Source organism: Caretta caretta, chromosome 4 (genome assembly GCF_965140235.1).
Source record: "Caretta caretta isolate rCarCar2 chromosome 4, rCarCar1.hap1, whole genome shotgun sequence".
In the NCBI taxonomy this organism is placed as follows: domain Eukaryota; kingdom Metazoa; phylum Chordata; order Testudines; family Cheloniidae; genus Caretta; species Caretta caretta.
In genome coordinates this window covers 150,124,000-150,196,088 of record NC_134209.1, presented here as the reverse complement: position 1 = coordinate 150,196,088, position 72,089 = coordinate 150,124,000, and positions in this window count along the sequence as shown.

Here is a 72,089-nt window from a genome sequence, read left to right as displayed (position 1 = left end):
AGCGTGGTATAAACACCCATATAGACTACAACAGACCTCTCTGACCCAATCCTCAAAGATATTTAGGCGCCGGATTCCCATAGAAATCCATGGGGTAAGGCCTCTTTGAGGATCTGCCTCAGTTTCCCATCTGTATCATGGAGATGACAATCTTTACCTCCCAGGGGTGTTATGAGGCTTAGTTAATGTCCACCAAGTGTTTAGAAATCCCCTCGTGGAAGGTGCTCTGAGAGGGCAAAGCCTATTCTTCTTCCCTTGACACTTTGATGCAAGGCCTACTCTGCCTTGCCCTTAATTGAGACGAACTCTGCTTGCCCTGTGGATACACCCTTTACTTTGTAAACTAATTGGCTGCACTTTCTGGCCTATTACGTAAATCATCTAAAGCTGTGTGCAGAGAGCATTCCTGGGAGCCCAGGGTTCTGTTTCACCGGAGCTTGCTCAACCTTCAGGCTAAACCAGCAATAACAACAAGCTCTCCGGAGGCTCCAAAACCACTGCCAGAATTCTCTGCCATGGTTTGGGCGTCCATATTGTAAAGTGCTGTCTTGTTATGAGTGAGGAGGCTGGGGTGGGTCAGGACAATGAGTTAAGGGTTCCCTCTCCACTCCTTAGGGGCTAAGCAGCGAGGTCCCCAACTTACTATTATTTATATTACTGTGCCACCTGGAAGCCCTCATCTTGGTCTAGGATCCCATTGTGCTAGGGGCTGTACAAACAAGGACAAACAGATGCTTACTGACCAATGGCCAAGATGGGCAGGGATGGTGTCCCTAGCCTCTGTTTGCCAGAAGCTGGGAATAGGCGACAGGGGATGGATCACTTGATGATTCCCTTTTCTGTTCATTCCCTCTGGGGCACCTGGCATTGGCCTGGCAGGAGACTGGATACTGGGCTAGATGGACCTTTGATCCATCCATTCTTATGTTCTTAAAGGGATGAGTGATTCTGGGGGCTGCAAACGTGGGGTGCCCAGTTGGAGACATCGTAAAGGGGTTGGAGTCTGATTTCCAGAAGGTGCTGAGAAACTACCCTCTCCAGTTTAAAGATCAGGCTCCTTTTGGGTGTCTTGACTTCGACACTCAAAGCCACCAGTTGCTCTGAAAATCTTGGCCATGAAGGATCACCTAACTGAACAGAATATCTGCTGTATTTTCAGAGCAAAATTAGCCCTGGGGAATGCGGATGGTGGAAAAGAGGAGGGGGATACATTCATAACCATAATTATTCCACATACCCAGAAAGCTGTAAAATAAATTAGCAAAGCCCCCGTTCCGATAAATCCATTTTGAAAAACAACAACCGGTGGCAAAAGTGAATTTATGGCCCATTGAAAAAGGTACAGCTGAAAACTGATGAAATCTCTTGTTTGGGTAATAAATCAGCTTCTGTTAATGTAACCAGGCTATATATTTATACACCTTGGGTAAATTCGACTACTCGTTATTCAGGGCAAAGGAGGCGGGGGGTGGGAAGGGTGTTGTGATTAACGTTTATAAAGTCTTTGTTATGATAAATCCACAAAGACAATTTAAAAAAAGATACTGGCCTCAATTTATGACACTTGAAAAAGATCCAAGCAGGAGTAAATTTACTATGCCCATAGCAATCAATCTTCCTCCTAATTCAGATCTCCGGAGTGGGCAGCAGAACCGGCTGAATAATCAACAGCCAATTGAAATGCTTGTTTGATATGACCATGCCCAATGCCATTGATCCAACTGCAGGATTGGGACACACGTTTGTTCATACCGGGAACGGGTTTCTCTTTTCATGCATGTTTGGGAAATGGCTGGGTGCTGATTGGCTTTTTTTCTTTCCTCTCATGTACAAACCCATCGGTCACATAAGAATGAGTTCAGGAGCAGGAAGGCCTGCGAGTTAAACAGTGTCAGTCATCCAGACACAGTCACATGGGGCCATTTGCACACCAGAAGTAATGAATGGAGATAAGCTGCTATTGCAGCTATTTGATTTGTGTTTCTGTAGCAGCCACAATGTGCCAGGCACTGTCCTCGTACTCCCAGGGAGACAAGTCATGGTCCCAAAGGGTACGGCTACACAGCAAAGGAACCCCCGTGGCAGCACGTCTCAGAGCCTGCGTGGACAGACTCAACCTTGGGCTAGCCGTGTGGACATTCTGGCTCGGGCTCTGACGCTCAGGGACAGGAGTGGGATTCAGAGTCAGATTTCAGCCTGAGACAGAATGGCTGCGTAGCTATTTTTAGTGCCATAGTAGGAGCCCAGCTCTATAGAACCAGGCTCTGAAACTCGCTGCCATGGGTTGGTTTGGTTCTTCGCTGTGTAGACATCCCCACAATGCCCCCAGCGACCCGTGTGACTGAGCTAACCCAGAAGAGTCTTTGAGTCACAGTGGACTGTTCACAGGCAACCCTGTCCACTGAATTTCATTCATGAGAAGTCCTCGAACAAGGACCAGTAGGAATAGGACAGGAACGGAACCAAAGCCTTCCTAACAGGTTAACAGGAGAAAGGACTAAAGGTTACACTGCACAATGCAAAAACTAAATCACTACTCACTGATGAGTGTGTGTTACAGGTTCCTCTCTGTGCCTGTCCACACAGGGTAGGAGTTGGTTGCCCCCGCAGCTCCCCAGCAAGCTATGAGCTCAAGCTGTGCTTTTAGCTTTGGAGGCCCCCGGTTCAATTCCCGGTGCAGCCACCAAGATGGCAGCATCACAGTTACAGTGTAATTACATTTCTTCTTTTGTGTAATTATCACTGAATGCCCAGAACAGGAAGGTGAACTGCGTGCGTGCACATAATTAGGGTCCTGCACACCAGAGCGTGTGAGATTCACCCAGCTCCCTAGACGAACTCTCCCAGAGCGAAAGATGGTGGGAGTGGCTCTGGGCATTTCTGCTGGGTGGGGATGGCTTTAGTAAGGGTGGGAGCAGATCGCAGTTTCTCCAGGCTATGTGTGGCTTTGCTTGAGAGCAGGGAAGAAGTTATCAGAGTAGCTGCAACTAAGGAGTGTCCTGACTGGGTGTTGAAGCAGGCTGGGGAGTGGTATTCCCAGGGAAGAAGCAAAGAGCGGTGCCTGGAGATGTATTCCACCTCCTTGGCAGCTTCTCAGGGGTTGATTGGCACCAACCCAGGGGGGAGAATACCAACCCCGAGTGCTGAGACGAGGCAGGCAAGCTCTGAAGTTATCAGATGCAGCCATCGTGAGATACAGGCTGGTTGAGCGAGCTCTCCAGCACAGAATCACCTTGGGGATTACCCAGCGTGAGCTTCTTGGAGGTGTTTATCAAAACAGAGGCAAGAGCTTTCCAACCAAAGTAATGATGCTGTTGCAAAGGCAAGGTTTAGTACGATCAATCTGCCAGTGAATAAACCACTTGGGTGCAGGAGAACAGGTGGTCCAGAAAAGACACAACCATGAAGCTGTGGTACACCAAAGACCACCACAAAACCAAAGGGCTAAAGCCCCTATTCAGGCCTGGTTACCCCCTTCAGTGGGAGTTTTGCCTGAGCGAGGGGTTCAGCATGTAACCCTAGAGAGTGGGGACAGAGGGCTATTTACTAGTAACCCCTAGCTCTTATCTAGCATTCTTCATCAGTAGATCCCAAAGCACTGTACAAAAAGGGTCACAATATCATTATCCCCACTCTACAGATGGGGAAACTGAGGCACAGAGCAGCAACATGACATGCCCAAGATCATAAAGCAGGCCAGGCGGAACTAGAAGCTTGGTTTCCCGGAGTCCCTCTCCAGTGTTATAACTCCACCTCCCCCGGCATCGTTTCCCTCGTGTCTTGTCGAAGCTGATCGTGGTTCTGTTAGGGCCTGGAGCACTTCCTGGGATGGGGAGCAGAGCGGGGCTAGGCTTAAAGGTGGAGGTGAAGATGCTGAGCCCCAGACCAGCTGGGGAGGACATTAGTCCCATTCTGGCCATGCTAGCAGTTCACATTGGGATAGGGGGGCACGGGGTTCTGAGCCTGCCCTGGGGAGAGATGTTGCAAGCGAATTGGAGGGGCTGGGCGGAGGCAGAGAAAAGAGAGGGGTGTAGGGTGAAGAGAATTCGCTGGTGTGGGAGAGAGACAAGACGATGAGAGAGGCTGTGGGGGAACGGGAGGGGAACAGGGGCTGTGGTGAAGGATTTAGGGCCGCAAAGCCTGTCCGTTATTACAGCTTTTAGCTGAGCTGCTCTAGGAAGCTCTCGTAAAATTCACACCAACGACTGATCTTATGGCCAAGGCCCGAGAGCGGGACCCAGGTGATCTGAGCTCAATTCCCAGCACTGTCACAGGCACCCTCTGTTGTTTCAGGCAAATCAACTCAATCTCTCTGTGCCACAGGGTCCCCTTCTGTAAACCACTAATACTCCCTTTGTCTGCCTCGTCTGTTTCAACTGTAAGCTCTTTGAGACAGGGACCGCCTCTTGTTATGTGTCTGTCCAGCGCCTGGCACAATGTGTCCCAGATCTCAGGTAAGATATATGGTTACTAGCACCATATGATTTCTTTTCCTCACCAGCGCCAGGGGATTGTGGGAAATGACCCCTTTTCTGTTCTGTTTGTTTCTTTCACCCAGCGTTGGCAGGCACACCTTGTGCATGAGCGATGAGTGAGAATCAGGATCCTGGAACAGCAGAAACCAGCTGCGGGTTCATTAATCTTGCTACCGTCACATCTGTGCGGGGAACCTCACCTAGCTATGAATGTGCTCAGGAAAATGGAATCAGTTCAGATCGTCGGGACAGGCAGGATTCAAAGAGCTTGTTTACATGTTCTTTGTTTGCAGATCAAAATGACATTTAAAAAAAAAGAAAAGTTGTGTAACTGATTCCCGGTGACTCAAGCAGGGTGTATTTTTGGTGTCTTGCTGGCACTGACAATCCTAGCATTGAGAGGCCGATTGACAGCTGCTGAGTTACTGACGTTTACAGTACATGGTGATGAACAAATGATGTCGATGTTTATGCCCTGGCACTTTTAATCTGCCTGGCTCCTAGCTCAACACCAAGGATAGTGCATTGACTTTGCATGATGATAGCGCTATCTCCAGAGGCAGAACCCAAAACAGAGTCTTGTCCAGATCTGCTCTTTGTTTGCAGTGGGGATCAGCAAGCGCATGGGTCCTGCTGGAACACAGGCTCTTTCCACTCGTCTTCACCCAGTGGCTAGAGAGACACAGAGTTGTTCTTTCCATCTTTTCCCAGAGGTATCTGATGTGATTCACTGAGGAGTGGAACTGTAAAAAGTTACAAAAGAGCATTTCATCACAGGACGCAGAGATGTAATTGACAGAATCAGTGAAACTAGGCAGCTGTTCAAATCCCCTTGTCAAAGCACTCGCATTTCCTATAGAGATGGGTCCCATCCAAACCCCTGGGGACCTTCATACCTGCACGCAGAGCCAAACTTCATACCTGGGCCCCTATCTCTGGATGTGGAATTTTGGATCAAGCCATCACAAACTCCCTCCAACCCGGGGGCGGTGGGGGGGAAACTGATCCAAAATTTGCAGCTTAGAGCCGTGGCTTATTTCAAAGGACATGAAATGATAACCAACAATTGGCTCAGCTTTAGGGCTGGACAGAAAGCAAGAATTCCATTTTACGATTGTTTTTTATTCTATCCAGGGTCAAGTCCCCGGACTGGTTTCCTGCGTGTGAGGTGAGTGTTCTAACCACTGGTCTACCCAGTTATTTCTGCTCGCTCTACTCTTAGAGTTCTTCTTCTTTGTATTAAATACTCATTAGGCCAGAGAGCACCGCCTCTGTAGCCTGGTAATTAGAGCACTCACCTGATGTATGGATGATCCCCGTTCACACTCCTTGCTCTGAAATGGGCAAACCTGGCACTTGACCCTGACTGCCCCACAGCCTACATGAATGCCCTAACCACTACGCTTCGCTCTCTGGGTCAGACCTGAGAAAAACTTTTGCTGAAACGGATACATTTCTGTGAAAAGGTTCTGTTTCAGCCAATTCCTCCAGAAAAATTCCCAACAAGCTCCTTCAGCCTCCAAATTCCAAACCCCTTTGCTTGAGAATTTGGGCTGGACACATTGCAAGGACGGGCTTCAGAAAGAGATTTGTTAATACTTCTTAGTTTCAGCCAGGTCATTAACATGCCAAGAACAGCCTCTCTCTGGTTTGGGTCTGCCTTTTACCAGCTCAAAGCAGGCAGTGAGAAGGGGCTACAAAATACCAAGCTGCTTGGTGATCCACTCTGACCTGAAGCAGAGAAATGAGTTTGCTTTATGTTCAGAGCCCACAAGATTCTTGATATGGGTTGCACACCTAGTCCTTGTATTAAAGATAATAATCCAAATCTGGGCTGAAGGTCAGGTGATCCAGATGGTCACTTATGGAAAAGAGACAAAGAGGGTGACGTAATATCTCTTGAAAGCTTGTCTTTCTCACCAACAGAAGTTGGTCCAATAAAAGATATTCCCTCACCCTCCTTGTCTCTGTAGTATCCTGGGACTGGCATAGCTACAACACCACTGCATTCAACTTATGGAAAAGGTCTGTAGAAGTTAATAGAAAATGACAATTCGTCTTTAGGGTTTGTTTTTTTTCTGGACCATCCTAGTCCCCGTCTCTGCTGCTATCTATCCCAGTAACCTGAATCTGAATGGCTCCAAACAAGGAGAAATTTTAAAGTTCAGATTTGGATCTTAATTCTGTGCCCTTTAACTCATCTTTAGAATACATGTTTGTGGGATTGGCAAGGGAAGGGTAGGCCTGCCTTGTGCTTTCCTGATGCTGCCCAGTGTATGTTGGTCTTGAATGCTGGGCAAGGTGGAATAGAATTTATTCCAACAGAGCTCGGCACGCATCTTGGCCATTCTAACAATAATAACCCTTTTGCTCTTCACAGCAGCTTGCAAAATTTTGACTAAGCCTCATATGACACCCCTGTGAGACAGGTATTAGTATTATTCCCTATTTTACAGATGGGGAAACTGAGGTACAAGGCAGAGAAGCCACTTGCCAAGGACAGAGGAAGCCATTGTTGAAGTCAGGCTTAAAATTCAGTCCCTGGTGCCCAGTCCTGCACTTACGGAATTCCACCCGCCTCTCCCATCAGTCTGTAATCTTGCAAGCTTCCGTTTTTATCCAGAACTGAATGTGTTTTCCCTCTCATTGAATGTACAGGGTGACCACAGAGCTGATCATTTGAGACTGAGCTCCAGCCACAAATGGTTTCTCTTCTTCGGCGAGAAGATGCAAGCCCAAGCAAATGTTATAGTTGGGGGGGGGGCTATAAAATGCCTTATGCAAGTCCTGGTGCACCCTGGGAGCTCCCGGCAAGCAGTGAGTTCAGCCCCCGCTACTGGAAGCTTTGGCCTCACCTGGGACCTTGAATTCAAGGAGAACTTTGTCCTTGGCTTCCATGAGAACAACCTCCGTCTGTGTGGTCTAATGCAGAAAAGCATTGCTGGCAATCATTACTTGAGTTAAATCCAGCCCTGGTGTAAGGAGGTGCAACTCCACTGACTTACACCTGGGCTGGATCTGTCCCATTGGTGGGGCTGGTCCTGGGTTAGAGAAGACAAGCCCAAAAGACCTATAACTGTGAAAGAAAACAATGCAAGTCTCTTATTCAGCAGAGCTCCAGGCCGGGTGACCGCACTGTTTCCAGCTGCGTTGGAATGTCCTCCACAAACAAAGTTTATTGTACGCCAGGCGTACAAAGAAGCGGGAGGGGATTAGATTCAGAGGCAGTCGAGCTGAGGTACCACTGATCAGTGCAGAGTGGGAGGCTGTTTTATCATTCATGGAAATACTCTCCGGCCTTGTTTGACAAAGAGACAGAGGTGACCTTTCCCTTGTTTGTATTCCGTGGCATGCCAAGTTGCAGCCTGCGAGCCAATCGTATCCATGTTGCCCCCCTCTCCCCCCAGTTACTGTATCTGGACTTTATTATGAGCAGCGTGCAGGAACAGGAGAGAAACACTGAGGAAGGGAGGGGTTTGGTTGGGAAATATTTGGTCCCAGTATGGGCCATTGCATGGTATTTAAGGGCCTATTGTTAGTGGGTGGCATGGTGTAGTAGAATGTTGGACTAGGCAGTCAGGAGGTTTGGTCTGCCACTGACCTGCTGCGAGGCCGTTGTCATGTCACTTCACCTGTCTCCTCTCTCGCCCTTGTTCATGACCGTTTTGATTCTAAGCTCTTCTGGGCAGAGACGGTCTCTCACTGTGTTCGTACAGTGCCTAGCACAATGGGACCCTGATCTCATTTTGCATCTTGGAGCATTCCTACAATACAAGTGATAATAGTGTCAGATCTACACTGAGGTGACCTGCAGCCCTAGAAGACCTCCCTGAAAGAGGGATTAAAGTGGGCATAGTTTCAACAGGTTGATGCCAAGTTCAAGGGTGGCACTTTGGCAGTTCACAGGAGGTCAGCCCTGGAGCCTGTCCCAGAGTCACTGCCTACACTCCTAGAGGAAGAGGGAGCTGTGAGGTGGTGGTTCTCAGACTCCAGAGAAGAGGGCATAACCACAACTCATGGCCCAAAGTGGGGACACAAAGAGAGGTTACCTATGGGCAACTTCTCTGCCATGAGACCTCTCACCTGAGGGTTCCCATGGGGTTCAGAGCCATGGCTTACATCTAATCTCTGTGGAGCAATTAGAGGATCAGGAATTTGTTGGGGAAACATTTTTTCATTGGGAAATGCCAAAGCAACAAAGCCAAAACTGTGCGTGGGAACAGGTGAGTCTTGATAAATTTTGCATTTGAAAAAAATTTGCAAAACAAAGTTTCTAAATTGTCGACCCCTCTTCCCCTTTTCGCCTTCCTCCCATTTCAACATTTTTGAGATTGAAAAGTTTGGGGGTTTTGTTCGAAATGACTTTTCCTTTGGAAATTTAAGCAAATGTATAGTTTACAAGAAAAGGGGAGAAATCAGTTGAAAATGAAAAGACAACATTGCCATTGTCCTGATCTGAGATATTTATTGGATTATTGGTTTGTGAAAAAAGTTGAAATTTCTATTTTTTTCTCCCAATCTGGGAGGGAAATGCTTCCAAACTGTCAGAAATTCTCACTGGACAGGAATACCCTTTCTCACCCAGCTCTAGTTGTAAGACACCCTAGGCTCCAGTGTGATCTGGGTCCAGCAGTCACATCCAGCACAGAAACTGCTGGATCACTGTTTTCCTGGTGTCTCGGGGCGCCTGGAGTCAGGATGAAAGCCGAGGGGCCCCAGCTGAACGTAGGGAAAGCTGGTGGTGAGGTCAGAAGGAAGAGGAAATAATCAGGAGGCAGATGCAGGAGCCGACTTCTCCTTCTAGTCACCAAAATAACACACAGCCTTGAGGGGGGATGTCTTGCTTCAGTGATCGCTGCTCCCAAACACCCAGATCACACTAGCCAGGACAGCCGATGTCTAGCCAGGAGCCTGTACTATTTCGTCCCAGATGCGGGTCTCCAGACAGACCATCTGCAATGCTTCTTGCTTGGGGCTGAGGGAGAGAGATACTGCTGGGCCATCACACTACAGCCCGCAACCCCGTCCACAGCAGGATGGCCCATAGAGCGCACGTTGCCCTGGGGCTCTTTGGCCTTCAGTCTTGCACTGATCCCCACCGCTAAAGCTTTGAATGTGCTGAGCCCTGGCCAACTCGGAGAACTCCTTCATGTCACAAGCTCTATCAGTGCTGGGGACCAAAAGAAATTAATAGGCAGCAGGTTTAAAACAAACAAAAGGAAGCGTTTCTGCACAGAACACACAGTCAACCTGTGGAACTCCTTGTCAGAGGATGTTGCGAAGGCCAAGACTATAACAGCGTTCAAAAAAAGAACTAGATACGTTCATGGAGGCTAGGTCCATCAACGGCTATTAGCCAAGGTGGTCAGGGACACAACATCATGCTCCAGGTGTCTCTAAACATCCAGTTGCTAGACGCTGGGACTGGATGACATGGGATGGATCACTCAAAATTGCCCTGTTCTTTTTATTCCCTCTGAAGCATCCGGCACTGGCCATTGTCAGAGACAGGATACTGGGTAGACGGACCATTGATCTGACATAGTGTGTCTTTGTTATATTTATGTAATAGTTACATGGTATCAATGTCCAACAAATATTCTGTATTGGATGACCTGCTGTCTACCATGGAGGAAGAGTGGACTTTATTTTGGGATTCTATCACAGAGATTGTTGGAGAACAACTGGGACTAAGGAGAATGAAAAAACAACATTGTATTACAAATCATGAGAGGAAAAAAAGAGGTGTGATCCAGAAGGGTTGCACTGGAATGTCATAATCGAGTGAATGAAGAGAGGAGGAAATGTGCATTTGAGACTTTAAGATTCTAATTGGATGTCCATTCTCATGGCTTTGAACATAAGAACGGCCATACTGGGTCAGACCAAAGGTCCATCTAGCTCAGTATCCTGTCTTCCAACAGTGGCCAATGCCAGGTTCCCCAGAGGGAATGAACAGAACAGGTAAGCATCAAGTGATCCATCCCCTGTCTCCCATTCCCAGCTTCTGGCAAACAGAGGCTAGGGACACCATTCCTGCCCAGCCTGGCTAATAGCCATGGATGGACCTATCCTCCATGAATTTATCTAGTTCTTTTTTGAACCCTGTTATAGCTTTGGCCTTCACAACATCCTCTGGCAAGGAGTTCCACAGGTTGACTGCACATTGTGTGAAGAAACACTTCCTTTTCTTTGTTTTAAACCTGCTCCCTATTAATTTCATATGGTGGTCCCTAGTTCTTGTGTTATGAGAAGGAGTAAATTACACTTCCTTATTTACTTTCTCCACACCAGTCATGATTTTATAGACCTCTGTCATATCCCCCCTTAGTTGTCTTTTTCCAGGCTGAAAAGTTCCAGTCTTATTAATCTCTCCATATATGACAGCCGTTTCATACCCCTAATCATTTTTGTTGCCCTTTTCTGAACCTTTTCCAAGTCCAATATATCTTTTTTTGAGATGGGTCGACCACATCTGCACGCAGTGTTCAAGATGTGGGCGTACCATGGATTTATACAGAGGCAAGATGATATTTTCTGTCTTATTCTCTATCCCTTTCCTAATGATTCCTGACATTCTGTTTGCTTTTTTGATAGCTGCTGCACATTGAGTGGATGTTTCCAGGCAACTATCCACAATGACTCCAAGGTCTCTTTCTTGAGTAGTAACAGATAATTTAGACCCCATCATTTTATATGTATAGTTGGGATTATGTTTTCCAATGTGCATTACTTTGCATTTATCAACATTGAATGTCATCTGCCATTTTGTTGCCCAGTCACCCAGTTTTGAGAGATCCTTCCGTAGCTCTTCGCAGTCTGCTTGGGACTTAGCTACCTTGAATAGTTTTGTATCATCTGCAAATTTTGCCACCTCACTGATTACCCCTTTTTCCAGATCATTTATGAATATGTTAAATAGGTCTGGGCAGTTAAGGACAAACATAGATAATACTGCCAGCATGTTGATGCCTAACTTAAGTGTTGGTATGAGCATTTTTGTGAATTAATGAGCAGAGCCCCAGCAAGATGTAACCTATGACTTAATCCAAAAATGAATCCAGCAGGAAACAGGCCAATAAGGAGGGAATAATGCTTGTGGTCAAACAGTTACAAAATGATAAAGCACCTGGTCTTAACAATATTTCAATAGAGCTACTAAAGGGTGGAGGCCTGGATCTAGTTCACTGGCTTCACAGAGTTGTCTTAAAAGTTTGGAAAATTGGTTCTCATTCCAGAAGATTGGGAAAAGGGCTGCATCATCCCTTTTTTCAGAAAAGGAGAGTGATCAGCGAAGGTGTTAAGAATCATACTACTGAACGGATTGAAGTACTGTCTCAGCCCCCAGAATGAGAGCCAACCAGTGTGGTTTCCACACAGGTCAGTCTACAATCGATGTTATAGACGTTCTGCAGAATGTTAGTGGGAAAATGACTCGGGTGACAAAAGGAAGTTAACTTTTGTCTATAGATGTTGCAGCCCATTGATTGCATGGATCAGCACTGTGGATACTGCTATGCCAGTATGGAGTGCTTGAGGATTTAGTGTAGTGGTTCTCAACCCTGGGGGTCCACAGAGGGCTTACAGGGGGTGCATCAACTCATCTAGAGATTTGCCTAGTTTTACAACATAAAAAGTACTAGTGAAGTCAGTACAAACTAAAATTTCATAAGGACACTGACTTGTTTATACTGCTCTATAGACAAAACACCGAAATGTAAGTAAAAGATTTATATTCCAATAGATTTATTTTATAATTAGATGGTAAAAATGAGAAAGTCAGCAATTTTTCAGTACTAGTGAGCTGGGACACTGTGGTATTTTTATGTCTGATTTTGTAAGCAAGTAATTGTTAAGTGAGGTGAAACTTGGGGGTACGCAGGACAATCAAGACTCTAGAAAGGAATACAGTTGTCTGGAAAGGCTGAGACTCACTGATTTAGTGTTTCTGGTGGGGGAACTGCACCATGGTACGCTTACTGTTGCAAGGGTCAATGGTTGTATTACAGACAGGTTTTCTGTAGAATCAGGAATACACCAGGGACGCGTTCTCTCAGGCATAGGCGCCGACTCTGTGGGTACTCCAGGGCTGGAGCACCCCCGGGCGAAAAAAGGGTGGGTGCTGAGCACCCACCAGCAGCCCCCCTATCAGCTCCTCCCCACCACCCCCCAGTGCCTCCCGCCTGGCAGCAGGCCCCGCAGATCAGAGCCTCCCCCCACCTCCTGCCCGCTGCCATCAGTTGTTTCGCAGCGTGCAGGAGGCTGGTGGAGAAGAGGGGAGGAGTGAGGATGCAGCGCACTTGGGGGAGGGGGCAGAACTGGGCAGGAAGAGGCGGGTCAAGGGTGGGACTCTGGGAGAAGTGGTGGAGTGGAGGCGGGACCTGGGGCAGAGCCGGGAATCGAGCATCCCCCAGCACTTTGGAAAGTCGGCGCCTATGCTCTCAGCTATGTTATTTTATGTTCTAATAGACTAACTGATGACATAGCAGCAAAGTAGGAGGTGTAAAATGTAAAGATTCATCTTTAGGGGATCTTGAGTTTGCGAATGATATTGCCTTAGTTGGAGAGGCAACTGACCAACTGCAGCTAATGCTGGAAGAGCTGCGCAAAACTGCCGAACCTTTGGGCCTTAAGATCAGTGGTGATAAAACCAAACCTGTTCATGCCTCCCATCAAACGGAAATGAATGGCCTGCTGAGGCTGCATGTTGCTGGCAGTGACATTGAATGGGTGAAGAGTTTTATCTGTCTGAGTAGCCAGTTCAAAGCCGGCAGCTCTAGAGCAGAAGAAGTCACGCATCTGATCAGTCTTGCGTCAATGGCATTTCAGCATCTTCAAAGGCCCATGTTGGGGCGGCGGGATGTCTGCATGGCAACTAAGCTATGCGTGTTCAATGTAACCGTGTTGACAGCTCTGTTATATGGAGCAGAAAGATGGCCATTAAAAACAGCTGAGGAGGGAAAAGTAAACAGCTTTCGGTGGCAGAAGTTACGACGTATTCTGAACATCTGTTGCTTTGATTTTGGTCACACGTGAGGGGATAGTTGGATAATCCCAGCAAACTGAAGTCTTGCACCAGCTGGGAACAAGGCGAGTGTGGTGCAGTGTCTGCCGTGCAGAAGAAGGCATGCTTTTACAGAAGGTTTCCAGAGCTGGTTGAAGGAAGTAGAGCACAAGGCCGAGGATGAATGAAGTTGGAAGATGCAATTTTGAGGGATTTAAGGAACCTAAAACCTCCCATACTGACTCTTGCTGAAGGAAGACAACTTGCACAGGACCGTATGAGAGAGAAGTCCAATTCTACATGCCACCCGGGCTACATCATAGCCATGGGAATCGGCAGCGGCGGCTTTGAATGTCTGTAGTGGGAGAAGGGGGAACATCTGAGGCTGGGGTTAGTGCTGGAAGTTCCATTCTGATTATGGGGGAAAGGCTTTGCCAAAGAGGAAGGTTTTGCAGCTCTTCTTAAATATGACCCAACCCTGGATCTGACACATCTCCCCTGGAGATTCATTCCACAGCCAGATCCCATGGACGGAGGGAGGATGCTATGTCCCTGCCTCTCAGGGTACATCTACACAGGGATAAAAACAACCTGTATCTGGCCTGAATCAGCTGACTCGGGCTTGCGGGGCTTTGGCTCAAGACTGAAAAATTGCTGTGTAGACATTTGGGCTTAGGATGAAGCCCAAGCTCTGAGACCCTGCGAGGGTGGAGGGTCCCAGAGCTCGGGCACCATCTCGAGCGTGAATGTCTACGTGGCAATTTTTAGCCCCACAGCCTGAGCCCTGCACACCTGAGTAGCTGATCCAGGCTAGCTACGGCCATGCCATGGGTCTTTTATCCCTGTGTAGACATACCCTTACAATCTTTGTCCTGCGCTGAGGGTTCTGCATTGTCCCAGAGGAGTGCAACTGTCTTGGCAAATCCTAGGTCTTTCAGCTCTTTATAGTACACTGTTCAAATCTCCTATGAGTGACTCCTTACATTGAGATTGTATGGCTTTCAAAGAGATCTGCCCTATTCAACCTCAGGTTGTGGGGTATGATGCAGGAATCTCCAGGGGAAGGAATCTCCAGGCGAAGGTCTCTGGCCTGTGTTATACAGGTCAGACTAGATGACCCCAATGGTCCCTTCTGGCCTTAAAATCTATTATATCTAGGAAAAAGAAAAGGAGTACTTGTGGCACCTTAGAGACTAATAAATTTATTAGAGCATAAGCTTTCGTGAGCTGCAGCTCACTTCATTGGATGCACCCAGTGGAAAATATAGTGGGGAGATTTTATATACACAGAGAACATACAAGGCCTCCTTTTCTTTTTACAGATACAGACTAACACAGCTGCTACTCTGAAACCTATATCTAGGAAGCAATTTTATTGCATCTCATCCTTCAGGGCACTGGGTTTATAGAACCAGGTGCACCTTTGGGCGTATGGAGGAACGGTCCCAAGCATCCGGATATGGTGACATTGTACAGAGTCCTTTGTAACATGAGGGCAGATTAAAATACTCAACAGGTTTTGCTGCATAACTGAGAAATGAATGCAGCTACTCGATCTTACTGTAATCCTCTGCACCGCTGGAGGCCCCCTCAACCACCCTTTCCTAAAGGGCTACACAGACAGCCAAGACTCCTCATGAGTCCCACTGGAAAGTGATTATAATGATCCCTGTGTTACAGATGAGGAAACCGCTGTCTCAGAGAGGTTAATTGATTTGCCCTAAGGTGGCAAAGCCCGGGATAGATCCCAGGTCTGACTGCATCTTGTGCTTTAGCTGTAAAGCTGTTTGGGGCAGCGCCTGTTATTAGCTCCACGTTAGTTCAGGGCCTCGCCCTGTCCTGGCCAAGATCTCTAGCCGTAGTGCTGTATAATCAACCTCCCACCTTTCCTTAAGAAGGAAAATACACCTCCGGCATTAGATGAAATGAAAAACCTCCTCTGATCTCCTTTCACTCGGATCATGAGTTCTCATTCCCCCAAAGCGGGACCATGAGATCCACCCTCAGCCAATCGGGAACTAAGAATAGACTGGGCAGTTATAAAAGAGTTCTAGGTCTTGGGCCATTTCCCCCAAGCCGAGGGGAGCTGCTGCAGGAGTTTGAGGCTGGGGGCACCCTGCCGCCTTGAACATGGATGGACCCCCAAGGCCAGCCAAGGGAAAGGTGAGCTGGGGTGAGGGGCCCTGCATTCTCTGTGTTGCCTTGTGCTTTAGCACCTGTGTAGAGCAGAATTGGGTTAGAGACCTTTCACTGTGTCCCCTTGTGCTTGCTACTGCAGTCCCTGCAGAGGCAAACCTTCGGCGCGATGCTGAGAACATGCATGAGCTCCTGGGCAGGCCTGGGGAGTCGGCACTAGTTTCAGGGCCTGGCAACTGGATCACAGGGCCCCTACTGCCAAGAGTGGTATCAGAGCCAAGGTCCTTGGTTTCGGGTCAAAAAAGTGCATCCCAAGAAGCTCGCAGGCTTGTCGTCGGAGCGGAACAGTGTGTTGCCCTCAGAAAGCTGCTGCTTCTGGTTTGAAGCTCAGCTTCTATTTCTCGGCATGGTCCTTGGCAGATTTCTGCCATGGATGGAACCTCAGATGACAGCTAATCCAGCATGCACTGAGGTTCTGTACTGTGGCCTGCTGGATTCTCCATTCACCTCTGACTGCTTATCTTGTTATTCCAGTGAGGTCCGGGAAGTACCATTGTTGGACAGACCGGGAGTCAAAGTCACCATTAGCGTGAGCGGAGACGCATCCATTGTCTCCCGTAGAGTTATGGCAGCTTATGCCAAGGATGAATTTGGTGCAAGGGCTTGTTAATCGCCTTTCTCTGCTGTGTCCTGGTTGTCCACTCGGGCACCTAACCAGAGAGTCTAGTCCTTTACAAATTGCTTCTGGGGTGGTTCTGGATTTTAGAGGCAAGAATGTCTCCCCAGAACAGTTAGAAGGGGGGCCAGGGACCATCCCCATGGTCTGGCTGAGGGAGGGGATCGGAGCCTCGTACAGGTCTCAGTTAAATCCAACCTACCTTCCCAGCCTGAGCGCTAGGACCAGGAGATGTTGTAGGACGGACTTAATAAAGTGAGGTGCTTGCAGGGCAGGAAGTCACTGACACCAATGAGAGTTAGGCGCCTTTGAAGATATGGGCCTTGCAGTCTGGCGTCCCCTTGCTCCCACTAGTCGCCCTCTGCCATCACCCCCCATTCCAGATCCCCAGACTTCATGCCTAAGAAATGCAGCCACATCATCTGAGTGCAACCTCCGGCAACTCCCTCTTCCTTCAGGATGAAGTGGAGTTTGCACTCCTTGGAGCAGACTGCCATGTAGATGTGCTAGTGGCATGCAACAGTGAGAGGAACCCTCCTCCTTGGCACTTCTGTCACGCCTACCCCCTGCTAACCCTTCCCGGGGGTAGGTGGGAGATAGCGGGAAGCCCCCTGCTGAATGCAAGCGCGGTAATGCACTTCCATTCTGGCCTGCTAGCGGCAGTCTCCATGGAGAGGTGGATCTGGCAGGGGTTGGGCAGGATCTTCAGTGTGCTTCCTGCTGTTCACCTAAGTGGTGCTGATGAGGAGCTGGGTGCAAAGAGAGCCTTTCTGAAGAACCCAGAAATTCTGCAGGCTTTCCACCTCCTTCCTGCTTCAGTTCTCCATGGAGCCCAGGGCAGCTAGTCACAGACTGTGCTCTGGCTTACTCCTGTGCTTTGCTCTAGTAAGTCATGTGCATGTTTTGCACTGTGATGCCTTTGTTTTCAGGTTGATGGCATACATGGTGCTGGTCCGTGGACATAACCAGCCTGCTCGCCTAGGGACAATGCCCTGCCTGTATCTGGCGCCTCGGGCTCAACTGCTGCGAAAGGAGACCTCGCTGGGTGTGGATCCAGGGTTGTGGTGTAACAGACATGCCCCCTTCAGAAGTCAGGTGGGCATTTTTATTCTCCTCCATGTCAATGCACCTCAAAGCACCTCTTAATTTGTCCCCTTGTTTTAAAAAACTCTCCAGCAGCTTCCCCTCACCTCACAAGCCTCATCTTTCTCCCTTTCCTTGTCTAGCACCAGCCTCCACTCCATTTATTCGTACACTCTCAGCACAGACGGCACAAGAGCCTTCTCCTTTGCAGCCCCTAGCATGAAGAGAGTTCCTCTGCTCTCCACCTCCTTGCCCAGCCCTCTCGCTTAAACCTGCACCCGGCAACACCTGTTCCCCACCTTGCCCATCCCCTTGTGACTTCCATTGGCCATTCTGTATTCCTTTGAGTAACTCCGAAGTATTCTGGGGGTACCGGAGGAGGGCATCATACAAAATAAAGCTGTATCATCAGTATCAAGCTGAGAGTATAGCACTGAATCCACAAGAACGGCAGGACAAGGGTGTAATTTAAAAATGCCATATCCAAGTGTTCAGGGATGTTCCTAATGAATGTAACACACACTGCGAAACATCATGTGGGAATGCTAGGTGGGGTGGGATCCGAGTTACGACAGAGAATTCTTTCCTGGGTGTCTGGCTGGTGAGTCTTGCCCCTATGCTCAGGGTTCAGCTGACTGCCATATTTGGGGTCGGGAAGGAATTTTCCTCCAGGGCAGATTGGAAGGCCCTGGAGGTTTTTCGCCTTCCTCTGTAGCATGGGGCACGGGTCACTTGCTGGAGGATTCTCTGCTCCTGGAAGTCTTTAAACCACAATTTGAGGACTTCAATAGCTCAGACATAGGTGAGAGGTTTTTCGCAGGAGTGGGTGGGTGAGATGCTGTGGCCTGCGTTGGGCAGGAGGTCGGACTAGACGATCATAATGGTCCCTTCTGACCTTGATATCTATGAGTCTATGTGCTTCTGACGAGACTCACTTATCACCTGAGCAGACTTTAATCTCAGTGCTTAGTTATTTGGGCCAGTGAACATTTCTTGCAGGGTCAGTGAAGTTAGTCTCTTTGTTGGTAAAACTGGACTCCACACCTTTGACTTCCCAGAAAATAATCTCAGTAGGACAGCTGCATAATTTTCGTGGGTGGGGGAGAATCCATGATGATAACTCACTGTCAGGTTTCAGCTCTACCTATTTTATATGAGAATTTCATCATACCACAGACACTGCCTTTCCCAGTGGGTTTAATATCTATAAAGGATACCACAGAATGCTTTGATGTTGCATTTGTAATTATAGCTGTATTTATGTATTGACGTGTATGGCATTTTGCATAGGTTACAGCAGGTGCACAGAGTAGTCTCTATAATTAAAGCTGAGATCCAACCCTCTTGCTTATGACTGTCCATAACCACTTCTTTCTGGGGATGAAATTTCTCACACTCAGGCTTTGCCCAGAGGTGAATATGTTTTGAGGTGGGTTTTTTTAAGTTTGAACAAAATCATGTTGGAGGGTTTTTTTTAAAAGAAAGAAAGAAAGAAAGAATTCTTTGTACTTCCCCATCAAAAATTTGGTGAACTTAAAAATACCTGAACCTATTTTCTTCAAACTTGGCTTGTGTTATAGATCTCAGCAAGCGTTGAGGAATGCATCACATTTTTCAAGAAGATTGGTTCAGTGGTTTTAAAGTTATGGATGTTTTTAAAACCAGAACACTTCACATCTGCATCATAGAATTTCTTATCGATTTTTCTCTGGTCTGTGTTTTATCAATTTTAAAAACGAGTGTACTTTGTAATGTTAGTGGGGAGTGTGATCCTGTGTCTACATACATCTCTTAGAACCTGTCTATTCTGGGGATTAGAGCCGGGCAAGAATTTTTTTGGTTAGGAGTAAAGTTCACAAATTCCATTTTTTTTCCATTACGAAACAGAACGAAAACAAAATTCAAACTTTCCCATTTAATGAAATTCTGAAATTCTGAACCTGTCTATTCTGGGGATTAGAGCCAGGCAAGAATTTTTTTGGTTAGGAGTAAAGTTCACAAATTCCATTTTTTTTCCATTACGAAACAGAACGAAAACAAAATTCAAACTTTCCCATTTAATGAAATTCTGAACAAAGTGTTCCTTTTGTTTAGATAAAATCTAAATGTTTTGTTCCAGCGTTGATGTTTTAATTTTATAGTGTGTTGTACAAAATGGAAAGGGAAAATCGTTTCAAAATGGAAAATTTAAACGTTCCATTCCGAAACGTTCAAAATGCTTTTCTTTTTTCAATTTTTCTTTTCAAATGAAATTTTGTCAAAATCGACACTTTTCCGTGAAACATCTCACTTTTAACAAATCAGCATTTTCCAGAGGAAAAACGTTGCACTGGAATATTTCTGACCGGCAGTCCTGAGGATATTTGTATCAGTGTAACTACACTGATTTAGTTTCACCATTGCAACCTCCCAGTGTAAACATGCCACACCAGTGTCACTATCCCAGTACAAATGTCCCGCACATAGAAAGGCCCTAAACCATGAGAACTCTGAACTGCTGTAAGTGTAAAGTTAAGAATAGCACATTTCATATGGGATCAAAATGGTTTCCAGGCAAGGAGCTTACGTCTTCCATTGGCAAGTTATAAGAGCAATTTATATTCCATGCCAATAGCTACGAGTAATGCAATGGGGAGATTGACAAATTAAGCACTCTGAAGTCAGGAAATGCAGAATTAAGACTGCAAATTCAACCTCAACTCCATGCCCTTTCATACCTTTTAAAAAATGGTTTCCTTCTATCAGAATTGCAGCCAGTCAAATTATGGAGACATTGCACACTATTTCAGCCAGAAACAGGGATGCAGCATTGTGAAATTTTTGCAAAAAAATTCATTCTGGCTTTCAACCAGTCATAGAACAGGTTTTAAAAATTGAATTTTTCAAAGTTTCACCATAGAAAGGGATACTCCTGTGTGTGGAAATTTCTGTGACAGTTTTTTCCATTTTTTTTCCCCCAACCTTTTCCACCATTGATAATGGTTGGGTAGTTCACATTAGTGCCAGATTTTGCCTCTGCGTGGACTTAAAAAAGTCTCTGGTGTTAAAATAGTGGCTTGCTTTAAAAAGCGACAGAGTCTGCCTCTCTCTGCTGCCCGGGCAAAACAGGAGCAAACTGCTCCTATTCTTAGTTGGCAACATTTTATACCCAGTGTGCCCTGGTGTAAATGATTCCACAAAAGAGAATTGGACCCATAGTGGATAATGCAACCTAGAATTTCTTATACAACTTTCTTCTTATTAATTATGTTATTACACTAGTGGCTAAATACTCCAACCAAGATCAGAGCCCCATTGTGCTGAGCACTGTACATGTACATAGTAAAACAGTCCCTGCCCAGAAGAGCTGCATGACCAAAAAAAGGTGGGCAGGGGAAACAGAGGCCCAAAGAAGTAAAGTGAGTTGGTCAAGGTCCCACAGCAATTCAGTAGCAAAGCCTAGGTCTCCAGGCTCCCACACTAGTGCCCTATTCATTAGACCCTTCTGCATCTCATTAACATGGAGTAAATGTTTGCAGAATTCAAACTTGGCTTCATTTTTAAAGTCTAATTAAAATCCACAAAATGAGACAAGTTCTGAAGAAAAATTGACTTCGCCAGGGCTCCGTACAGGCACAGCGGTCCACCGGTATGGACCAACTTGCAACAAACAGGCCTCAGATAGTATCCTTTGAATCAATGCTGAAGCACATTGGCAATACTGAGTTGGGGAAAGCTCATGGTTTGCCACCCATGCAGGCATGATGGATACCTGTCCTTTTGGCAAAAGGAGAACTCCAGAATCCAGACTTGTCAATCTGGTGCCCTTCACCAGCACTAAATTCGTTTAAAAATGTTAAAGCAAAGTACAGTGTACTCGGCAAACTTCTGCCTGCTCCTGTTTGTCTGTGAGACGCTTCTTTCCCAGGGCTCTCTTCAAGTTTCAGCAATTGGGCGGGCTGGGTTATTTTTTTAAAAGCAAAAAAAGATAGAAAACAGACAAATGTAAAAAAAAATAAATAAAATGTCAAAAGCATAAATACAGGGAACAGACCAAAAAAATACATTTGATTCTTTCTTGGGCACCAATCAGCTCTCCAGAAATCCTCTCCAGGGAAATCAGCCAGGCTGCAGAGACAGGAACAACAGCCACGTGGAATGGATGGTTCCAGCAGCTAAGGATTGCAAGGAGGGGAGAGGAAGAAGTCTAAAAGACCCGCTGATAAATTAATATGGGACTTTGGCATGAGTGCCCGAAATAAGTAAGGGGTATTTCCTGTAGCAACCCCCCCTCAGAGAAAGCCAGACATTTGGAAACCAACTGTCCTGAGTTCACAATAGAGGACCACAGCAAATGAAAATGGAGAAGCCCAGGTGGACCAGACAGGCATACGATGCAGGGAGATATTACGTTGTGTGGAACAGACGCGGGAGTGTGTTGTTGGACGACATTTGCAATAGCTCTACCAAACGTCGGGAAAATGACACTCTGGAAATGGCACACCAGGATGGTCTGCAAGGAGTTGAGATTTCGCCATGATTGGGAAAGCAGCATCCAGCCCTCCTTCCCCTTGGGGCCCCCTTCCCCGACAAATGCAGTGGCACAAGCTTTCCAGACACTCAAGCCTTGTACAAAGTCAAAAGCAGAGCAACAGAGTTGCATCCTTCTTCCCATCTTTGAATCTACTAAAAGAGGCTCGGGGGTGGGGGGAGGGAGACAGAATGGGGCACAGGGAGATTATGTGACTTGCCCAAGGGTACACACCAAGCCAGTGTCAGAGCTGCAAACTAAGCCCAGCTCTTGAGAGTCCCGTTCTAGTGCCTTTGTCCACCAGGCCACCCTCCCTGCTGAGCAGCAGGCCTCTGTCCTGCTCCTTGGAAATGTCACTGACTCCCTCTGTCCAGGTCTCTAGTGGTTTAATTTAAAGGAGACAGGACAGAGGCAGGTGCAGTATAGAGGTGTGTTATGGGAAGGGTGTTGCGAAAGGGACTAGCCCAACCCATTAAAATACTAAAATGTTTTTTGGTGTAAAAGTGGTACCTGTGAAAGGTGCATAACTGAGAGTCCTGGAAAGTGAAGTCTCTCTAGCCACAGCTTGCATAGGGACCCATTTCCCCCACACTGCTCCAGCCCAGAAGGTAACATCTAAAGCCAGTCTATTCAATTCTTAGCCATTCAATTCTTAGCCTTTCTGTAGAGACAGCCAGCGAGGGGCCAGCTCTAGCCAGGGGATGGGGAGGCTAAAATTTGTCCACTAGAAGGAATGAGATCACCAAGATCACCCAATGACATCAACTTTAGGCCTACCCGCAGCGTGGGCTGAATTTGAACCCATATCCTGCCATAGAAAGGTGCTGTAATCTGTTGTCAATACCCAGCACCAGCCTCTTCTGTGTGTTTCTTCTTCTTATACCTCACAGAGGTAGAATGATCCTCCTTTGAGAGTGCAGGAAACTGAGGCGAGGAGGGACGAAGGCCCAGATCCTCCAAGTATTTAGGTGCCTAAATCCCATCGATTTCAGTGGGCATTAGATGCCTAAATACCTTAGAAGATGTGGACCTGTCACGGAGTGGGGGAGTCAGGGTCCTGCACCTCCCCACTTCCTGTGATTCACCATGACTCTCAGCCAGCCAGTAAAACAGAATGTTTATTAGACGACAGGAACACAGTCTAAAACAGAGCTTGTAGGTACAGAAAACAGGACCCCTCAGTTAGGTCCATCTTGAGGGGTAGGGAGCCCAGACCCCAGTTATAAGCCTCCCTCCGTTTCCCCAGCCAGCTTCAAACTGAAACCCCCTCCAGCAGTCTCCCGAAGCCACAAACCCCGGCTCTTTCTCCCGCCTTTGTTCAGTTTCCTGGGCAAAAGGGGTCACCTGGCCCCAACCCCATCCTGGGCTCAGGTTGTGTGCTGGCCCTCAAGTATCATCCCTCAGTGAGGTATCAATGCAGACAGTAAACTAGTAAAACTCCCCTGCAACATTCCCAGGTGAATACTCCCTACTCCGTCACAGGGCTGAAATGACTTCTCCCAATGTCCCGTAGGGAGTCAGTGGCATGGCAGGGTCAGCAGTAGAATCCAGAAGTCCTGATTCTCAACCCCCTGCTCTAGTGCTACTTAAGTGACCGGCCCACTGTAAGGAACTAATATGACAGACAGAAAGAGCTAAATTTTCCAAACTAGTGTTTTTGCATCCCAGACCTGGAGCAGCTGTTCAAAAGCCTGCCTTGTGCAAGTACTGAGTGCTTGGCCTGTAACCACCTGGCTCCAAAAAACCTCATTCACTTTGGAAAAGCTCAGCTCAGCGCTCTTTGACTCCCTCTCCTCCAGGACCCTCTCAGAGTAACTCTCCCCTCGTGAGGAATCCCCCAGCTCAGGCGGAGAGGACTGTTGCTCATGCCTGACTTGGAAAAAAAAAATGCCCATAAAGTTGTCTCTACCAATGAGCTTTTAACAAGCAGAAAACGACCAGAACAAATCCTTAGCACAGAGTCTAACAAACACCTCGAAGCGGGGGAATTGTGTCCCATTACAAGCTGTTTGAAGGAAGAAAAGATTAACATCAGCACAGAAGTATTAGATGATTAGCATTGTTTTAAGAAGCAATCTGAGATGTCATCTGCAGATATGCTACTGATCCATCTGGGCAGAAAAGAAAGAAGACAGGGAGGGGGGGAAAAACCCAACAACCCTGTTTTGTTTCTCATTACTGCTCTAATTCTGGTGTAATTGAAAACGGCCTGAATGTGTTTAGGAACATGTAGGACATCTGTTTCTCATTGGAAGAGCTTCGCTTTTTCGAGTGGCGCCTTCCATCTTCATCACAGTCCAAAGATTCCCACATCATGACTTGTCCTCTTTCTTTCATTCTTTCTTTTTCTCTCCCCCCCACCCCCCTCCCGCTTTCCAGAAAATGTGAGGTTGAACTTTCGACTCCATGTAAACCAGTTGGAGGGAAACCATGATAAGCCCCCAGGGATCCCTTGAGCCTTTCTTCCCATTATCCTACTTGATTCTTTGCAGCTTCTCCGTTCTTTAAATGCAGCCTCGAGCCATTTAATGCTGGTGGCATGAAGGAAAGTGCGGAGGGTGGAAAAAAGAAGAAAAGCAGAGGAAGCATTTGGAGCACTGAACGTCAAAATGGAGAAACAAAGACAGCAGCAAGCAATGGAAGCTAGGTCTGTCCGTAAGCCTGCCCTGAACATCAAGGTTTGCTAAAAGGTTAGATCTTTCCAAAATTGGTTCCGTTGCTTGTGGCTCTCCTTATTATGTGCATGTGTATCCGAGAGTGAAGAGGCCCACAGAGATTGAGCAGTGGACTAAGCCAACCAAAGGGCAAAATGCTAGCGCTCGTCTTTGATCCACATAATGAGTCTCCAATGTTCTCCTCATTCCTTTGGATGGCAGTAGAACAGTCTTCCCTGGAAAGCGGTGGAGACCCTATTGCTTAAGACTTTTGAAACTTGATTGGACAAGAGAGAGATTGCAGGGAACAATCCTAACTTGGCAGGGAGCTGGAGGGCATGGTCCAAGATGCACTCTAACGTCTATTACTCTAATGTCTGTTACTCTACAATTGGAAGATCTATGCCTGGAGAGAAAGCGCAGCATCAAAGTGACTACAGGGTGGAATTTTGTCGTGACATTAGAGTAACAGCCGTGTTAGTCTGTATCCACAAAAACAACGAGGAGTCCGGTGGCACCTTAAAGACTAACAGATTTATTTGGGCATAAGCTTTCATGGGTAAAAAACGGACATCTGAAGAAGTGGGTTTTTTACCCACGAAAGGTTATGCCCAAATAAATCTGTTCATCTTTAAGGTGTCACCAGACTCCTCATTGTTCTGACATTATCAAACGGCTTTGCTCTACCTTTAGACACCGTGGACTAGTTGACCTCCTGAGGTCCCTTCCAACCCTGATATTCTATGATTCTATGATTCTATTAGCACTCCAGTCATCGATGCTAACCCCTCATCATTAGCTTGATTGAAAAATGGACCCCGCTGGGACTATGACTGCTCTGCTCCCAAAACACCAACAGGGAAAAGACAGAGACAGACGTCACATGGCTGAGGTGCAGAGAGAGCAAAGGGAGCGGAGGCGCAAGGAAGTGGAACCTCAGCAAGACGCAGCACAAGGGAAGGCAAGGACGGTGAAAGAACCCAGGATGGAACATGAAGAAGAATGGGCACAACCTGAGTGAGCTGCAGCAAACACACCAGCCGGGATTCACCGTGACTCCCTTGTGTTATGAATAGCACCATGCGTGTGGATGGCACTTACTAAAATGATAATGGTGCCAACCCTGTCGCGTTTATTCAGCCAAAGCTGAGGTCAATGGGCCTGATTCTCACTTATGCCATTCATTTTACACTGCTCTGGTAGCATAAAGGCCCTTAAAGTGGTAGTTAATTCTCTTTAGCCCAACTTTAAGGCCCCTTAACGCTACTAGGGTGAAATACTGCCTCCATTGACGCCAATGGGAACTTTGCCATTGCTTGGATCAGGACCCCCCCAGAGCAGTGTAAAGTGGTGTTGGTGTAAACAGTCAGGCCCATAGCAAAGTTTGCAGGAATTGCACCACAATCTGTGAGGATTTGAGAGTGCTGATAAAAGCGCAGCAGACAGACCAGGCGATCATATCCCTTGCCAAAGAGCTGGCCCAAAAGAAAGTACTGAAGCTGTTCAAAATGTCTTTGATGGAACAGTTTTCCATCAGGAAAATTCAGTTGTGCTGAAATCAAAATGTGTCGTGGGGAACATGTTGATCTCAACAAAATTTTCAATGGGAAAAATTTTATACCATTGGTTTTGACTTTCTCATTTTAATTCAGAAGCATCAAAATGTTTCAGTTTGACATATATGCCATAATATGTGAATATCACATATATGTAGATAAATGTCATTTATCTACACATATAATATTAAAATATTATGTCGCCATGTTTTGATATTATCTAAACAAAACGGTTTTACTTTAGGGAGGTGAAATATTTCAGCACGATCAAACCAAAATGTTTTGATATTTCTGAATTGGAACGTTTTGATATTTCCATTCCCCAGGAAATTTTGAGGTGTCAACTTTTGGTCCAATTTCAGGATGGAAAGTTCTGTGCACGGTTGGACTTTCCAGTGGAACAAAAATGCCATTTTCTACCCCAACACGAGGACGCACGTATCGAGGGGTCACTCCATGCAAGTGCTGAGCTGCCCCTGAGCTGGAGCTCAGTGGGAACTGACAGTGCTTAGCACCTGGCCTGCATTTCACATTCAGGGACACATGGAAGAGCAAGCCAAGAACTCCTGATTACTGTAGCAAAATGAAAAGGGTTAACCAGTGACTTTGCAAAACAAAAGTTCAGGTGTTTGTGTGCCTATTTGTATCCAAGCCACGAAGGATATCGGTCTGTTGCAGTCCTCGGCTCCAGAGTCTCGATCTTTAGCTCAAGCTGGAGAGATTCACGTGTTTACCTCTGACAGCCCTTCAGGTTTTAAAAGATCAAAGAAGCTGGAGGTAGGGAAGACTGGGAAAGGACAAAAGGAAAACAAAACATACCAACATATAGAAAATTATTATTGCCAGGGAAACTTTGAGAATTATTGGCAAAGAAGTTTTGATGACTCCTGCAAGCAGGGGCGTCAGCTCTCTATTATACGCAGTAATGCATTGCTACTACATGTAATTATAGTAGATCCAGGCAGCATACAGGGCGTTGCACAGAGCACAAGCCTGAGCTTCAGTCCTTAAAATCTAAGTTCAGTTGAATTTGATGGGAGCAGGATTCAGTCCTAAAAAATAGGGGCAACATGCTTGTTGAGCCTATGGACCTCATTGCCACAAAATGTCATGGAGACAAAGATCACAGCAGGAGTCCAAACAGGAATAGCCATTCATATGGATAACAAGGATAGCCAGAGTTATATTTAAAAATAGACAAGAGTTTTGGAAAGGATATAAATCCTGCTGATTTAGGGCCTAGTCCAACTCTGATGTGGGTTAGGAGCAGCTTTCCTCAGGGCCAGATTATCCCTTAACTGCAGGGGTTTTGCATTTTCTCTGAAGCTTCTGGTTCTGGGCACTGTCAGAGACAGGGCACTGGACTATATAGACCTCAGGTCTGATCCAGTCTAGCGGTTCCTATGCTCTGAAAATGATGATGCCTTATAGGTCGGAAACAACTTTGCTCACTGTATGTGTAACGACCGCCCTGTGGGCCGATACGTCGGGGAGCCTCTGGAGCTAAACGTATGAGCTGCTATATGAGCTAAACGTATGAGCTTAAGCTAAAGACTCAGGCTTCCATAAGAGCAGCTGTAACAAGTCCTATCCTTTGTGGATCAGGAGACCTGTGCGCACATGCATGCTCACCAGTGGGTTACACATGCACGTCATATCAGACAGCAAACCCTGTGAAGTCCCGGACAGCCTCTCGCTCTGATCAAACTGGTACTCTGAGCATGAACAGAACGACAGGGAAATGTCACACTGAGTGTTGTGGGGAGGACGGTTCTTAACAGGGATTGCTATTGAAATGTGCTGTGGTCTCCCTGGGAAACTGCTGGATGCATCATCACTCAGGTCATTTCAAACCAATCTGAGCAAAGCACTGTAGGGGAAAACTTCCTCCATCGGCTGGGGGTGATGGGCTAGCTTGTCCTTCCCAGCTATGATGTCTAAGGTCAGCCAGTTGCAGCGTCTCTCCTTTAGAATGACAGCTAACGTAATTCAGTGAGTAAATCAGAGGCCTTTACTGGCCTCTTCCCCTCCTTCATATAGAGACTAGTTTGGGCCCTGTCATAGAATCAGAAGGGACCATTATGATCGTCTAGTTTGACCTCCTGCACAACGCAGGCCATAGAATCTCACCCACCCAATCCTGTAACAAACCCCTAACTTATGTCTGAGCTACTGAAGTCCTCAAATCATGGTTTAAAGACTTCAAGGTGCAGAGAATCCTCCAGCAAGTGACCCGTGCCCCACGCTGCAGAGGAAGGCGATCCCAGGAGTGTAACTACCGGTGCACGGGCAGTGGGGTTGTGTGACCCAGATTCACAATACCCTACCAGCCCTCAGCACCATATTTCTCGAGCGGCTCAGAAAACTGGAGGGTTTTCCTTGGAATAATTTGACTTTTCGTGAAAAACTGAAACCCAAAAATGTTTGGCAGGAAACATAGGCTGAGGGTTTCCCCTGCGCTCGTATGACTGATGACGGCTGCTCTTGGATCAGCAATCGGGCTAATCACAGAGCAGTTAGAAGAGAAATGACGTCACTTGCCCAAGGTCACATTGGGAGAGCTGGGGGGGCAGAACCCAGGGCTCCTTGCTCCTCGTAAAGCTTTTTAACCCCCTAGAGCACCCTGCCTCCTGAAATAAAATGCACAATGCTGCACGTGAAGCAACCGCATGTGATGCCCCCGTAGGGCGCTCCATATCTGAACCAGCTGCTTTGGAAGGTCTGGAGGGTAACGGGTGACTGGGAGCACTGCCATCCTCACCAGCAGCTACCTGCAGAGACGGGGGGGAGGCACCGTGCTACTGCCAGGCTCAGAACTTGCCCTAGAAATAATCCCTTCTGTTAGGATCCAAGCTAACACTGGTGAAAGTTAAGCCTTCGTTTGGCTGTTTGGCCACAACGTGGCAGTAAACTTCCATTTCCCTCTGCTTCTCTGAGCATGCTCTTTACTTTGGAGAATGTGTTACAAATGCCAGGCACAGTAAGGAGGGCGGTGAAGGGACTAGCAGGACTGAATATGCAACAGGACCCTTTGGGAAGTAGGATATCCCCTTCCTGCATGGCTGTGGGGCAAGAATTTTTGCTCCTTTCCCTGTTTCCAGACAGCTCCGAGGGCTGATTTCAAGGGTCTGGCCCCTTCTCCCTGACAGCGTTGGGCAGGGAATGACGTCAGACGTGTCCGTGGAGCAGTAACAGCATAGATACTGCTGGGTGCCAGTGGCAGAGGCTTGTAGGGAGCCACTGCAGTGAGTCGGATGCCAAAAAGGAGGAATCCCTCTTAGCTGAGCCTCTGCTCATTCCCTTACAGTTCGGGCCCTGCCAGGATGCTGAAGATGGAGCACGTCTCTCAGCACAGAGAAGATAGGTTCTGGATGTCGCCTCTGTAATACCTCCTCTCCCTGCTTCCATGGTATAGCAAACCCAAACTCCATGGCACGTAGGCTCTGATAAGAGGCACCCAGACAGCTGGCACGGATTACCTCTTTCGGGGCAAGCACAGGCGACGTTGCTGGACTAGGTAGGGCCTAGCGGGATTTAGCAGCGCGCAGGTCCGGCATGATCGCCCCAAGTTGTCAGGTTTGATGCTGGGGAAGTGGAACTTTTGTTTCCATTTTTATGGCTTTCCTCTCGGTTGAAGCATTTCGGCTCAGGCTTTCGGCATAGTATCATTTCCATTTAGAAAGAGCTTATCCAGGGTTCATAAGTGCTGACTAGGCAGTTTAATAAACGGTTAATCAGCGGCTGTAGAACCCAACCGGTGGTTCGTACCCCTGGCTTATAACCATCCATAGCACCTTCCGCAGATACGCTGCTAACTGATCCACCCCATGGAGCCTTCGTGTAAACTGTGACTGCATTAGTGTTTGCTGGGCTGGGTTTCTGAAGTACCTGTTTAATATCGATCTCTCTCCAGATTCCTAATGTGCCCATCATCATGGAATCTGGGCAACCAATCAGCCCTTGACTGCCTTTGTCACCAGTATCCAATTTACCAAGACCATTTGTGGCTTCATAGACGCCAAATATTCAAATCCTTGTTTCCCAGGCCTCTTTCCCCGACCAACCCTTCCACGCAGTGCAGGGAAATTCAGGCGTGTTTGTCAGCTTTGTCTGTACCTCCTGCTCTCCCTGGGCCGGACTAGTACTCTGGCACCAGCCCAGCTGAAAAATTCAGCACACGCTTAACGTTAAGCCCACGAGCATTTGTAGGAGTGAGCCACCTGGCGGCAAAATGCCTTCTTCTCTTGCTGCCCAATCTCCCTTCCAAACCTAACTCCAGCCATACCATACTGGGGAAATGAATTTGTTTGCCTCTGTCATTTCCAGCCGGTTGGTATCCATGAGGTTCTCTTCCAACCTATTTCAACATCTCTTCCCCTCTCTGCCTCTTGAACGGCTGCCCATGAAAAGTTCACTCTACCACATTTTCTTTGGGGGCCTGGTGTCTTCCAGGCTGAGGACAAGTCTCATCCAGTGAAGCGGAGCCTTCAGAAGCATTGCTTCAATGCTGTTTGTGCAACATCTTGGCAGAGCCTCCGTCAGCGTGATGTTTATCTTGCTGCTTTGATATGGATAGTAGCTCAGAGGTATCATTGATTAAATTTTTTCAGCCCTTTGATGTGCCGGCAGCACCTTCTCTAGGTCTTTTTGCAGCCATGGGGTCAGATGGAAATCACAGCAGCAAAGATGGACTCGGGTCTTTTGTTTCACTGTGCGCTGGTTCCAGACGCAGGGTCAAACACAGACCTGGGGCAAGGTTCTGTGCTTCAGCCCCTAAGAGAGGCAGCCCAGGGAGAGGAGTGAGCAAAGGTTTTGCCCTGTCCAGATTCTGGGCTGCTGCTGGTCCTTAAATGGCTCCCAGCATAAGATAGAGCAGCCCCAAGGCAGCTGTAGGCTTCACTGCAACCCTGAGCTACTCCCACACGCAACATGCCCCCTCCTATCTGCTGCCTACACTCTCCCTACACCAGAGCTCGCTAGGGGTGACCAGATAAACTGACCTCGGGCCTACGCTGCTCCTGCACAGGGGGAACTGCCCCCTGCCCCTTACAGCTCAGTTATGGCCCCTCCCACTGCCAGAGCTTCGGCTGGAATCAGCCCTCCAGTGTTTGCAAGTGCAGCTCCAGTGGGGTCCACAGGGTCACCCCGTTGATGCAAGGCAGTAACCTGGCCCTCAGTCTTGCAATCTGCTCTGGGCAGAACTTGCCTTCTTAAATCCAGGATGGGGGGTCAGGGAGGCATGGCCCCATCACTTTTTACCGGCCTTAAGGGCAAGTGATGTGGGGAGGGGTCAGAGAGGAGTGAGCAGGGGGCGGATGTTGGGGGGACGAGGCGGTGCGGGGGTGGTTGTCAGAGGAAGGGATGGTGAGAGGGTAGGGCCTCAGGGAGAAGGGGCAGCACAGGGGTGGGGCCACAGTTCGGGCACCGGTGCCCCCCAGCCACACTTTTAGGGAGCTTCTGTCATCCCTGATCCAGGGGCTGATTTCCTGTTCCGTGCAGGCAGTCTGACAGAAGCCCTCCGAGGTCCGTGAGCTCCATTAACAGAGCAAGTTGTCTTGTGCCGCTTTTAACAAAGAGGGTGCGGATGAGTCTGAGTCCCCGGGAATGCGTGCAACAAGTGAACCAATATCTGTCCAAGGAAGCTCATCTCCAACAACTTCCTCATTTGCCCATGTGGAGGTTTCTCAGTCTGCCCCGGTCAAAGGCCTGGCCACTTCGAAATAAGTCCTGGCGTCGCAGCTGTGGTGGCATCATCAGTCTTCACTTCAAAGAAGACTGATGCTAAAATTCACCGATTCATTGATTCCAAGGGCAAATGGGACCATTGCGATCATCTTGTCCGACCCGCTGTACAGCACAGGCCAGAGACCTGCTCCACAATAATCCCTAGAACACAGCTTTTAAAAAAAACCCAGCCAGTCGTGATTTTAAAATTGTCAGCGATGGTGAATCCACCACAACACTTGTTAAATTGTTCCACTGGTTAATCACTCCCACTGTTAAAAATTGATTCCGTATTTCCAGTCTGAATTTGTCTAGCTTCATCTTCCAGCCATTGGATCGAGTTATGCTTCTCTCTGCTAGATTGAAGAGCCCATTATTAAATATTTGTTCCCCATGTAGATACTCATAGACTGTGATCAAGTCACCCCTTAACCTTCTCTTTGTTCAGCTAAATAGTTTGAGCTCCCTGAGTCTCTCACTATCAGGCAGGTTTTCTAATCCTTTAATCATTCTCATGGCTCTTCTCTGAACCCTCTCCAATTTACCACCATCCTTGTTTAGCGCCAGTTGATATTACACCCAAAACCATGCCATCCACAGGCATTATAGCCAGCATGCCAACCTGCAACTGATGGGTGATTTGCACAAATTTCTTGGGCAGCCAAATTTTCAGGAGCGTGTGTGCAGCTCTTGTCTTATGGCTGCTAAATAGATTTTGTCGGATCCACAAAGACTGGAGAGAGGTCTATGTTTGGTTCCCTCTATTTTCCCAAATTTAGGAACACAGGAAGTACCATGTTGAATAAGTTTCAGAGTAACAGCCGTGTTAGTCTGTATTAGCAAAAAGAAAAGGAGTACTTGTGGCACCTTAGAGACTAACCAATTTATTTGAGCATAAGCTTTCGTGAGCTACAGCTCACTTCATCGGATGCTTATGCTCAAATAAATCGGTTAGTCTCTAAGGTGCCACAAGTACTCCTTTTCATGTTGAATAAGGCCAGGAGTCCATCTAATCCAGTGTCCTGTCTCTGACCACGTCCAGCATCTGCTGCTTCAGAGGATGGGGAGAGAAACCCTGCAGCAATGGAATAACCTGTTCCTCAAGGCAGGGACACCCCCAGAATTTCTTTACAAGATAGGCACAACTGCACCCCCTCATGGCTCCCCCCCCCCACAGGGTTCCCCGCCACCCTTCTCCTAAATACCTTCCTGCGCAGGTGCTCACCACAGCTCCCTGTACTTGTAGCAGGTCTTGAGGCTGTTGCTGAGCAAGTCCTGCAGGCAGAGCAGAGGGGACAGCGGCTGCTGGGAAGCAGAGTTAGGCCGAGCAGGCCCCCAGTTGGTGCTGGAGCCAGCCCCAAGGCACCAGCAAGGAGGAGCAGAGACGGCCTTCCCACTGCCCACTCAAGGTTGGCCATGTTGCTTTTTCCCACTGCCGTTAGGCTGGGTCCCACACCAGGCTCCCACACCTCCCCACTTCCAGCAGCCCATGACCTGGGCGCCCCTGCCAGTGGTATGCACTGTGCATGACATGCATACAGCTCAGGCTCCACTGCCCCAGGCTAGGTCCTTCCTGACCCCCAACGGCAAGAGAGAGGCTTGTGCCCTGAAGCACAAGGGTTTATTTCCCTTCCAAAACTTACTTGTTTTTAATATAAACTAGGGATGGCCATGTTATCCACATAAAATAGCTAATCCCATTTTAAAATCCACCATAGCTCTTGGCCGCACTGCTATCATGAGGCAATGAGTTCTGCAGGCTGATGGTGTGCTTTGCAGAAAAGCATTCTTTTCTAGCGGATTTGAATTTGCCACTTTTCCATTTCATTGGAAGATTCATCAGAATTAACAACAAACAGTGGGAATAAAAGGGCGGGGGTGGATGGGAACTGGGGGAAAGATCCTGTCCTAAAAGCCATTCTATGGTTCTAGAAGGAGTGTCAAGCTATTTAGTGTTTTTCTTAAAGCCCCAGATTCTGGAGTCAGGTGATTTCATGAGAATCTCAGCTTCCATTTTAAAAAAATGTGCTAGCCCTCATGATTGCCATGAAAAGCTTGGAAATATGACATGAGTGCACTCTGCAGGCCCAGCTACCAGAAGCTGGGAGGCAAGCAAAAAGAAACCAAAAAGTATTATTAGTAAAAGAAAAAAAAACATGAAGTTTAAGCCACCCTTGTGTTTTTGAGGGGCCTGAGTCATGCGTTGCAGTTGGCGAAATTGTAGCGGTCCCACCTGGCCTTAAAAGTCTATGCCTGTATGAAATCCACATTGCTCTTTATGCTGAATGGGCATGTATGGGGTTAAAAGGAAGATGCGATTAACACAGTGTGACTTGGAACAGCCTTCCAAGGGCCCGCAGGCTGGAATGAAACAAAACAAAACCAAGCAATGAGAAAAACAAGTTTGGTTTCCAAATAAACAAGTCTCCGCTCCCCTCAGGTACGGGGCTCGTTCAATTCATTTCAGCTCATCTGCCAAACACTACGCCATGTGGAGCCGGTTACTGTCTTTGCAAGCATTCATGCAAAGCTTCAGGCCAAAAGGAAGGCTAAGGTCAACTCCACCCCCAACCCCCCCAACACACACCCCTCCCTCTGACCCCACCCTCCAAATAACATACACTTTCCCGCTGGCTTGAGCTCTGTGTCTGGCTTTGAGTTTGGGCCTAATTCCCTGCAGTTAGGTACAGCGTGTTTGTGTTTGCAGCAGCATTCACTTGGCAGAAGGGCTGGCAGGGGGAGGAGATTGGGGTGACAGCTGTTCACTAGCCAGTGCTCCCTGATGAGAGTGTTATTGGAACGGGGGCCTGGCCAGGTTCCACTTCGGATAATTGCATTCTGCCCTCGTAAAATTCCCCTTGCCACGTTTAATTGGACACAGTGTTCCTGCGTCATGCCCTGTTCTAATCCGTTGTGTCGTGTGGCTGGGCTCTGTTCACGTTTTGTTTTGATTCAAATTGTTGCTACCTTAACTCTGGGCTGTTAAATTCCTTCTGCACTCCTTCCTAGGGGTGGCTGCATTTCTGAGGTGAAGTGAGGCGATGCCTGTAAGGAGAGGGCCAAATTCTGTCTTTGGGGAGGTGCCTAGATCTCCCATTGAAGTCAACCTGAGATCAGAGTTTGGCCAACGAACTGGAAAATGTTTTGGGGGATTCCCTCGGCATGGAAGATCTTCTATAAATATAAAATTTATTTTTACTTCTGCTTTTATTGAACCAATTGATTAAGGGTGAAATTCAGCCCTGTACAGATGAGACACTACACCTATCTGCTGCTTGCTTGCTCGCTCAATGGGCGTAAAACTCAGATTGCACTCACTTGTGACTCGAGCAAACTCTCATCCGGCGTTGGTAGAATTTAGGTGCTGTACGGGCTTTGTGCCGGCCCTCCGCAGAGGTTGAATCTCACTGTGAGACTGTAATTTCAAGTAGTCACTAGTAGGGCTGTGTGATTGGTCATCTACATCACCTGGCATTGTCCCTGCTCCCTGACGGGATGACTCCCAACCCCCAAAAGCGCTTTCACGTTGGTTACATGAACAGTCCCACCATGGGTCATGCGCCATTGGCATGCACACTAGCGAAATGGTCTCGTAAAGAAAATTCTGAAAATGCAGATGGTGGGAGAAAGCTGGGATCGAATTGGGGTTCAAAGAAAGATGGTGCTTTTCCAAACCTCCACCCACTTTGAGACACCAAAATGAGACGCTACTCTCAGGCGAGTGCACAGATGTTGATCATAGGATTGTGTGTTTTGTCTGGGCATGGCTCACTGGGGTTTCGATACACCCATGGGTTCTTTGAGCTTTGCTTCGCCCACAGCGGGGTTCGCATGCCCTGCTTTGCTCCTGGACGGTGGGAAAATAATAAATGGTGGTAACCCCCATGCACCATCCCCTTGTGGTAACAAAATGAGCAGAATAGATTGCATAGATCTTCGTAATATATTTCTACTGCCTTCTTCCATGCTGTGATCAGCAGAGAGAGACAGTTAACCAAGTACCATCACTGGCCTCTGAATGAGCATTGCACTGACATGAATGGGGCAGGCCGCACTTTGTTTCAGGCTGTCTGCAGACTCAGGCAGACCTCCCTGCCGCACTTACATCATTCCAGACTTACATCTTCATCTTCTTTTTTTAATAATAATAAAAGCTGAGATTCTGGGACTTGGTTGCAAAGTCCATTGAAATCAAGGGAAAGGTGCTCATTGCTTTAATTTGGATCAAGCCTCTGGAGGACAAGAAGAGAGACCCACAGGGGATCCTGAGCAAATCACCTCACCTCTCTGTGCCTCAGTTTCCCCCTTGTCTATTTAGCTGTTAAGTTGGGATGTCAAGCGATTAAAAAAATTAATCATGATTAATTGCATGATTAATCGCACTGTTAAACAATAATAGAATACCATTCATTTAAATATTTTTGGATGATTTGTACATTTGCAAATATACTGATTTCAATTAAAACACAGAAGACAAAGTGTACAGTGCTCACTTAATATTTATTTTGGATTACAAGTATTTGCACTGTAAAAAAAACCAAAAGAAATAGTATTTTGCAATTCACCTAATACAAGTACTGTAGTGCAATCTCTTGATCATGAAAGTTGAACTTACAACTTGATTTAGTTGGGGATTCGTCCTGCTTTGAGCAGGGGGCTGGACTAGATGACCTCCTGAGGTCCCTTCCAACCCTGATATTCTATGATTCTACAAATGCAGAATTATGTGCAAGATAAACTGCATTCAAAAATAAAACTATGTAAGAGCCTGTAAGTCCACTCAGTCCTACTTCTTGTTCAACCAATTGCTCAGACAAACAAGTTTGTTTACATTTGCAGGCAATAATGTTGCCTGCTTTTTGTTTACAATGTCACCTGAAAGCGAGAACAGGCATTCGCATGGCACTGTCTTAGCCAGCGTTGCAGGATATTTACGTGCCAGATGTGCTGAAGATTCATATGTCCCTTCATGCTTCAACCACCATTCCAGGGCACATGCGTCCATGCTGATGACGGGTTCTGCTCAATAACAATCCAAAGCAGTGCGGACCGACACATGTTCATTTTCATTATCTGAGTCAGATGCCACCAGCAGAAGGTTGCTTTTGTTTTTTGGTGGTTCGGGTTCTGAAGTTGTCGCATCAGAGTGTTGCTCTTTTAAGCGTTCTGAAAGCCTGCTCCACACCCTATCCCGATCAGATTTTGGAAGACACTTCAGATTCTTAAACCTTGGGTCGAGTGCTGTAGTTATCTTTAGAAATCTCACATTGGTATCTTCTTTGCATTTTGTCAAATCTGCAGTGAAAGTGTTCTTAAAATGAATCACATGTGCTGGGTCATCATCTGAGACTGCTATAACATGAACTATATGGCAGAATGCAGGTAAAACAGAGATGGGGACATACAGTTCTCCCCCAAGGAGTTCAGTCACAAATTTAATTAACACATTTTTTTAACAAGCGTCATCAGCATGGAAGAATGTCCTCTGGAATGGTGGCCGAAGCACAAAGGGGAACATGAATGTTTAACATATCTGACACGTAAATACCTTGCAATGCTGGCTACAAAAGTCAGAGCGTTCCCAGCAGATCGAGGGAAGTGATTATTCCCCTCTATTCGGTATTGGTGAGGCCACATCTGGAGTATTGTGTCCAGTTTTGGGCCCCCCACTACAGAAAGGATGTGGACACCCCAACCCCCTGCCCCAGCCCAGAGCCCGCACCCCACACCCAAACTCCCTCCCAGAGCCTGAGCCCTCTCCCCCGCCCACACACACAAACCTCTTGCCCCAGCCCAGAGCCCAGACCCTGCACCCAAATTCCCTCCCAGAGCCCGGCCCCCTCACCCCTCCCACACCCAAACTTCCTCCCAGAGCCTGAGCCTTACACCCCTTCCAGCACCCCAACCCCCTGCCCCAATCAAGGTACCTCACTATATTTTCATTTACTTCCTTTTACTTATAATATAGGAAGAGGATGAAGAAAAAAAGAATGAAAAATGGCGGGGGGTGGGGGTGGGAGATAAGAGAGAATGTTCTTTTTCTTGGCTGGGTCCCGAGGGGGGGGGGGGGGGCAAAAAAGGAAGCTGCGCACAGGGCCCCACTAACCCTAAATCCACCACTGCCCAGTGGGCAGGTTACCAGCCCAAGCCACAGCAGCACCGAACGCGAGCAAAAGGGTTTGTGTGTGGACGGGAGGGGAATTGCGGCAACACCCACGCCAGAGCCCAAATTAGCTCTGCAGTGAAGTCACACCTTAATTACACCCGGGGCAAACTAGGATCAGGGCAGCAGAACAATGACCGTCCCGGGGTCCGAACACAGCTCAGCCAGGCTGGGGTGTCCTGCTCAGAGACGCTCAGCATTTCCGAGGGCTCAGTCATGCCGGTTGGGCACTGGCCTGCATTCGGGCGGGTGCTCCTGAGTATTGGCCCACAATGGAGCTGGTCCCATTGGGTTCTGGCCCCTGTGAGCTGCCCCGTCACAGCCAGGGGCTTGTTCTCTTTAGGAGGCACACCAGAGCTCCCAGCTGTGTAAAGGACGGTGCCCATTCCTCTACCCCAGTAGGGGACCCGCCGCGCTCCCCTCTCTGTGGCCTACCAGCGCCACTGTGCCATCCCTGCCCATGCTGGAATGCCTGGCACGGGAGAGGCCAGCGTGGCTGTCTGCAGCAGGGCAGTGCAAGGGCGCTGGCTCCTTGTGCCCTCTCCCGTGAGCACATCTGTGCCTGGGCCGGCCTGAGGCATGAGTAATGGCTGAGTAAGGCTCTCCGGATTTGATGCAGGGCGCGGAGCCGGTGAAGTCCCCGAGTTCGAATCCTGTGCTGCAGCCAAGGGCAGTGACTTTGGAGACAGTCCCCACCAGCAGATCGGAGGTGACAGCACTTGCTCAGCTGGTGGGGATAATTAATGCCGGAGTGGTGCTTTGGCAAACGAAAGTGCTGTGGATTAGGCCGGTGAGTCAAAGCCCTCTAATGGTATTAACTCGCTAAGCCTCGCGAGCTGCCTGGGTAGCAGCTACCGCTGAGGGCGGGGTGATGCGGAAACTCAGGCGGGGAGATGAAATGACTTGCTCAAGGCCATTGATAGGATCAGCCCTGGCATAGGGACTGGCTCATGTGACTGTGCCATGGAATCCTTTTGACAAGGCATTTTTCTTTTAAAGCCATGGGAAAGGACACGGCCCCGTGCATACGACACCAAATTGGGACTCAGGCAACTTGGATTCTCTTCCTAACTCTGCCACTGGGGGGAGGGCGGGTTTCCTGAGCAAGTCACCTCACTGCTCTGTGCTTCAGTTTCCCCTTTGTCTCTTTAGCTGTTACGCTTTTGGGGGCAGTGACTCACTCTTACTACAGAACTTAGCACAATGGGGCCCTGATCTTGGTTGGCCTTTCTAGGCATTGAGGTAACACTAATAATAATAGTGAATAATGTCTCGTTCCCATGTGGAGTTAATGGGTGACACCCAGCAACAGATTAGCCACTGGGCCAATGGGGCCCGTGCCCAGGGGTCCCAGTCAATTGGGAGGCTCTGGAAAAATGGGCAACCCTGTGCCCCGACTCGCTCAGTGCTCTTGCTAGGGAGCGGGGCAAGCCCCCATGCCCCAACCCTGCTCCCAGGCAGGAGCATCAGCGAGGTGGGGAGGAAGGAACTGCAGGCAGAGGGGGTGGGGCGGGACCCTCACTTGCTCTGTCCCAGGGCCCCACAAACCCCTAATCTGCCTCTGGTGATATCTGCTCACGAGGGGTGTCTTCAGGGCCACACACCTCAGCGCAGCTGCTGGGGAGACGTGGGAGGCCCTGGTAATGCTACGTGGGCCCTCGCCTCATGTCAAGGCAGAGGATTTAGGATCGCCCGGAGGGAGGCGGTGTCACAAAGCACCGGGATGTGAAGATAATAAATAATGTGGAGGTGTGTGTGAAAATCGAGGGGATGCAGGAATCTGGCCAGGAACACAAGACTGTGCTGAAAGGGGCGTGGAGGGCACAGGTTGTTAGAGTAGGCGGCATGGTGATGAAAACGGCCTCTCACAGTTTGGCAACCCCCCAGGTAAGCTGGGGTGGGGCACATGGGACAGGGCAGGGGAGAGCAGCTCCGTGCGGAGAAATGTAGGGCCGTGTGACAAAGAGGATGGAGCACCAGAACCAAGCGGGAGGGGGGGAGCGGGCTGGTGCTCCCTGTCTGAGCGTGGATGCTCTTTAGCGTCTTATTATTTATACAACACCACAGGTGAGCTGTCAGAGCACATCCGCTTCTCCAGCTCGCGGGGCAACAGCACGGGCCCACCCTGCCTCTGACTGCGGCACAGCGATAAGCCGGGAAGCCCTTTGGAGGGCAACAGTGGATTGCAAAAGAGGGTGAGGCTTAATGGAGCAGAGAAGGTCACAGCAGCGTGACCAGAGAGCAAGTGTGAAAAAGCAGGACTGGGGATGGGGGGATAATAGGTGCCTATATAAGGAAAGCCCCGAATATCAGCACTGTCCCTACAAAATTGGGACATTTGGTCACCCTAGGTGACAGTAATCCTGTGACAGAGTGGGCTGAGTCTACATCAAAGTGTAACCTCCATTTTGTCTTGCAGCCTCCATCTTGTGTGGTGCTGAACCCATATCGAACCTTGCCTAATACAATGAGGTATTCCAGGTAGCTGCCCTGCCCAGGAAAGACTCCCCAGGGACAGACTGTCATCACAAAGCGGTCTGGAGCTACCAGCTTTGCTTGGCTCTCAACCACTGGCCCAAATGCATAGAATCATAGAATATTTGGTGTTGGAAGAGACCTCAGGAGGTCATCTAGTCCAACCGCCTGCTCAAAGCAGGGCCAATACCAACTAAATCATCCCAGCCAGGGCTTTGTCACGCCGGGCCTTAAAAACCACTAAGGATGGAGATTCCACCATCTCCCTAGGTGACCCATTCCAGGGCTTCACCACCCTCCTAGTGAAATAGTGTTTCCTAATATCCAACCTAGACCTCCCCCACTGCAACCTGAGACCATTGCTCCTTGTTCTGTCATCTGCCACCACTGAGAACAGCTGAGCTCCATCCTCTTTGGGACCCCCCTTCAGGTAGTTGAAGGCTGCCATCAAATCCCCCCTCACTCTCCTCTTCTGCAGACTAAATAAGCCCAGTTCCCTCAGCCTCTCCTCATAAATCATGTGCCCCAGCCCCCTGATCATTTTCATTGCCCTCCGCTGGACTCTCTCCAATTTGTCCACATCCGTTCTGTAGTGGGGGGACCAAACAGGACACAATACTCCAGCTGTGGCCTCACCAGTGCCAAATAGAGGGGACTAATCCATGGGACAAAATTGCATGCGACAATGGACTTGCTACACAGGGGAGTCAGCATCTGCAGCATCTCAGCCCGGGGACATGGCTAAAGGGGACACAGACTGTGCTCAAGAGGGGTTGCTTCCCTGCGGACCATTGCCATCAGGCTAGACGAAATGGCTGGCGAGAGAAGAGGCAGGAGGGGCTCTGCCTAGCCAGAAACATTGACAAGACTGCACCTCCACAGTGAGAGCTCAGACTGAGGACAGAGGGCTGTGACGTTGCACTCCATATGCTTTATAAAAATATGTTTGTAAGTGTGAAAATGATGTAACTGGTATATGCTTTGTGTCCACGTGTCTGGCCATAAACTCTGCGAATCTCTAACTGTTGCACTCAGGATTCCTAAAGGGGGATTCCAGTCCTGGGGAAAGCAACCCACTGTGCTGAGTGCTCTGTTGGGAGCCAGAAAGTCCTGTGATCCAACTACAGCTCTGACACTGCCACCCTCTCTGGCCTTGGGCATGTCACTTAAACTCTTCCTTTCCTTTTCCTTCTGCAAAGGCAGGCAAATAATATTTCTTTACCCACTTTCGCAGAAGTGTGGTCTAGCAGTAAGTGCACAGCAGATGCAGGCTTTATTCTGGGCTCTGCCGTTGATTTTTTTGCATAGCCTCGGGCAACTCACTTAATCTCACTACAGCAAACTGTGCTCTTGGCTGCGCAGCCATAACCACAGTGGCCTGAATTCAGCCCTGGTATAGCGAGTTGCCGCTGCCACTGAAGTCCATGGGAGTGTTCCCCTCCAATGCTGAGGCTGAGTTTAACCCAGTGTGCTTAGTGGGATTGCACAGGGTATAATGGACAGTCTGGGGTTAAACAGGGATATTGCTCAGGGATATAACCAGTGAAGCTCCTTGGCCATCCATGGATGAAAGGTGCAATAGCAAAAGGGCTGTGAGGCGCAGCTGGTTAATACTTGCAAGTGCTTTGAAGCCAGGACGTGATGTGCAAGCATTGACCCTTGCAAGGGATGTGATTTGTGCCCCTAAACTGTCTGGAATTATAGAATCACAGAATATCAGGGTTGGAAGGGACCTCAGGAGGTCATCTAGTCCAACCCCCTGCTCAAAGCAGGACCAATCCCCAACTAAATCATCCCAGCCAGGGCTTTGTCAAGCCTGACCTTAAAAACTTCTAAGGAAGGAGATTCCACCACCTCCCTAGGTAACCCATTCCGTTAGTGCTTCATCACCCTCCTAGTGAAAAAGTTTTTCCTAATATCCAACCTAAACCTCCCCCACTGCAACTTGAGACCATTGCTCCTCATTCTGTCATCTGCTACCACTGAGAACAGTCTAGAGCCATCCTCTTTGGAACCCCCTTTCAGGTAGTTGAAAGCAGCTATCAAATCCCCCCTCATTCTTCTCTTCCGCAGACTAAACAATCCCAGTTCCCTCAGCCTCTCCTCATAAATCATGTGTTCCAGTCCCCTAATCATTTCTGTTGCCCTTCGCTGGACATTTTTCAATATTTCCACATCCTTCTTGTAGTGTGGGGCCCGAAACTGGATACAGTACTCCAGATGAGGCCTCACCAATGTCAAATAGAGGGGAACGATCACAGCCCTCGATCTGCTGGCAGTACCCCTACTTATACAGCCCAAAATGCCATTGGCCTTCTTGGCAACAAGGGCACACTGTTGACTCATATCCAGCTTCTCATCCACAGTACCCCTAGGTCCTTTTCTGCAGAACTGCTGCCGAGCCATTCGGTCCCTAGCCTGTAGCGGTGCATGGGATTCTTCCGTCCTAAGTGCAGGACTCTGCACTTGTCCTTGTTGAACCTCATCAGATTTCTTTTGGCCCCCGACGACCACCACCACCAGCCTCCTTCTCTTGGGAGCGGTGGTCATGGAACCCCCATACCTAGGACAGTGCATCTCATGCCTTCCAATCGGCAGAGTCTCCTTCTGTTCCCTTCCCTCAGACGTATCATCTAGTCCACTCTCTACATTAGTACCTGTGGAGAGAACATGAAAACGGTTGCTTACCTGTATCTGCATAGCTGGTACATGGACGCTCCCCTTTCTTCTTCTGGAGGTCACATGCTGCCAAATTTCTTCACCGTTCTTCTGTCCCTGCTGCACGGCCTGCTCTGAATCTTCAGAACATTGTGTCCGTAGAAGCATATCCTGACGTCTGTCCAGGAAATCTTCAGTTTCTCTTATGCAACGCAGGGTCAATACTTGTTGCTCCAGACCTTGAACCTTCTCTTCCAATATGGAGACCAGCTTGCACTTTGTACAGACAAAGTCGCTTCTGTCCTGTGGAAGAAAGACAAACCTGGCACATCCAGTGCAGGTCACAACAGCTGAACACTCCACATCCATATTACTTTTCTTCTACGAGCTTCCTCAGGAGTTGTAGTAACTACTCAGAGAAGCCAGCAAGATGTAAGCCTCAGTGGGCTCTCCCCAGGCGAACTCCTAGGCAAACTCCCTCTGCTAGCGTCTCTGCTGTTTGCCGCTCAGCTGGTTCACAGCTGACTGGCTTTTTAGAACAGTCAGGCCCCCTCAAGGCTCACCTGGAACAAAGCACTCCCAATTCACACTTTTCAAACAACCGATCAAGCACATGGTCAAACTGTCAAACTGTCCCCACAACAGACACTCAGATACTCACCAACACAGCCTCCCTAATGCAGCCCTTAGCGTACCTCCTCTCAGACAGATCCCAGGCAAACTCCCTCTGTTAGCCTCTCTCCTGGAGCTCCTGTTCATTCCCTTCTCTGGCTCCTGCTGCTGCTCATTCCCTCTTACGGTGCTCAGCACCGCTCAGGATTGGGGGGTTCATCAAAGCACTTAGAGCATGTGCTTAAAGCCATCCACGTTCAGCCAAGCACTGAGCTTCGGGCCCATGACTGTCAATAAGGCATATGGCTTGTGCTTAAAGTCAAGCACCTTAATTGTTTGGCTGAATAGGGAGGGTTTGGCAAAATATGGCCTCAGACTGCAGCAGGGGCTGTTTAGTTCAGGTGGTAAGAAAAGTTATCAGTAGGAGCCGTTCCATTGACTTTAACATGAGGGGGGTTGGACCTTAAAAACATAAGAACGGCCATACTGTGTCAGACCAAAGGTCCACCAAGCTCCGTATCTTGTCTTCCGACAGTGGCCAGTGCTAGGTACTTATCAGAACAGCTCGAGGCAACAGGACAAGCTGCCAAGGGAAGTGTCAGAAGAGACACGAGGAGAGATGAGTTGTACCAAGTCCTTAGAGCCTCTGACAACACCTAGGCTCTAGGCTAGGTTCATGTCCAGATGTATGACTAAGGCCCAGGTCTAGAACAGATGCTCACCTTGGTTCAGGGATAATAAATTCATTCCCGCCTGATGCCATGTCTTACCGTTCTGCTTATAAAGTGCCATGCCTGGCTGTGGTATTAGATGAGGGAATAACAATAGAAATAACAATCGTGGGTCAGGTGCCCATGGCAGAAGGAGAGCTCAGCCTTTACCTACCTGGGACCCCCAAACCATCTCTTTTCTCCTCCCAGGAGCATGCCCCCCTGAATCTTTTGTGAACATGTGATGCCATCATCCTGACCCCACCCCAGGATTGAACTGGGGACCTCCAGCACTAAAAGCATAAGTTGCGCCAACTTGAGCTAAAGAACCAGTCTAGTGACTGATCAGAGACTCATATGCTCTGGGGACCAGGCACAGCAAAGGAGTGGTTAGACACTAAACGCCAAGTATGCTGAATTTAAATAAAACGTTTCTGGTGTCTATGATTCAGCATGTTGGGGTTTAATCGTCTGACTCAGAGCACAGGATTCTGAGATCGGATTTTGGGATATGCCGCCATGGGAATTGCTTTCTTCAGCTTTGTTACCTCCCCACAGTTGCACGGCCCACTCATGACTAAGGTAGCGACAGCCGAAGGAAATTGGAAAAAAATTCCACCTTCAGAGCCCACCTCTTTGCAACAGCCAGCCCCAGAGAACCCAAGAAGGAGGAGAAATGGCAGGGCACATCCCACGTGTCAAACAGGAGCTGGGTGAAGAAAGCATGGATGCCCCACCAATAGCAGGCCCACCTGGCATTACATACACTTGCTTCTACAGCAAGATGTTCTTTAGCGATGCAGCCAGGCTCCCTCCTGCTGTTCTAAGGACCCCTCACCCTTCATGTCTCTACACTGGGAAGACAGCACAGCAAAGCACTCAGGTGAAGCTGAAGGGAAGAATCAAGCGTTGCAAAGCAACAATTCCCATGCAAGGCATGGCAAATCGGACACCATGGGTGGAAGACACTGAGAACACCCCCCATCCCACAAACACACCCTTCTGAGGGGAGCAAAGCAAGTTGAACAGGAGCGCAGTTGGTGGCAACCCTCCAGAAAGTAGCTCCGTACTCTGCTTTAACCCTGAAAACTTTTGTCTTTTATGAGGGTTAGGCACCTAAATACCATTGTGGATCTGGGCTTCGGCCCCTGAAAAGTGTCCCAGTAGGTAGGGCAGTCATGCTTCCCTGCTCCTGTCCCTACAAGAGACCCTGGCACCATTGAAGCCCATGGGAATTTTGCCACTGGAACCAGGATCGCACCCCCCAATCTGTTTCAACTTTCTGACTTCCCTCAACTGCTCTCGCAAGAGCCCTCGCCAACCCCTCTTCCAGTGCCAACACCTGGCGCTTGACCTTGACGCCTTGCACAATGCAGTGATGTGGTGCCACTTCAAAACGTGGCAGCCTCGTGGAAATCGAAAAGGTGGGAGCGGTGCCACACAAACTGAATTAAGTAGCAACCCCCACGGGCCCGCTCCCCCCCCCCAGTTTTAGAAAAGGACAAAGTTCCCCCAATGTTAGCGGCATGGAGAAATAAAGGCCAGGAAAGCCTTTCAATGGGGAAAAACTGACCCGGTGGCATTGTACTGGGATCGAGCAGAGTTTATCGGGTGTGTTTAGAGTTTATTTTGGAATCTGAGCCCACTAAACACACAGGTTTGCCGGTTTGGAACTGGTACTGTGCTCGGGAACTGAGTTAAAGCTACACAACGCCCCTCCCCCCCTCCGGGCTAGATGCACAAAGAAACGAAGGTGTGGCAAGGCTGAGGCGCCTAGGGACCAGGGGCGGCTCTACCGATTTTGCCGCCCCAAGCAGTCGCCGCCAATTGGCCGCCGCGCCCGGAAGAGCCGTGGAGCTGCTGCCGAATGGCTGCCGAGGGACAGGGACGGCCGCCCCATTCTGAATGCTGCCCCAAGCACCTGCTTGGAAAGCTGGTGCCTGGAGCCGGCCCTGCTAGGAACTCATGGGATTCACAAAGCCTGAGTTAGGCCGCCTGTACAATGAATTGGGATCCACAAAAGGCCACGCCCTCACTCCTGTGTTGGAGATCGGCGCCTCCTTCAGCTGGAGATTCCCGGAGGCAAACCCGCTCTTGGAGTTAGGGGCTTAGGCCATTTTTGCAAGATGCTAGAGCGGGAAGAGCTCCCTCGTTGCTTTTAGCCCCGTGGTTAGAATCCTCACCCGGGATGGGGAGACCCCCAAATTTAATTCCCTCCCGCCCGACTCTGCCTGAAGGGATTTGACCAGTGATCAGCCATCTGACAAGCAAGTACCTTAACCACTGAGCTATGGGCTATTCTGTTAGGACAGGCCCTCAGTCACTCCGGCTGATGCTGTTCCACTGTGGCTCAGGAAGGACAGACTCCCAGGGCCAGAGAAAACAAGCATACGGATGATTCTGTAGCCCACTGGTTAGCGCACTCACCTGGGAGCTGCGCAAACTGGGGTCCAGTCCCCTCGCTCAGATGGCTCGTGATTTCTTCACAGTGGAACGGCTGCAACAGGAGAGATTTAGGGAGAGCCTATGCCAGAATTTTAGTGAGAGCCTACTACACCAGAATATCCCATAGCCCAAGTCTCCTCTGGCTCCAATCCCTTCATTCCTAAAGGATCCCAAAGCACTTCACAGGCAGTTGGTAGCTACAGGGGGTCTTCTCACCTACTGCCACTTCTGGGGTGAATCATAACAGCTGTTCCATTACAGCCAGGGGGCAGGTAATGAGTCATTTCTCCAGTAGAAACTGCAATACAGAATTTAAGGTAGGCGGGACTGTAATTACCTGCCTTGGAATTTGTCCAGGACAGTAGGTTAACTTGCAAAAAAACCAAATGCCATGGGGTCTTTATTTGACCATGTGCGCTGGAGGGGAGAGGGACGCTGCACCGTCCCTTACTTGTCTGAGTGCCTCTGACAGAGTCCAAGAGCAACCTTGGCTTACAAACTCTGCCCCGGAGCTTTCCTCCCGCTCCATGACTCAGGTGGGTGGAGGCTGGGCGGCACGCCCCTGCTGGGGAAGCTGCTGCCTGTGGGGAGGGCATATCCAGGGCCTGACAAAACATTTTACCCCACTGACGTGCAATCGTCTTTTGAAACCAGGACAGGGAAACTGCCTGCCACCTGTCCTCCATTTCACAATCCGGGGTTAGCCTGAACAATAACCTCTGCACCCCGCGCTGGGCCAGCGGCATCCTGCTCCCTGACTCAGAGAACAGATGACGCCTCCCTGCGACTTGCCCACTTCCCTGTGGCTACGCTGGGTGGCTGCAATGCGCTGCCTTTGAAGGCCACGGGAAGCTTCACACAGAGCATGAGAAGCTTGGATGAGTGAGAGCGCCGTTGGTCTGAACCGGCCGCCAGCTCGCTTCTGCGTGGACATTCAAGGCGTGACACCTCCACGCTCCATGCTGCAGCTGCCTTAGAAACCCCTGCCCAACAGCTATGCTGGGCAGGAATGCTGCTGCTGTCCCGGGAGGGGCATTCATGGAAAAGACGTACTTAGATACACACAGCCACCCCCCTGCCCCTCACAACATTTTTAAGGCATGTCTCCTAACACCTCCCCTGTGGTTAGGGCAGTACTAGCCTCCCCATTTCACAGACGGGGAACTGACGCCAAGAGAGGCTAAGGCCCCATCTTCCAAGGTATTTAAGCAATTAACTCCCATTGACTTCAACAGGATTTAGGCACCTAAAGACCTCCAAGGATCTGGGCCTACACCACTGGTCTTAGGACACACAAGGAGCCTGTAGCAAAGCTGGGGAATGAACTGGGGTCTCCCAGGTGCCACTGGCCATTGTTGCTCTCTGGGTGTTAGCAGTGACTGGCCTCACTGAAATCTAACTCAGCCTACCCCTGGCCATTTCAGAGCAGCTCTTTGTTCAGGTTTTTTATTGACAGGTATCCCCTTGGGCAGTCTCCATTATCACTGCCCCTTGACATTCATGTAATTCAACCAGCGTCCTCATGTAAAGGCTCCCACAGCTGGGGTTATATCCAGGCCTTTCAGCACCAAAGCAAAGCACTTCATCTACTTGAGCTGCAGGAGTGACTCCAGTAACTGGCAGGAGTAGGAGTCTCTTTACCACTTTGTGGGCCAGGCCGTGTAGGAGACACCATGCCAGACGAGTATGCCTGCAAAGAAGGTTTATGGCCTTACCATACATATGTCCCATACATAAGTGCTTAGATACCATTAGGTTAGACATTATATAAAATAACCTAACATCTAGAGATATTAAGAAAGAGAGGTTTTTAAGGCCCGGCTTGAGAAAGCCCTGGCTGGGATGATTTAGTTGGGGATTGGTCCTGCTTTGAGCAGGGGATTGGACTAGATGACCTCCTGAGGTCTCTTCCAACCCTAATCTTCTACGCTTCTATGATTAAACAATCATTCCCCTAGTTCTTCAGCCCATCTGTCCTTTCTGATTGGTGAAATTATACAACAGAAGAGAGAGGTCTTTGACCAACTCAAAAGGACCAATGATCTTGAGGTTCAGTCACTTGGCTGGGTCTCTGAAGAACTGGGTTTAATTCCTGAATCTTCCTCAGACAAAGCGTGTGAACTTGGACAAATCACTCAGTTTTTCTGTAACTCAGTTTCCCAGCCTATAAATTGGGGATAAAGCATCCCTACTTCAAAGGACTGTTGGGAGGATTAATTTAATTAATGTTTGTGCGGCCCTCAGATGCTACCGTGCTGGGGAGCACAGAACTACCCAGATAGCTAAATATACAGTGCATGACTTTAACCAAAAGGGGTTTTATTAGTTTCTTTGGCTGTCGTGAGAAGTTCTGCCAGAAAAATCAGCATGCTGATTCTTATTGCTGGCAGCGTCTCTGCTTCAGGGGCCATTGGGATAGCACATCAGCTTTACCATGCTCTTCTAAAGCCCTGTCCCATACTTACAGAAGTATGCCAGTAAGGGCTACCCACAGGGGTAATTACCCAGGGTTCTGGGCGGGTTTGTACTGTCTTGCTTCATAGAACCATAGGGTTAGACCGCAAGGGCCGTCTAGTCTAAACCTCTTCACTGTTGTGGGACCTGAGCTAGCAAGATTAAAGCTGGCTGGAGTACATCAACTCAAGCTGCAATCACACCCTGTGACTGCAGTTTAGTCTTACCTGAAAATAATTTCTTAGTCTTGAGAAAAGAAGACCGAGGGGGGGACCTGATAGTCTTCAAATATGTCAAGGGCTGTTATAAAGAGGAAGGGGATCATTTGTTCTCCGTGGCCACTGAAGGTAGGACAAGAAGTCATGGGCTTAATCTGCAGCTAGGGAGAGTTAGGTTGGATATTAGGAAAAACTTTCTAATTCTAAGGGTAGATAAAGCTCTGGAATAGACTTCCAAGGGAGGCTGCGGAATCCCCAACACTGGAGGTTTTTAAGAACAGGTAGGACAAACACCTGTCAGGAAAAGCCTAGGTTTACCTGGTCCTGGCTCAGCACAGAGGGCTGGACTAAATGACCTCTCGAGATCCCTTCCAGCCCGACATTTCTATGATTCTATGAGTAAGATGGAGCTCATGTCTACAGCTTGGTTGCCACTAGAAGTGGATGCTGCTTGCAAAGGGATCAGCCATTATCTGGCCCTGAGAAATTAACCTCACCGAGAAGAGAGGGGGCTTCTGAGTAATGGCTTCTGTAATTTCTGGACAGCTTGCAGGAGCCCAGTGGTTCATGGGACGGTCAGTGGCACAAGCATGATCCAACCAAACTAGCCTGCCTGGCTTCTTCCAGTACTTTCTGTTATGGGCGTAGTCAGAAGGGTGGGGAGAGGGAAAGCTATAACAATTTTAATAGCTTAAGGCGTGTCCCCTTAATGTAATTAACGAGGCTGCTTTAATTAAGGTCCCAGCACAAAGATCCTCAAAACAACCATGAGTTGTGAGAGAGCAAAAAATAGGCCCTAATGTTGGGTGCAAGTATGAAAGGTTTCGGGTGTTAGCTGGTTCCGTGTCCTGTCATTACATACCACTGAAATCATCCAGCATCAAAGGATCATGAAAGAAATGCGCCGAATGCCATTTCACCATAATCGTCTGGAAAATTAAAGTTCAGTGATGCCAGCCATTGTGCGTTCGATAGCTCCAGGCAGGAAGGTCGATCCTGGAATAAGTAGGTGTGTCCAAAGGCTAGGCAGGCAGAGTGATGAAAAATTACCCATCCCTGATCAGCTGGCATCCTCCAGCCAATTCTCTGCACTGACATTTACGAAGAGGTCACCCTGCTCCTTGGACACAGAGTAGCAAATCCTCAGGATCTTACTCAGTGTTTGCTCAGACCTTATTCAGGGCAAACACAGTGGGGGTTAGCCTGAGTAAGGAATGAGTAAACTCCCACTGAGGTCAGTGAGATTTTAATCTGGGTAAAGACTTCAGGATTTATCCAATGGACTTCACTGATCGAGATGTTTCTAAGGTGAATTGAGTGTTAATGAAAGGTGCTGGGTTAATAATACCACTGAGCACTCTTCATCTCCAAGCACCTTGCAAAGGGAAGGTGTGTGCTCTTCTCTTTGTGGTACAGATTGATTTGCCAGGCGTCCACACTGCAGGACAATAGCAAAGCTTGGATCAGAACCCAGATCTCCTAGCCCAGCGTCCACCTCGCCATGGCACCACCCTGTAGTATTGAGCAGCAGCTTTCATTTCTTCACAGTGCAAGTGCTCTCATTGCCTCCAGCCTCCCAACAGCCCAGAAATTAAAGAGGCCAGAGGCCAGTTAGGTCACTTGGTGCATCTGCTGCACAGGATTGTTTTCTATCATATGTTTCTACTCCAGTCCTGGTTTAAATGAGTCAAGTAATAGTGCAGCCGCCATTTCCCATGCGGGGAGCCTTTTTCCACCAGAGACCACATTGGTAGCAGTTGTTTTCTGCCCTTGGGTGCCTTCCTTTGCTGATGAGAATGTGCCTAATTGCAATCTCTTGAATGGTCGTCATCACCGTGCAATAGGTTTGCAGGGGCCAAGCTGCCCACCCAGCCTGAAACCTACATGTTCCATCCGTGTGCTGTTTTTCTGGGGATATCTACAGCACGTTTACAGGTGCCTGTGTTGTCATTATCAGCGTTCATCAATTAAGCTGGGAGACTTGTGGCTGGTCAATATGTGAATTCTGGGAAAACACCCAGAAAAAAACAATTCTTAACCCCAAAAAAAGCCCCAACAGGACTCAGCGTTCGTGACTCAATGGAAGCGATCTTCCTTCCGAGTCTACCCTGAGTCAATGCCCCCATGCAGTGTTGCGTTGCTGTGTGCAGATGCTGTCTTTCACATAAAACACACCATCAAGAGTCTGATCTCCCTTAGAGATCCCACGACTCTTTGGCAAGAAAAGGAGCGTTCAAGCCAGTGGACTGGCTGGGTTTCAATTATTCTCACTCCTTCCACTTTGCTGTTGTAGTTTCATTTGGAGAGGTTTCTCGCTTTGCAAGCGATGTTTCAAACTAGTCTGGGCAGAGCACAGTGACAGAGAAGCAAGCCTGTAGTGGCACTGGGATGGAGTTGATGGCTTGATGAGACTTTTCCCAGGCCCAACGCTTGGGCCGGGATGACTTCACCTCCTAAACAGGCCATTGCATAACACTGCTGGCACAGAATGGCGACTGCGTTCTACCCCAGAGATGGCTGCATTTCAACAGTGAGCAAGCAATCCCTATATTTACACCCTGTAAACTGGTTTATGATCCATGGGGATGACAAGAGCTATACGAATGTCAGGCATTATAAACTGTTATTACCCAGCTGCTTCTGAAAATGCTTTCTTTCAAGTTTGTGAACCAGTTAATAGTAAAATAATAGACACGGGGCTCACTTCTTCTAGTACGAATCTAGAGTGATTCCATTAATTTATACCTGGACTGAGTCTATCTAGACTGGTGGGAGCTGGGGAGTCACTCCCATAACTTAAACCTGGACTAACTCTAGGTTCACACCAGGGTAACAGGGAGCAGAACTTGTTCGATTGCGGTTTTTATTTCCCACACCCATCTCTAGGGAGGTGCTGGAGAAAAATGAAGAAGCTGTTGCATCTTAGGGTATGTCCACACTGCAAAAAGCAGACAAACAGCAACCCCAAACCCCACAGCAGCCAGTCTCAGGGTTAGCTGACTTGGGTTGTATGGAGCAAAAAGTAGCAGTGTAGACATTCCCACTCGGGCTCTGAGACCCACCTCCAGCCCCCGGGTTTCAGAGGCTGGGCTCCCGCCTGAGCGCAAACATCGATGCTACTATTTTAGCCCTCTAGCATGAGCTTGAATCAGGTGACCCGGGCTCTGAGCCTCACTGGTGTTGTGCAGTGTAAGACGTGTCGTTAGGTATCCCTGCCATCTCTGGCAGAGAAACGAGATTGGAAGACAAGTTCCTTTGGAATAATCACGGCAGTTGTCTTTGTTGTCCTCTCACTCCTTCCCTTCCCAGACGTGGGGGATCCAAAAACTGCAAACAAAAAGAGATCCATCTCTCTTCAAATTTTTTTAGCTAGCTTCACTAGTGCTTGCCAAAAACCTGGCCACCATCTCATATCACTCACAAAGAGTTCCCTTTGCAACAGCGTGTTGGAAAGTTGATCGCAGTCTCTGCTGACGTCGGATGAGAAGTGAGAGAACAGTATCCTGGCGTTTTGGGGAGTTCTGAACTGGACCTTCACACGCTGTTCTGCAGACTCTCTTTGCAACAGCATGTGAACCAAGAGTTGTTTGGATTTGGAAAGAGAACATTGGGCCAGCAGCTGACATAGGTTTAACTCAAGGCATGAAGTTAGTTTTCATTTGGGGATGAAAGCAATTTAATGAAGGAGAGATTCTCCAGTACAGGAATGGAAGGAACATGGGTCTTTAGAGAGCAGTCACAGGAATAGCCATGCAGCATTGGCCCTCTGCGCCATCTAGTTTAGTTTCCCATCTTCTACACTGGGTAGAAACAGACACTTCAAAGAAAGGTGGAAGAATCCCTAGAAGGGAATTACAAAATAAGCAGCCCACAAAATAAGTTTCTGCCTAACTCTCATATTTATAGGCTGTCCTGGAGCATCAGGGTTCGTGACTCCAATGCAGAAAAGAACTGTAACTCCGTGTTTAATTATAAACATGTCCTTAATTCACATTCCCACATCTTGAATAGCAAATGTGTCATGCTGAATAATCAAGGGTATACTTTGCACAGAGCTAGTGAGAAACCCACAGCCTGAAATTCATTTGCCTAAATGCTAAAACAACTCCAAGTCACAAATAAACGGTGGTCTGCTCTCAAGCTGTTCATAAAAGGCTAAATGGGACAAACTGTTCACCATGAATGATATAACCAGCTTGAGTCCCTGCATGCCACAGGGCCCAGATTGGCAAAGGGTTTGAAGATTTCCTTAGTACTAATGGTGGTACCCCAGTAGTAGGAACAAAGAGAAGCCCCTCAGCTGGGTTGGCTAGAATATATAGCTGTAGGCAAGAATCCTGCATTGGCACTGGGGACTGGATGGGAGGGTTTCATTGGTTTTCCCTGCACTAAATTCCATGCTTTATTGTTCAAACTACAGCCGGACCAGGAGCCAGATCCATTTGTGAATCGATATAACTCCATTCATGTTCACAGGCCAGAGCCCCAGCAGCTGTAACTTGGTAATGGTGCTGGTCAAGTCAGTGGGTCTTGTCCCCGGTGGATGTAAACCAGCCTATCTCCCTTGAAGTCAATGGGGTTATCCTGCCTTACACCGACTGAGGAGCTGTCCCAAAGGTTTCCATCCAGCTGTAGAAATCCACCTTGCTGATATCGAGGGAACCATTTCAAATGATTTAGATAATGGCACTTATACACTTATAAAGTTTGTGGATGATACCAAGCCGGGAGGGGTTGCAAGTACTTTGGAGGATAGGATTAAAATTCAAAATGATCTGGACAAACTGGAGAAATGGTCTGAAGTAAATAGGATGAAATTAAATAAGGACAAATGCAAAGTACTCCATTTAGGAAGAAACAATCAGTTGCACACATACAAACTGGGAAATGACTGCCTAGGAAGGAGTACTGTAGAAAGGGTTCTGGGGGTCATAGTGGATCACAAGCTAATTATGAGTCAACAGTGTAACACTGTTGCAAGAAAAGTGAACATCATTCTGGGATGTATTAGCAGGAGTGTTGTAAGCAAGACACGAGAAGTAATTCTTCTGCTCTACTCTGGTCTGATATGGCCTCAACTGGAGTATTGTGTCCAGTTCTGGGCACCACATTTCAGGAAAGATGTGGAAAAATTGGAGAAAGTCCAGCAAAAATTATAAAAGGTCTAGAAAATATGACCTATGAGGGAAGATTGAAAAAACTGGGTTTGTTTAGTCTGGAAAAGAGAAGACTGAGAGGGGACATGATAACAGTTTTCAAGTACAGAAAAGGTTGATTTAAGGAGGAGGGAGAAAAATTGTTCTCCTTCCCCTCTGAGGCTAGGACAAGAAGCAATGGGCTTAAATTGCAGCCAGGGCAGGTTAGGTTAAACATTAGGAAACACTTCCTAACTGTCAGGGTGCTTAAGCACTGGAATAAATTGCCTAGGGAGGTTGTGAAATCTCCATCATTGGAGATTTTTAAGAGCAGGTTAAACAAATACCTGTCAGGGATGGTCTAGATAATCCTTAGTCCTGCCTTGTGTGCAGGGGACTGGACTAGATGTCCTCTCGAGGTCCCTTCTCGAGAGGACATCTAGTCCAGTCCCCTGCACACAAGTCCTGCACACTAGTCCTCTGAGTCTATGATTCTATGAAATTTATTTTCAGAGTCTGTGTTGCCTGGGGAGCTATTAACTCTGGGCTGGAACAAAGCAGCTGTCAAATACGGCACAGCTACACTATGCAACAGGTCAGGACAGAACGTGAAGACGACTCCAATTAAAACCCTAGTGGGACTGTAGGGAGGCAGAACATTGTTAATCCAAATGAGATTTTGGCCACGGTACCACGGCTTTGTTGTTGTCAGAAGCACCTGGGGTCTTTAATGGTCGTAAGGCCGATCATTAGCCTCAGTCCACATGGAAGTTGGCAGCTTTACACCCGATCGAAGGACCTGGGTCCGTAAGGTCAGGAGAGCAGCTTTCCACTGCTTCTCTGTCTAGTTCCTCCCTGGCACTGGTTCTTTTAAAACAATAATAGAAAGGAAACTAAATTATATATACACACAGACAAATCCCTGTTACTAACAAGAAAAAGCAAACCCAGTTTATAACAATATCCTTTATCAGAGCAGAGACCATTTCTTTCGTGAGGGGTGGAGCCAGCCAAGGTCACTGTGTGTGTTGCCTGTAACAGACATACTGACCACATCCTCCCTGCAGTTCCAGTGTCTTTCCACTCCTCCTTTCCATCGGCCCACTGTGGCCTACTGTGTTTTTTTTGTTGTTTTCTCTGTCTGCTGTTGGCCCCATGTAAAGACTAACGCGTGAACCCAAAAGCACATACTAAAGCATGAGGAGTGTACGGTCGACAGGACCGCTCTTGTAGTTAAAAGAAAAGGAGTACTTGTGGCACCTTAGAGACTAACCAATTTATTTGAGCATAAGTTTTCGTAGCTACAGCTCCCTTCATCGGATGCATACTGTGGAAAGTACAGAAGATGCTTTTATACATACAGACCATGAAAAAATGGGTGTTTACCACTACAAAAGGTTTTCTCTCCCTCCACCCCACTCTCCTGCTGGTAGTTGCTTATCTAAAGTGATCACTCTCCTTACAATAAGAAAAGGAGTACAGACTAACACGGCTGTTCCTCTGAAACCTCTCCTTACAATGTGTATGATAATCAAGGTGGGCCATTTCCAGCATGAATCCAGGTTTTCTCCCCCCACCCCTTTTTTTCCACACACACAAACCCACTCTCCTGCTGGTAATAGCTTATCTAAAGTGATCACTCTCCTTACAATGTGTATGATAATCAAGGTGGGCCATTTCCAGCACAAATCCTGGGTTTAACAAGAACGTCTGAGGGGGGGGGGGAGGAACAAGGGGAAATAGGTTATCTTGCATAATGACTTAGCCACTCCCAGTCTCTATTCAAGCCTAAATTAATTGTATCCAATTTGCAAATGAATTCCAATTCAGCAGTCTCTCGCTGGAGTCTGGTTTTGAAGTTTTTCTGTTGTAATATCGCAACTTTCATGTCTGTAATCGCGTGACCAGAGAGATTGAAGTGTTCTCCGACTGGTTTATGAATGTTATAATTCTTGACATCTGATTTGTGTCCATTTATTCTTTTACGTAGAGACTGTCCAGTTTGACCAATGTACATGGCAGAGGGGCGTTGCTGGCACATGATGGCATATAGCACATTGGTGGATGTGCAGGTGAGCGAGCCTCTGATAGTGTGGCTGATGTGATTAGGCCCTGTGATGGTGTCCCCTGAATAGATATTTGGGCACAGTTGGCAACGGACTTTGTTGCAAGAATAGGTTCCTGGGTTAGTGGTTCTGTTGTGTGGTATGTGGTTGCTGGTGAGTATTCGCTTCAGGTTGGGGGGCTGTCTGTAGGCAAGGACTGGCCTGTCTCCCAAGATTTGCGAGAGTGTTGGGTCATCCTTCAGGATAGGTTGTAGATCCTTAATAATGCACTGGAGGGGTTTTAGCTGGGGACTGAAGGTGCCGTCACCGTATCATACACATTGTAAGGAGAGTGATCACTTTAGATAAGCTATTACCAACAGGAGAGTGGGTTTGTGTGTGTGGAAAAAGAAAAGGTGGGGGGAGAAAACCTGGATTTGTGCTGGAAATGGCCCACCTTGATTATCATACACATTGTAAGGAGAGTGATCACTTTAGATAAGCTATTACCAGCAGGAGAGTGGGGTGGAGGGAGAGAAAACCTTTTGTAGTGGTAAACACCCATTTTTTCATGGTCTGTATGTATAAAAGCATCTTCTGTATTTTCCACAGTATGCATCCGATGAAGTGAGCTGTAGCTCACGAAAGCTTATGCTCAAATAAATTGGTTAGTCTCTAAGGTGCCACAAGTACTCCTTTTCTTTTTGCGAATACAGACTAACATGGCTGTTACTCTGAAACCTATCTTGTAATTAAATGTATGTAGCACGTGTCTATGTCTTTGCTGGATTGGGGCCTTAGGTTGCAAGCTCCTCAGGTCAGGGACTATAAGCTTGTAAAGCTCTGTGCTTGCCAAGGGCGCTATATAGATAAATAATAATGTTTGCCTTGACTTTGCTTTTGCATACGCTAAAAACATGCGCTAAAAACATCTCTTCTCCCAGTCCTGCCCATGAGCTTTAGTTATAAGCTGTTCCCCAGGCGATGGAAGAGTTTTCATATATTTTCCATGTCAAATTCCATCTTATCCTATGTACATTTAGCATGGACACTATATTCGGGGATGACCTGTGTCGAGACCTGTTCAGCTAATAGGAATACTTGCTTCAGAGTAGCAGCCGCGTTAGTCTGTATTCGCAAAAAGAAAAGGAGGACTTGTGGCACCTTAGAGACTAACCAATTTATTTGAGCATAAGCTTTCGTGAGCTACAGCTCACTTCATCAGATGCATTCAGTGGAAAATACAGCCAGCTTTCCTGGACTCCTTAATGGCCCACCTTGATTATCACTACAAAAGGTTCCCCCCCAACCCGCTCTCCTGCTGGTAATAGCTCATCTTAAATGATCACTCTCGTTACAGTGTGTATGGTAACACCCATTGCTTCATGTTCTCTATGTATATAAATCTCCCCACTGTATTTTCCACAGCATGCATCCGATGAAGTGAGCTGTAGCTCACGAAGGCTTATGCTCAAATAAATTTGTTAGTCTCTAAGGTGCCACAAACTCATGAAAGCTTATGCTCAAATAAATTCGTTAGTCTCTAAGGTGCCACAAGTCCTCCTTTTCTTTTTGAGGAATACTTGCGACGCTTAGAAAGAAGCAAAGTCGCCTCTGAACTGAATTGCTTCATCCGTGTGACTTCAGGCTATGCCCTTGTTAGTTTTCATAGACTAAGCAGATTCAGTCTTTTCAATTCACAGATGGGAGACCACGCACAAAGCGGCGCTGGTGATGCCTGGCCTTCTGAGTCCATATTGAAGCAGTATGCTTCAACTGCTTTAACTGGGAATTGGTCCTGCTTCGAGCAGGGGGTTGGACTAGATGACCTTCTGGGGTCCCTTCCAACCCTGATATTCTATGATTCTATGATTCTATGCCAGCCTGTATCTTGCAGTTGGTTTTTGGATGAGCCAGAAAACCGAGGTCCTGGCTGCTTGCAGTCATTATAAATCCCTATGGCAATTTTGCAACAGTAGGGGTGTTAGCCCGGTGCTGACTGAATTCCAGTTTGGGAAATTATCTTGTGGCCTACAAAAATTCCTTCTGCAGTTTCATCTGGTTATGATTTTCTTAACATCTTCCTTTCCCACGTTGCTGTATAGGGAGGCATGTCAGGGGTAGAGAAAGCAATTCAGACCTAAGCTGCAATTTGGCCAAAGCACAAGGATCGACACCCCAACTGTTGCAAAAAGGAGTCTGGGGTCTTTTATGACCACAATGGTCAGAAGGTTGGTTTTATGGCTTATCCAAAAACCAGCAGAGGAATACATCTCAGCACTGTGCTGGGATATTGGATCAGTGTGTGTGTGTACTGATATATATATATATATATATATATATATATATATATAATATATATACAGTAGTTTGTAATGTGCTGTTAGGATATAGATATTCAGGCCTGTCGGTAAAGGCCCGTACTTTAAGAATTTAGGTGTATTCTTATCACTTGGCTAGTTATAGAGGTATAAAAGAATCAAAATCACTGTCTGCCAGTGTAAGGGCCTTCTCTTACTGTGACAGTTTGAGGCCCTGTTCTTAGGCTAAGGCCTTTGGCTAAGCAGCAGAGGCAGCCATAAGCTGGGAAGCGACTGGTCACATCCTCACATTCCAACCTAGTCACACTGAAATAAGGTGCTATTGGGCTGTTAGGATACAATCCTGTCCTGATTATGCCTATTGCCTCCAGAGAAAGGGAAGTGCCTAGAAAATGTAAAAGGAAACTTAGTTTGATAGCATCCTGTCTGGCAAGAACTCACTTATCAATAGTTGGGATGTGAAATCCTCACTTCTGTATTGTTTTGTCATTATAGTTCCCACTTTGCTGTTGTTTGTCTGTATAATCTCTGTCTGGTTCTGTGATTGTTCCTGTCTGCTGTATAATTAATTTTGCTGGGTGTAAACTAATTAAGGTGGTGGGATATAATTGGTTACATAATCATGTTACAATATGTTAGGATTGGTTAGTTAAATTTCAGGAAAATGATTGGTTAAGGTATAGCTAAGCAGAACTCAAGTTTTACTATATAGTCTGCAGTCAATCAGGAAGTGAGTGGGTGGGTGTGGGGAGGGGAAATGGGAACAGGGAACAGGGGCGGGGATATTGGAATCATGTTTTGCTAAAGGGGGAGATGGGAACAGGGAATGGGGGCGGGGGAAACTGGAATCATGTTTTGCTAAAGGGGGAAATGGGAACAGGGAATGGGGGCGGGGGAAATTGGAATCATGTTTGGCTAAGGGCAGGAATGGGAACAGGGACACAGGTGTAAGGCTCTGTGATGTCAAAGCTGGGAAGGGGGACACTAAGGAAGGAAACTGGAATCATGCTTGCTGGAAGTTCACCCCATAAACATCGAATTGTTTGCACCTTTAGACTTCGGGTATTGTTGCTCTCTGTTCATGCGAGAAGGACCAGGGAAGTAAGTGGGTGACAGAATAAGGCCCCTAACACGTGCTTTGGGATCAAAGTTTCTACATAAATGTTAGCTATTAATAATGATAATTATTGGATGTTAAAAATTGTTTCCGGATGTCATGCAATTAAAAAAAACAAACAGGATTTAAGCACTTTCAACTTTTGCCCGGGAATACTTATAAAACAATATTAATGAACAGCCCGAAGCACCCTATAATTTAGGCTGTTGCTGGGGATGTTATCTTGCCTTAGTCCAGGTATAAATTAATGGAGTCACTCTAGATTCATACTAGAAGAAGTGAGCCCAATGTCTATCAGGATGGATCCTATCCATCAGATTCCAAACTGTGTCCAAGAAGTGCTAGAATATGGGAACTGCCGGAGTGGATCAGACGAGGGGTCCATCTAGTTCAAAATCCTGGTCTCCAACAGGGGCCATCACGTGCTGCTTCAGAGGAAGGTGCAAGAACTCCACAGTGGCCAATTACAGAATAAACTACTGTGCAGGTGGTCTTCTCGGCTCACCACGGCTGAGACCCACTTTATTAGCACCTGCCTGTGCCAGCTCCCACACACAACCAGCCTGTCAGCCACTCAAGCACTTTCCTCTGGACTACTCCAGCCCTGCCGGTTGACAAGAGATGCACCCCAGCCCCTGATTCCCTTCAAATTGTCTCCCTGTAGCATCCAGCCCCTGATCACTGGATACCCACAGGAAAGCCCACACCCTAGGTTCCCAAAGGAGCAGTGGTATTGGTGGTTACGAGATATACCTTAGCCCATCACTCCTGCATCAGACACAGCACTCCAGTTCATTTATACTAAAAAAACAGGAAACGTACATTAGGAAAGCACAGAGCGTCACACAGAATCAAGCAAAAGTGATGGAAACAAATGGTCACCTACAAAACAAAGTCATCACACATGAACCAGAGCCTACGCTGATTAACAGTTACCTTGCCTGGCTAATGAAGTCAATTCTCACCCCAAAGTTCAGTCTGTTGCAGCATCTGCTGGGAGCCAGGACCCAATCTCTCATCAATTTCCCCTGTTATTTCAAGATACCTCCTCAGTGTATGGATCCAGAGTGTCTTTCTCCTCCCTGTACTACACTGAATCAGTCTTTTGTCTTTATTCACAGACCAGGTGATCACCTGCACTGCCTCACAGTTCCTTGTCTCTTCCAAGTGGTTTCAATGCTTCTCTGATGGTTTTCTGTAGGATTCATACAGGGTTCATGCGCTTGGCAACATTCAGGGCACACCCGGAGTGTTGTGTAGGAGCAGTGCACACACAGCTCTTCTCAAGGGCATGAACCTTGGAATCTCACCCAGATGACATGAACCGTGGGAAGCCTCCCAGGACTGGGCTCAAGGCCCGAGAGCAAGGAATGCGGTAGATAGAAATTGGTAAATAAGAATGTTAAACAAAGCCAGTGTATTCCTTTTATCTGTTGGAGAATGTAATGCGCGGGGGGAGAGAAAGAATAAAGGGGAAGGTGGAATGCTGACAGGCAGAAGTCAGTTGGCAGATCAGCTCGCTTGCTTGCTAAAAGCTCTGTGCTGTCTTGTATTTGAACCGCAACAGTTTTCCATTGACTTTTCTGAGTTGTTGCAGCAGTGAACAACAGACCCAAACATTACATGATCAGCTAGCCAGGGAGAGGTGACAACCCACTTGAATGGGCCATCACCAAGACATGATTCCCTGGTGACTCATTTTTACTCCAAGACCATAAGGGCAAAATTCTCTAAATAGGTACATTATTCCCTAAATATTACCTATACACACATCTTGCAATGACTGTGAGTATTGATAAGTTACAGGCTTTCAGTAGAGACCACACATGCTGCCTTGTATGGACAAATACCATAAAAGTCGGGTATTTGGTGTAGCAAGTGTGTCAGGTCTGAAACAGGAAATGCTTGCAAAGAACAGAGAGCCAACCTCTGCATCACATGTATCCATAGGGAAAGCTTCCCCCGGATACACAATAGTTGGAGGCTGGCTTCTTCCCTAAAGCAGGCAGGTTTCTATCTCTTCAAACGCTCAATGGGGCAAATCCAAAGCTGATGTAAACCACCACAGATCCAATGCAGTCAATAGGGGTATACCAACTTACACTAGCTGAGGGTCCACCTGTAGCTTTTGTTATTTTTAATCCTCACTATCATAACTTCTTGTGACCGTGTTGGTCCCAGGATATGAGACACAGCATGGTTAGGGGAAAACCTTTATTGGGTCAACTTCTGTTGGTGAGAGATACACGCTTGTGAGCTCCACAGAGCACTTCTTCAGATGCCCTCTTTCACCAACAGAAGTTGATGCAGTAAAAGATATTACCTCTCCCACCTTGTCTCCATCATAACTCTGGATATTTTTGTTATTCATATGTCTAGCCCTTTTTTGAAAACTGTTTTCAGCTCTTGGCCTCCAGGATATCCTGTGGCAATGAGTTCCATGGGTTAATTGTGCATTGTGCAAAGAAGGATTCCTTTTATTCAGGTATAGCTTTCAAATAAAACCTATGGGTAGTGTGTGAAAAACATACAGGAGGAACCGAACAAGCATGTTACAGAGTATGGTAGATGAGAGAGAAAACAGGCTTGGGATAAATAACCTTAGGACTCTAAGAATGCCAGAAAAATACTCCAGCTGTTTACCCAGATGTTCTTCCCAGGCTTGGCCCGAGGCAAAAAAGTGATGTTGACGTGAATATCAAACCGTGTAGTGGGGTGGACATTCCCAAGAAATCTATGGCTCTGACAGCTACAGACAAAACCCTCCAGTACATGCTTATTTGTGCTCTGCACCTGTGCTTGCTTGTGCAGCTGGGGGTGGGCTACAGACCCGAGCTGCACTTCAGCTCTGCCTGGAACCCATCCACTTTGCAGCGAGGATGCAGGTGAGATCGCTTGAGTGCTGCCGATAGTCCTCCAATGCCTTCCCACCCCTGGCCCTGATGGACGGACAAGTTCTCCCGCAAATCGGTGGAACTGACTGGGAAAGATTTAGAGCCTCTCAGCACACAGAACCACGGGCTGTGCCCAGTGCTTCATTTGCAACGGAAGAGGTGCCAGGGCTCAACCTGGGCAGCTGGAGAGCGGCAGGTGCTGGCTGGGCACCGAGCGCTGGCTGACAGCAGCATAGAAGTATGGGTGGCATGATACAGAATTGCCACCCTTATTTCTGTGCTGCTGCGGGAGGCGGCTCTGCTGTCACAGCCGGGCGACCGGCATGGGTGGTGGGTATAATAGACCGGGGGGGGGGGACTGAGCCCCCCCCCGGTGCTGCCATGGCCGACGGGCCCCCGGGGGGGAAGTTTTTGCTTTATTATGCCCCATGCAGGCTCCGGGGTGGTGTGTGCTATTCAGCTTCCCAGGTTCATCAATCATCGCCCTGGACTCCAGAGAGATTACTGAGGAACCCAGGAGGCTGAGTAGCACATATCACCTCCTCAGCTGCCCCAGAGCCTGCATGGGGCATATGAAAAGCTTCTTCTGGACCACAGACGCTTTTCCCCAGGTCGGCTTGGGGTCTGGGGAGGGAAGCCGCGGTGCGTCTGCGGCAGCCAGGGGCTCCTCCGAGGAAGTGGGGGAGGGACTCGGGGCACCTCTGGGCAGGTGTGGGGTCGCTCGGGCCTCCAGCTGAGGGGGGGAGGGGTGCTCAGGCTTCCAGCCAGCCAGGGGCTCCTCCGACTGTGGGGGAGGGGGGGCACTCGGGCCTCCAGCTGGCCTGGGGCTCCTCTGGCTGAGGGTTGGGGCACTCAGGCCTCCGGCCATCCTGGGATTCTTTGGGAAGGGGGCTCATGGCTCCGGCCGAGGGAAGGGCCAGGGGTCTCGGGGCTCTGGCTGTGAGGAGGCGGGGGGGCTGCAGGTGGAAGGGGTAGAAACAGGGCTAGCCTCCCCAAACAGGGGCTCCACCATGGCGAACGGAGAGCAGTGGCTGCTGGCCAGGAGCCCAGAGGTGCCAGGGCTATGAACTGCCAAACCTAGAGGTTCTGGGATTCAATCCCGGCAAGGCCCAGCACAAATTAAGCCCTCATATGTGCCCCCAGATGCACACGAGAGAGTGCAGAAACAGTGAGGATGGGCAGGGCTTTGCTATGGGGATGGGCGCACCCAGGATAAGCTATCCCGAGGGCTCAGATTTTAGTGCTGATCACCCAGGCTAGCTGTTGCAGTGTAGACAGACCCTTAGATGCTTTCAGATCAAGGAGAAGAATCAGCCTGGATTCCATTTTAACTGGTCTCCTGATGAAAACCTTTAATGGGCTCCCTCAGAGTCAGACTCTGCCCGGCCCTCACCCATGCACACCAGGAACCTGCCACCCATGAACTTAACAGATCATCTAAGCACCAGGCGGGATTCCAGTCCCTGCTCTTGAGGGACTGCCCCCTCCTGCCCACTACAGAGGGAGGGGCAGGTGGGCTGCTGTGTCTGGAAGCCCCCCAAAGCACTTTCAAAGCTCCTGGTGCCCCTTCCCAGGTGCATTGCAGGTGTCCAGCCTGAGGGCTGCAGGCACAACTGGACAAGGAGAGGAAGGAGAGGAATTCAAAACCAGGCAGAAAGGTTTGCAAAGAAAGTCACCAGAGCTCGGGAGGCCAGTCCCGGAGCTTCTCCTTATGCCAGCCTCAAGTTCATGCTCTGGTGAAGCTTCCAGTGAAGTCAACCTGGGATCTAGAAGTCAACCTGAGTCAGCTGAATGAGGCTTGAGCCAAGGGGTTTGCCAGAATAACCCGCGGAATCCAGGCCCCCCTCAAAGGGATGGAGCTAGTCATGGGGAGAGGGCAAAGCCACAGAGGTGAATGGAGTCTGGAAGGACCAAATTACCCCAGCCGGGCGTGTTACCTTGGTGAAGTGAACCCCCCCCCCCCCCGGCTGTTTCCAAGGCTTTGGCTGATCAGGAGGGTTTCCAGAAGAGCGGGGGCAAGGCAGGACAGGACAAGGTGGGACAGGGTGGGACTCCTGCCTGGAGCCACCGGTGCGCTGCCAATGCAGAGGGGCGGGGGGCGAGGGGGCGGGCAGGGGCAAGGGAGGGAAGGTGTGTCGTGCAGAAAGGAACTTGTTACAGTCACGCTGAAAAATGAGCTCCAGGGAATGCAACAGGTTGTCAGGCCTTATTCCGCTTCCCCACCCCAAGAGCTCAGGCAGCTGCTGCTTCCATGTAGGGGAAGGGCAGAGACCTTCCAGACTCCATTCAGCTTTGCCCTCTCCCCGAAGACGAGCTCCTTCCCTGTGAAATACCCCAGGGCTCTTGTCTTTTTCCGGCGCTCTGGCAACACCCCTCAAGCTTGCCCTGGCAGTGACGTTGCCCTTTGAAGAGAATTGTGGCTGTTGTCTGCCGCCCAATACAGTCCCAGCCCCTGCTGTCCCTGGGGAATCGTGAGGCCAGCACAGGAAGGAAGAATTTACAACCCCATCCATGCACCAGCCTCAGAGACAGTGGCCCATAAATTTACCATCTCAGTGTCTCTTTATGGGCAAGGTAAGCCCACAGGCCAGCCTAGAAAATACCAGCTCAGCTTCTGGGCCTGGCAACCTCCTCTCCCTTTCCTCCAGCTCCCTTGGCACCAGAAGTAACCATCCTCAGCCACACCGTACATTTCCTGAACCTGGTCCAATTCACCCCCGGCACGACTAAAATGGTTCTCATGGCTGGGGCAGGTGCCCCTGCTGTGCACTGTGCAGAAAGGATCAGCAGTACCAAGAGAGGCTGAAAGATCCCATAAACTTTCCTCGCCTGATCCCTCTCCTCGCGAGCTGTAACAACCTGCTGCCGCTCCAAAAACAAAACAGCAAATGGCCAAGCCTTTGAAAAGCCCTTAGCCTCCACCTTCGCCCTGCCAAGGAGCGTTCTTAATCCTGTTTTGCATAGATTAGGGAGCTGATTTAAAATGGGAGTGCCTGACTGCCACATCCTGGTGTGAAAGCGCCAATGTGTCTGCCAAAGCCATGCGAGCTTGCGTTGAACGGGCCCTGCTGAGTTCAGGGTAACTCACCCCGCAGAGGCGAACACAGCAGATCCCAGAAAGGAGGCCTGAAAAATGTCATGAAGGGCCCAGTTCAAAACCCGCCAGAGTCCATGGGGATTTTACTGACTGCAGCAGCCCCAGAGAGTGGAGCGGAAAGAGCGTGTCCCGATCACATTCCAGACCAGAGCCGGGAGGGAGGCAGCCTGGTGCAGCCAGAGAAGTGGCTGTCCACAGAGAGACAGAGCCCTGGAAATGGCCTGTTCTCAAAGGGTTCTGTCTAAAAATGAAGCATTTCTGACGTTAGGAGGAGGAGAGAGCAAAAGCCCCAACGGGCTTGAGTGCTGTGACTTTAAAACACAAAATGCGTCCAAGGAAACAAAGGGAGAAGGCAAAATATAAGGGGAGCGGCCACCCCTTCCAAAGTGCCCCGTAAAGCAGTCGCTTCCAGTGTTATGCAAGGGCTTTTGTGCTTTCATTGCAGCTGATTTTGCCCAGGGGTAGCATCAGCATTGTCCAAGGTTTTGTTAGTGGATTTGTCCTTCTTGGAGAAGCACCTTTTATTTCATGCAAATAGCCAAAAATAAAAATCTCAGCCCACGTCAGCCATCCCCGATCCCCCTGTCAAATTTACCAGGGTTCAAAATCTAGATCCAAATTTCACTCCTTCCTCCGCTCCACGCAACGGGTCTACCCCAAGCCCCACTTCGTTGAAGTCTGGAGCTAAATGTTGCATCCAGGACCTCTCTCTAAAAAAACTCCTGTGGCCTTTACATAAGAACATAAAAACGGCCACACTGGGTCAGACCAAAGGCCCATCTAGCGCGGTATCCTGTCTTCCGACAGTGGCCAAGGCCAGGTGCCCCAGGGGAATGAACAGAACAGGGAATCGTCAAGTGATCCATTCCTGTCACTCATTCCCAGCTTCTGGCAAACAGAGGCTAGGGACACCATCCCTGCCCAGCCTGGCTAGTAGCCACTGATGGACCTATCCGCCATGAATTTATCTAGCTTTTTTTTTAACCCTGTTATAGTCTTGGCCTTCGCAACATCCTCTAGCAAGGAGTTCCACAGGTTGACTGTGCATTGTGTGAAGAAATACTTCCTTTTGTTTGTTTTAAACCTGCTGCCTATTAATTTCATTAAGTGTGTTATGAGAAGGAGTAAATAACACTTCCTTATTTTCTTTCTCCACGCCCGTCATGACTTTATAGACCTCAATCATATCCCCCCTTAGTCATCTCTTTTCCAAGCTGAAAAGTCCCAGTCTTATTAATCTCTCCGCATATGACAGCCGTTTCATACCCCTAATCATTTTTGTTGCCCTTTTCTAAACCTTTTCCAATTCTAATATATCTTTTTTTGAGATGGGGGTGACCAGATCTATACGCAGTATTCAAGATGTGGACGTACCATGAATTTATATCAAGGCGATATATTTTCTGTCTTATTATCTACCCCTTTCCTAATGATTCCCAACATTCTGTTCGCTCTTCTGACTGCCAGAATGAAGTATCTATTTCTTTTAAGAAATGAAGTTAATGCTGGGGAAAAGAGCCAGGTTGGCAGCCTGAGAGACTGAAGTCTTCTTTCAGCTGCATGACTAGATTGTGGCAATGAGTTCCACAGGATAGTTGCACACTGTGTGGAAAAAGTGGCCTTAGCCCTGGGCTGGAGGGTCTATTTCTATTTTAGGGGTCAATGGGGAGTCCAGGCGACTCTCAGCAAAGAGGATGTTTGTACCAGTACAAGTTTTATGATGTGAACCCTTATCCAGTAGGAAATGGGCTGAGATCATTTTCATTACAACATGCAGTTATTACAAAGATACGCCCAAGTTGGATTTGTTAGATTGTCTGCTCCAGGCGGTTGGAACCAGGGCTTAGTATACGCAAAAAGAAAAGGAGTACTTATGGCACCTTAGAGACTTAGTATACGTAACACATCTGCAATACTATGTACCATGCACCTCAGGAAAGGGAGGGAGGGGGATTTTAAATTAAACTCAAGCACTTGCCATTTTTTCCATTTCCCTTGAAGTTCTGTGAATTCTACCAAACTTCACAGACAGAGCAAGGGTACTTTTCCTACGCCAGCTTGCCCCTGCATAGTAGGGAAACCCCAATGAGTCAAATGTATCGCTGGTGAAAATCTCTCCATTTTTGTATGGGCGATGTGTTGAAGTCTCTTGTGATGTATTTTCAAAGTACTTTTCCATTCAATCTGTAATGACTCTAGTCCAATATCACCAGCTCGCCCAATTTTACCCCAAGCTTGGTGGTTTACTTAAAGCCCCAGCTCCTGAAATCCTGTAATTACAGGAGAATTTCAGATTAAATTTTATTAAACAGTAAATTTCCAGCCCTCATGGTTGAAGAGAAAGAAATGCGACCACAGCTTAAACTGAAGGCTCAAACTCAAAAGACTAATTAACACCCCCCCCCCAATGTATTATTTATTTAAAAAAAACTCATGATTTTTAAGCCAATTTTGTGATTTTTGAATGCTTTGGGTTGGCAAATTAAATTGCATCTGGTGATATCGGGCACTGGGTTTTAAGGGTTGAGCTTTCCAGGCACAGTGTCTGGACAAGGCACTGTGTAGCTGTTGGCATTACACACAGCCAACTACACTCATAGCAGCCAGTCCGGCACGGTAGGCTGCTGGTGCAGAGACACCACTGCCGTTCATGCTGACCAATGTCGTCTCATTGTTTCCTTGTGCTCTGTCAAGTTTCCTTCCCCACTCTGAACTCTAGGGTACAGATGTGGGGACCTGCATGAAGAACCCCCTAAGCTTATTTTTACCAGCTTAGGTTAAAACTTCCCCAAGGTACAAACTATTTTACCTTTTGCCCTTGGACTTTATTGCTGCCACCGCCAAGCGTCTAACAGATATATAAACCGGGAAAGAGCCCGCTTGGAAACGTCTTTCCCCTCAAAATCCCCCCAAGCCCTACACCCCCTTTCCTGGGGAAGGCTTGATAAAAAATCCTCACCAATTTGCATAGGTGAACACAGACCCAAACGCTTGGATCTTAAGAACAATGAAAAAGCAATCAGGTTCTTAAAAGAAGAATTTTAATAGAAGAAAAAGTAAAAGAATCACCTCTGTAAAATCAGGATGGTAAATACCTTACAGGGTAATCAGATTCAAAACATAGAGAATCCCTCTGGGCAAAACCTTAAGTTACAAAAAGAAACAAAAACAGGAATATCCATTCCATTCAGCACAGCTTATTTTATCAGCCATTTAAACAAAACAGAATCTAACGCGTATCTAACGAGATTGCTTATTAACCCTTTACAGAAGTTCTGACCTGCATTCCTGCTCTGGTCCCGGAAAAAAAAAAAAAACACACACACAGACAGAGAGAACCCTTTGTTCCCCCCCCCCCCCCCCCCGCACACACTCCAGCTTTGAAAGTAACTTGTCTCCCCATTGGTCATTTTGGTCAGGTGCCAGCGAGATTGTCTTAGCTTCTTAACCCTTTACAGGTGAAAGGGTTTTTTCCTCTGGCCAGGAGGGATTTAAAGGTGGTTAGCCTTCCCTTTATACTTATGACATGTTCCCTTTCCTGTCTGCATCCAATCATGGTCTCTTGGCTTGTACTTTGATTGTAAGCTCCCTGGGGCAGAGAGCATCCTCTTTGTACAAAGCCTAGAACAATGGGGATCAATGACTGAGGCTTTGAGACATGATGGGAATACAAATAAAAACAGCAGAATGAAGAGGGTGCATTTCTGAAGTAGATCAGGAACCAAGACCATTATTCCACTTCAGAAATCTTGGAAATGTCACTGCGTGGGATGAATCTGGAGTTGCACATTATTATTATTCAGCTAGAGCATTGTTTGGGTTTTGTTTTTTTAAGCTAGGATTACAAACGCATTGAGGTAAACACCTCCGGGGGGGTTTAAGAATGCCTTAGGAGACAGACCTCAGACAGAGATACAATCTGTTACACAGAAGCCATGTTTCACAGACATAAACCCGCAGATAATTTATTGCCCAGGTACTGCATCCAACAATTCGTCCGAGATGCAGCCCTCGTTACCACAGTACACCCAACAGAATCTTCACTTGAAAAAGAAGAGAAAGGGCTACTGAGTGTCCCGAGAACCATCGGAAATCTGTTTAAATCAGATGAAAAGAAGCTGATTGCTGCAGCTTCTGCAGACCTGGACAGCCAGGGTCCGGTTGTTAGAGAGTCCGAGTGCTTTTGATTGTTGGTGAGCCCTCAGCTGCTTCTCAGTAGCTCCGCGCAGAATTGATCCCAAAGGGAAGAGATGTGCAAAGGAGAAAAAAGGCCTTAGAGATTTGAACCTTTGTCCACTTAACTCTTGGCACTTTCTTTGAAAGCAGTGGGTGAAGTTCACTCCGGTAGTACCACTCCCAGCAAGCCATGCACCTGTTTGATCTCAGGCAGAAGTCAAACGCTGCATTCCTCTTTGTTCTCCACTAGCCCAGTCCCAGGATTCTCCACTGAGCTCACCCACAACGTCAACTTCAGCTCCCAGTACAGCCTGTACCATGCCCAGGTCTCTGAGCCAAGGGGGACTGGGTTACCTTGGAGAACTGGCTCATGTCGGCGCATCGCTGCTGCAAATTGCATTGTACATACACATGGAAAGCTCAGCTACAGCGAAAGCGACCAATTGCCTTCCACCACGTTCCCCCGCAATTCAAGTCCTGAGCCAGAGAGGCTAGGTGGGTTGCTAATGGGTGGATGGCTAATGTGTTGTAGGGCTCCCATTTGAATCTCTCATGGGTGGCAGGCAGCAGGGCTGCCCCTTCTCTGTGGCTCAAGGGCTCCCCAGAGATCCCCAGCTGGACCCTGCATCCAGCACTAAATGCCGCCAGGCTCAGCACTTTAGAGCAGGATCCTCTGTCGAGCTAGGGCTCCATGCTGCTCGCACTGGTGCTGGTTTGACATCAGTGTAACTCCTCTGACCAGTGGGTCTAGCCCCAAGTTACACTGGTGCAAGCAAGCAACGAGACACACCCCTAGGCTTGGGACTACATTCTCCCTGGGACCGGGCACCCGTGTATGGGCATAGGGGCGTAAGGCCCACCCGATACTTTCCTGAACTGGCTGCCCAGACAGGGGGAAGCAGGCACTATATGCCCACTTAGTCCCCCTCTCCGGGGATGTGGGAGGGGAGGGCTAAGAAATTGGGAGAGGGACACTGGAGAGGAACTGGCCCCAATGCATTCCATAGCTAACTGCCATTATCCACTTCCAGAGCTCCGTCAGCTGTGGGGGGGGAGGCGGAGGGTCGGGGCCTTGGCCTGTGACTGCCATTTAGAAGGAGCCCTGGAGCGGTCTGAGCAGCAGGCTGGGAGTCGGGCCCTGCTCTCACCTGTACCTGACAGCGTGACCTGGGCCAAGGCATTCTCCTCCCTCCGTGCCCCCCTAGTCCCACCTGCTAGAGAGTGACAGCAGGGCAGATCTACAGCACTGGGAGGTTTAGTGAGCATGGAGACCGCTCTGAGGTCCCCAGGCAAAAGGCGTGATGTGCAAAGTGCAGTTATTGGTATTGCACTGCCTGGGCCCCGTGAGTAATTCCGGCAAACCCTTCGAGCACCTCCCTGCTTATTACGGAACAGGGCGCTACTTTCTTGTGTGTTCTCAAGTGTTTGCCCCGTTCGCAGAAGGGGAGTGAAAGTTGCATTGCTTTGGTTGCTTACCGTGACCCCTGCAATTGGGTCCATGCCCTACTGCGGACTCCCTCCCAGCTCTCCAGCTGAGAATTGAATGTTGCTCAGCTGAGGGCTCCTTTAGCAGACTGCCACCAGCCCTGGTCTGTATAGGAAGGAGCACAGTGAAGCTTCCTTCAATCTTAATGAGGCGGCACAGCCAGCAGAGACTGAGAGCCCGATTCTCCCCTCATTTGCACTGGTGTATGTCATGGGTGACACCATTAAAGTCAATGGAGTTTCGCTGGTGTGAAAGAGACGTAAGA